The sequence below is a fragment of the Palaemon carinicauda genome, chromosome 9, assembly GCF_036898095.1.
Source record: "Palaemon carinicauda isolate YSFRI2023 chromosome 9, ASM3689809v2, whole genome shotgun sequence".
NCBI classification, from domain to species: domain Eukaryota; kingdom Metazoa; phylum Arthropoda; class Malacostraca; order Decapoda; family Palaemonidae; genus Palaemon; species Palaemon carinicauda.
Genome location: NC_090733.1, coordinates 137,350,770 through 137,422,858, shown reverse-complemented (window position 1 = coordinate 137,422,858; position 72,089 = coordinate 137,350,770). Strand labels below are relative to the sequence as shown.

At 42.0% G+C, this 72,089-nt stretch overlaps 1 protein-coding gene across 1 annotated transcript; it reads left to right on the top strand.

The window, feature by feature from the left end:
• Positions 1-16,475: 16,475 nt before the first annotated feature.
• On the top strand, positions 16,476-64,163 carry LOC137647187 (enolase-phosphatase E1-like). The gene is made up of 4 exons (XM_068380512.1): positions 16,476-16,722; positions 37,769-37,913; positions 45,984-46,125; positions 59,384-64,163. Exons 1-4 carry the CDS (start codon positions 16,526-16,528, stop codon positions 63,127-63,129), a joined length of 4,230 nt encoding a protein of 1,409 aa, XP_068236613.1. The 5' UTR covers positions 16,476-16,525; the 3' UTR covers positions 63,130-64,163.
• The last annotated feature ends 7,926 nt before the right edge of the window (positions 64,164-72,089 follow it).

Below are 72,089 nucleotides of genomic sequence, written 5' to 3'. Positions count from 1 at the left end.
CTTCCCAGTCTGGTAGACAGGGAAAATGTAGAATGTCATTCTTGTCAGGGAACTTCGTTCTAATACTCAGAAAAAATTTACAAGATCCATGATACCATAGCGATGACGTAGTGATCACTTCAAGACATTCCAACTTCGCTCTTTTCAAGATACTATGTCACATGGTTGTGAGGTCATAGCTCAACAATCGTAAGCGAAGAAAAGAGCATTACTTCATCATTCCAAAGTGGAGAGGGAACGTCTTGGACTACATCAACAGTATCGCTCGGCGGAACAAACATTTAATGCACAAGGTCCGTGAAGTACCTCAGCCTACCGACCTTCCTTCTCCCAGGGGTTGGAACGTAGGGAAGAGGTATAGGACTAGAGGCAAGGTGAACACGAACAAACACCTCCTCCAGAGCACTGCGCTAAGTTTACAAGTCATTAACAAGAGCGGTTTAAAAACATAATACATTAAATCATAAAAGATCTGCCCGTGGTGGGAGATATACTTTTACGTTCTATTCTCATAAAGTCCTTAATGACCTTCCTGCTGTTATAGCTGCAGCCGCTGCATCAATCTCTACAGTAAGATTCGTTATTTTTCTGAGAATGATTTAATGTTAATTTATTTATTTATTTACTTTCCTATTAATTTACTGTGCCATCGTTCCCTAAAAGAGCCCTTTGGGTTAAAGCATCTGGCTTTCCCAACTAGGGTTGTAGCCTGGCTAGTAATAAAAATAAAAATAAAATAAATAGAGACACCAACTCAACTAGCGAAAACTCTGAAGTCGGAACGAGGAGCACCAGGTAAACAATATAAGGGCAACTCTTCAGAAAAATTCTCATGAGTTTCTGAAAGTTATTCCCTTCATTTTACAATCTCTATCCTAGGAAGAGAAGTCATGATTCTTAGGAATCCACTCCTTATGATTCTGAATTCAGACCTCAATACTTAGAGGCTTTAATTCTAGCTCTCCCAACCAAGAGTTAGCCCAGCAGGCCTTGGTCCGAGAATATAATCTCTTTCTAGTTAAGATTTATTTCTCAATATAGCGCCTAGAGCAACAAGAACTCAACACTAGACGGTCATGGACAGGTAGACATCAAAGTCTATTGTCATAGGTAGCGAAGCGTCCACACTGGCGCTGAAGCGTCTACACTGACGCTGAAGCGTCCATACTGACTGGACAGGTAGACATCAAAGTCTATTGTCATAGGTAGCGAAGCGTCCACACTGGCGCTGAAGTGTACACACTGGCACTGAAGCGTCCATACCGACACTGAAAGCGTCCACACTGATGTGGCGCTTCGCTCCATTCCGTTGACGTTCCATTTCCGTTGCCGCACCGTTCCGATGACGCTTCACCGGCTCTGCTGCCTGGCGAATGAATGAATGAATGATTTAAAGTTTTCAGGCATCCTGACATCTAAGGTCATTGACGCCGGTGCTGCCTGGCGAACGTCGGAGCGTCTGGATAGGCTGATACTAGATGCTATGAGCAGTCGGTTTGCGTTGAGCAGGTAATCGAAGTACAGTAATGCATCCACTTTCTCCCACCGTTGAACATTGCGGTTAGTAGGCCACCGGTGCGACGAGTCCTCACCGTTAAAGACACGTCGCCTGCGCGACAGTGTCAAAGACCGGAATCGAGACACCCAACCGCACTGTTAACGGCAGGCTGAAAAGACTGCAAAAACGAAGATAGTTGCTGTATAATACCTAACCGCACCGATCAAGGATCAACCTTAGGCGAAACGTATTCAGCATTATCTTCGTCGATCCATAGCGCTTGCCACTGTCAAGAGACGATACCCATCAGGTGGAGGCGGCGGCACTACGTCCGCGCCGCATGAAAGGTAACACACACAGAACGAATCTAATTTTGTTTTCAGCTTAGTGCTTGAATCACACGTATGATGTTTGAAAAGACTAATACCTCGCTTTATCTATAGCGAGGGTGAGCTTTGTGGTGGTCGACAGAAAATGCTCGAGAGTACTTCAGTTTGGGTCTTAAAAGACTGTAACGCCTGGTTACCCTCTCGATTCCTTTCGCCGTTCGATATACTGTAACTTCTCCCTTGAGTCCGGGAGCTCGATAGAGGTCTAAGGCTAGGATAACGACAGGTCCGAATAGAAGCACTATCAAATGAATAAAATTCACTGCATAATTTATCACTAAAATATTTGCACTTTACTCTTTGGTACAAAGATAGTTTCATAATTACCTGAAAAACAAATTACAGTGGTACCTCTACATACGAATTTAATTCGTTCCACAACCTACTTCGGATGTAGAAAATGTTCGGATGTAGAAACGAATTTTCCCATAAGAATACATGGTAATTAATTTAATTCGTTCCTCAACCTAAAAACCCATAATAAATCCTTAATAAATGGCTACACATAATTACACATAACAATAACATAACTGCATAATATGAAAGAAGCATGTAAAAAAGATAATTATAAAGTAATAATGAATAAAAAATGTGTTTTATTGCCACTTTACCTTAGAGACAGGCCAACGCAGGTGTAGGATCTGCTACGCCAGGAGACGGAGGATCGGCGAGAAGGTAGACATGGTGTTAACATGTTCTTTAAATAAATACTCTCTCTCTCTCTCTCTCTCTCTCTCTCTTGTTCTTCTTCACTGTTAGTGTTTGTTAGATCTTAAACTAGGCAGGATCAAGAAATGACAGTCAGCGTTGTTTCTTATCTTCATTGCAACTGACGCTGCTGCATCATGCACAGCGGAAGGAAATACAGATAGCCCGTGACGTACACAATGACGTCACTTATGTGGGCGGAGCTTAGGCGCTGCAAGCAGCCTCATCTTACACTGATCTTACATCTCCCTCCCAAAATATTACGAGGGTAATATTTTCAAAACTTATAAATGACAATATCAAAAACAGATATGATAAACAAAATTCTATACTCTCTTAATGTAAAACATCAGACATTTAAGGTAAATCATAATCGTAATAATTAATGGTAACGTTCAGATGGGATAGAGAGAGAGAGAGAGAGAGAGAGAGAGAGAGAGAGAGAGAGAGAGAGAGAGAGAGAGAGAGAGAGAGAGAGATAACAACATCGACAGCATTAACGTAACCTCAATGAAACAATAATTACATCAGCATTGTAAGATGTGCACTAAAATTGAGTCGTGAATGCAACACCAACTTAACTTAAAATTTCCTACAAAATATAATTTTGTAAATGAAATCAATGCACGTCTAAGTGCAGTAAAATAAAACAGAATTTTTCATTTTATAAATGCAAGATCAAAGCAGAGATAATTAAACATAATCGTTCATCCAGGCAGGGGCCTCTCTCTTCCTTGGAGGCCGTACCTCTGGCGCTGATGGGGGAAACTTAGGCTCATGACCCACTTCGTCGTCGGTAGGAGTGGCTCCTCTTGTCTCATTGACGGGCAGTTCAGTGACCTTGAGGTGTCTTCTGTTCCTTATGGACGGACGCCCACTACCATCTAGTCTCACGACGTACTGTCTATGAGGTCGTTGCTCGACTATGATTCCCAGCCTGTCCCAGGCCTTGGTCATCTGGTTCTGAATCCTAACGTGAGTGCCTGGCTGTAAGGGCGTTAGCCTCCTGTCACTGCCGCTTTCGATTATCTTCTCATTTTTCTCTGCTACTTGAAGTTCTCTTTTTCTAATGGATTTTCTCCAATGTTGGTCTATCATATAGTTGAGTTTCGCAGTCGGTACACCATCCCGTAACTGTCTCCCAGTTGCCAGTTGCGCCGGAGATTTATTTATACCTCTTAAAGGCGTGTTCAGGTATTGTAGCATGGCCAATGATACCTTGTCGTTATCGAGGCTTCCAGTCCCACTGATACTTGTTCTAATTATCCTTTTCGCGGACTTAACCGCGGCCTCGGCTCTCCCATTTGACTGCGGATAGTGGGCCGATGATAAGCGTATGTCAACTCTCCATCTCCTGTAGAAGGTCATCATCTCTTCACTCACCAGGTTGGTGCCGCCGTCGGTAGACAATTGTTCGGGTGCTCCCCATCGAGTGAAGTAATGCCTAAGTTTTGTCATGACCTTTGCAGACGAGGTGCCATTGGGGAAGTGGGCTATTTCTAGCCAGCCTGTAAGCCTGTCACAATATGCCATATACATGCGTCCTTCGAGCTGAAACAGGTCCATGACAGTCTGTTGGAACGGATACTCTGGGGCAGGGGTCATTTTCATGACTTCGGCAGGAAGTGATGGTGCGTGGGCGTCGCACGATGTACATCGTGAACGATGATGCTGGAGGTCACCCTCGATGCCTGGCCAATAGACCGAATGTCTCGCTCTCCTCAACATTGTATCTAGGCCTTGATGTCCAGCATGGAGGTTGGCGGTTATCTGGTGACGGAGCCCTTCGGGAATGACAAGGCGGATGCAGTTGTCGTTGAAACAGTATGTGACCAGGTTACCAGATATAGAGAGACGTTCTCTGATGCCGTAGAAGGGCCTCAAACATGCAATTTCTTGAGATTTCTTCGGGTTCCAATCCCCTGCATTCACTCGAGCGACTAGCAGCTGATATGCTGGGTCGTCAAGGGCTGCCTCTTCAACAGTTTTCTCGTCTATAGTGCACTGCTCCTGTAGGTTTTCTGCGATTGCTGACACCATGGCAATCGATAATTCTTCGTTGAAGCTCGCATCCTGTCCATCTGGCGTCGTCCTCAGGGTAGGAAAACGAGAGAGAAAGTCAGCAGCATGATTTCTCTTGCCTGGTAGATATTTAACGTTGAAATTATACAATAATGTTTTCTCCTTTAATCTAAACAGTCTGGGGTTGGTAATGTCGCCGAGACTCCTATTGCCTAGTAACTTGACTAAGGGGCGGTGGTCCGTGACAATGGTTAAGTTCGGGCAGCCCAATAAGAACAACCTTGCCTTTTTTAAGCACCAAGCCACTGCAAGGGCTTCCCCCTCCACAGCTGCATACCCAGACTCGGCGGGCGTGAGGAACCGACTGCCGCAAAGTGCTATTCTCCAACCATCTCTACAACAGAAGGGGGTTTCGACGGAGGTGCAACTGCAATATTGTTGGAGGATGACGAAGCCCACCCCCTCCTTACTCCAGTCAGTGACTGCAACAGTCGGCCGCAGCTTATCGTAGTAGGTGAGGCCGTCCTTGGCCAACTTGCAGACGATGTCTTGCACTTGACGAAACTTTTCCTGAAGGTACTCATCCCAATAAACCTGTTTGCCCGAGGGCTTCTTCAGCAGGTCTCTAAAGTGGGTCATGATGGGCGCCGTTGTCAGGAAGGGGGCCAGCTGATTGACAAAACCATACCATGACCTGATGTCGGATATTGTGGGCTTTTGGGGCATAGAAAAACGTTTTATGGCAGATAAATAATCTTCTGAAGGCTTGTAGGAGTCCCAACCGACGTCGAATCCGACAAATTCCACTTCTTTCTTGCAAAACTTGAATTTTTCTGGTTTCAAAGTGATGCCCTTGTATGCACAGACAGTAAGGAAGTCGTACACATGCCAAAAGGCGCTTTCTACGCTCGAATCGTACAGAAGTGTATCGTCCACACACTTAAACTTCCTGGGTACTTCTTCAATGGCATCATCGAAACGGCGTGTATATGCGTCGGAGGCAGAACAATGTCCCATTGGTGTCCTTCGGTATTGGTACCTACCCCAAGGTGTAATGAACGTGGTTAGGGGTATGCTCTCCTTGTCCAATTCTACCTGGTGAAATCCCCAATAGGCGTCGGCCACAGTCTTGAATGAGCAAAGGGGAATGCTGGATACCATATCGAAGGGCGTAGGGGTATGGTGCGTCTCCCTTCTACAACTTGCATTAAGTTTTTGGTAGTCGACCGTACGTCTGGGTTGCCCCGTTTTCTTTGCCACGACCACCATACGTGAACACCATTCCGTGGGCTCTCCAGGGGGAGCTCTTTGTAGGACCCCTCTCTTGACGTCCTCCTCCAACTGGGCTTTCACCTCCTTTTCCCAGTGCTTAGGTACCGACGCAGGTGTGTGGCATGCGTAAGGAACTGCGTCAGGTAATAAGTGAATACGGTGGGGTTCCCCATCCATTACCGGGAGGGGTTCTCTCTCGGTGTTGAAAGTCGTACTTGAAAAATGGGCTAATAACCAGTTTTCTAATCTGGCAATATTCTCCTCACTAGGGGGAAACGGAATAGCCGACGGTCTCACGGGTTGATCAGTTGCTTCCGTTAATGTAAGGGTTGTACTAGCTGCTGCGGGGGCAGAGTCCGTGAAGGGAGCGTGGTTAGGAAACGTTTCTGGCACAAGACCAAGTTTCTTGCAAGCATCCAGGGATAAATAAAAATCAATGGAGGACTTTACGAAGTATACTTCCTGAGTTGTATGCCTCCCCTTGTATTCTATGGTGCAAGAGGTTGAACCTAAACACTTCAGATGCAGGTTGGCGAAGTCTCGCAATCCTCCCTTTAACCTCAGCTTAGCTGGTTTTATGTTCAACATCGCAAGAATAGCGGGTCCTGCAACACAAACCTGGGCACCAGTGTCCGGCACCGCTCGGACGCAGGACCACTCTCCCAAGTTGGCCAAGCATATATCAACACGAATAGTGGGTTGTGGGGAGGGCCCATTCCGCAACCTTGCCTCTGCCGCCACGACTACTGCAATCACTGCACCTGCTATGTCCGACTCCTCGGCCAGACCACTAACGTTATTCCTGATACTCCGCCCTCTGCAACACTTCTTCAGGTGACCGGTTTTACCGCACCCGTAACATGTCGTTCTTCTTGCGGGACATGAAGAATACCCAGGGCTATGACGAGTACCACAATTACCACAAAGACGCAATTGTACTTTTACAGAGGTACTCCTGTCACACTTAGCAAGGGCAGCTGCCACCTCCACCTCGTGTTCCTCCTCGAACCCACCGAGAGCAGCCGCTCTAGGGGAGCTGCTAAGCCATGCCCTATTACGAAGGGCGTCGTCACGGGCGCCCTCGAATGCACTGCACATGACTCTAAGGGAATCGATATCACGGATATTATTGCACGATTGAAACACTTGCCTTTTGAGCACTTTATCACTTAGGCCTACCATGAGCTTGCGCAAAAGCATATATTCGGATAAATCATGATTACAATTAGGGCATGTGAATGCACAATCAGTAGCCTTTTGCGTACACTTGATAAAATAATCATTAAAGGACTCACTAGGCTCTTGGGCCAAATCAAAAAACTCGAGCCACTGCACCGCTTGGTTAGAAGCTTTCACTACCATTTGCTTAACCGCATTAAATGCCCCTTCAGTAGACAGGGCACTCCACTGGGCGTCAGTATACTGTACCTAGAATCGAGGGCACGTTGCAATATCGGAACACAATGAAGCCTTATATGGTGAACTGCCTCGATAGGCTTCAACTTACACAGTTGCAACCAACACTCCATTGACCGTTTCCAAGACCTGAAGGCTGCAGGGGACACCTCAGCCTCGCACTTTTCCGGAGCTGCAGACGAAGGGATCCTTGGTTGGGGGACGTTGGTACCCCGGAGTGACAACGCTGTTATCTCGGCCTGAAGATTCTGGATGGCTTGTTGCTGGGTTTGCAGCACTTGGTGAGCCTGCAACACGGAAGCCGGCGACATCCTGACGCCGGTTCCAAAGGTTCCTGTTCTTGCAATCCTGCCCCTAGGGGATGCAAAAGAGGGTCGTCTCGATGGTGGTGCCATGCTGTGCCACGGTTATTACAGTAGGTCCTCTTAATATCCTACTCACTGCGCCATGTTAGATCTTAAACTAGGCAGGATCAAGAAATGACAGTCAGCGTTGTTTCTTATCTTCATTGCAACTGACGCTGCTGCATCATGCACAGCGGAAGGAAATACAGATAGCCCGTGACGTACACAATGACGTCACTTATGTGGGCGGAGCTTAGGCGCTGCAAGCAGCCTCATCTTACACTGATCTTACAGTGTTAGAGACGTCTAATATTTTTTTTCTGAGAGAGAGAGAGAGAGAGAGAGAGAGAGAGAGAGAGAGAGAGAGAGAGAGAGAGAGAGATTAAACAAAAATGTGTTGTGTACATATGATTTTTAACAGCGTTAACGAGTTGAAAGACAGTTAAATGTAACTAAAAAAACAATATCAGCGAATCTGAATTCCTTTATTAACTAAAACAAATATCGATACAAACACACTAGTGTGCGTATGCACACACACACACGCACGAGGAGGTAGAGATGGTGACTTCGATAACATACCGTAACTTACACTACGGAAATTTTAATCTAACTTAGCTTATTTATTTTTTTTTAATTTTTATATTTCATATTTTTTACATTTTTTTTCTTTTGATCTTTTTATTTTCATGACTTTCAGTGACGAGTTACGGTATGTTATCGCAGTTACCATCTCTACCTCCACCCCGACCGTCTCTCTTATTGCTTAGCAATTCTTGCACCTGTGTGTGTGTGTTTGTGCATACGCACACGAGTGTGTTTGTATCAATATTTGTTTTAGCTGATAAAGAAATTCAGATTAGCTGTTATTACTTTCTTAGTTTCATTTAATTGTTTTTCAACTCGTTGACGCTGTTAAAATTCATATGTACTCTAAACACATTTTTGTTTAATTTCTCTCTCTCTCTCTCGCTCGGAAAAAAAAAAATAGACGTAGACGTATCTAACACTATAACAGCGAAGAAGAACGAGAGAGAGAGAGAGAGAGAGAGAGAGAGAGAGAGAGAGAGAGATTTTATTTAAAGAACATGTTAATGCTATGTTTAGAGAGAAACAGAAAAAGAGAGAAGTCTTATTTAGAAGAGCTTGTTAATGCTATCTTGGTTTTCTTTGCTTCACTTTTTTCTTTCTTTCTGTTCATCACGCTGGCCCTTCTCACAAATGATCGTTGCCAACAATCTCTTTGTCCTTTATCCCTATCAACAAAAGGCGATCTATCTCTTCCAGGGTATTGCTACGATGTCTTGTAATAATGGTGATCCCCTTCGATGGTTATTTGCTTTAATGGCTGCCTTCAGCTTGATGATCCTCGAGATCATAGGCCTATTCCGGCCATATTGTTTAGCCATACAGTATCACTCACATGCACACTGCTCTCACGTTTTTCTATAATTTCTTGCTTCAATTCTAGTGAAAGAATTGCCTTCTTCCTGTACTGATACTTAGCTTTTTAGGCACCATGATTATTGGTAAAATCGAAAAGGAAATGTAAGAAAAGGAAGAAAATAAGCACTGTTAATAACAGACCAAACAGAGGACAACCACACGATACACACAAAAATAGAGAACTGAGCACTCGACGCTCAATGGCGTAATGTTTACTTCGTGTGTCGAAATAAAATTCGGGGGTAGAGTCAAAAATTTGCTCGAATTTTACTTCGGATGTTGGAAAATTCGGATGTAGATACGTTCGGATGTAGAGGTTCCACTGTACAGTATACGCTTCCTCAAACGAAATGAACTCCGTAGGGAGAGACTTATAATTCTGTCACTGGTTTGAATGGGAATGCAAAAGTACCAAATCCCATATACAGTAAATGCAAAAAAATATCAAATATCAAATATTACCTGAATAGATATATTTATAAATTAAAATAAACCCTTAAATTAAGGGGTTCCAATAAAAGACGAATCATCACTCGCACCATTGGAACATCTACAAATAATATACGAACAATTTAATATTCCAAAAACCACCAAGGCAACACCGATACATAGAATCGTGTGCTACATCGATAAAGAATACTGCATCGTATAAAATAAACTGAAACTGTAACTTCCTTCAATCTCTGACTAAGGAAAAAATACTGAAAGGACCAATTAATTGCAAAATAAAATGTTCCTTTTATATAGTACAACTTAAAACTTGAGAAGTAAGAAGAATGTACTATTCATAAAATCGCTACAATATATTGTAATATCGTAACGATACTGACTACTGAGTAACAAAAATAAACTGAACGCTAGTTAATCTTTACAAACAGATCGAAGATTATCTAAAGAAAACTATTAAAAAGATAAAATTTTCTCAAAATAATAATCCTTTAATTTAATTTATAACTTAATACTTTAAAAGAAAGTATTAACTTATCATTCTTTGTAAAAAAGCAAGACAGACTTTCAGCCTACAGAAGAGGCTGTGACGTCATCAATGGACGAAAAGTAAACATTCCGACCTTATGCTTTTGTGAGGTTTAAAATAGGTTGAAAAACCTTTTAATTCTAACTTTTAAGTTATAAATACGTCATCACAGATCAAATAAAACAAAAAAGCAAAAGCCCAAACTCAAAAAATGTTAGTACATCACCAAATAACGTCCAAAACAGTAAAAAAGCGAGAGAGAATTTACAATTAACAGCCAGCTATGGTGGCAGGAGAAAATCTGAATTGGTTGAGTATAGTTCTACCTGTAGTACCGCGAGGGCGCTAGGGTACACCTGGCATATCTGCGGTAAGCCGCGCGAGATTTTGAATTTCCTGCCGAGGCGTCAAGGGACTTTAGCCATTATATAACCAGCGGGTAAGTTTTATATTTAAAATATAATAATAATAATGATTAAATAGGGAATTCCGGGAGAGACATGTACGTCTTCACTCAACCGTAACCAAACGAAAAGTGAACTCAGTTGCTGGGCGAGTGTCTGAGCGGGCAGGCTGAGCTAATTCCCGCAAGCTAGCAGTCATTGACACCTCGCTTTGAAGTTTTCATGGTTAAACCAGCTAGTGCTGAATTACATCTCCTATGTAAAGAAAAAAGTTTTGTATTTGTACAGGAACAACTATCTTTCATAGGGTTCTCCACATTCTTTACTCACATTCTGTTCATAACAATTGGATACATACATTCAACCCCTAACAGATCACAAATGTGAGACAGGTCGAGAAAGACAGCAAACCAAAACAAAGACTGAATCCTCTGGAAGACGAGGAATAAAACACTTTTCTAAGACCTTCTGTAAGCCAGGCAAACTATCTTGGCACTGTACATATGCTAATTAGTTTAATATGATTGAAGGTTGGCTTGTTGATAATGATGGAGGTGGGGAAAGGAAGATCCTGATATGATTTTCTATGATCAAACCTTTTGTGTGGTGATTATGTGTGCCTGTACAACCTTCAAATTTCCATTAATCTTGCCTAGCATGTATGAGAGGTCTAAGTTTAATGGTCATGGTACAGAAGATGGACGATAACAACTATTCAATCCTAAAGAAGTGACAGCTTCAATTTACTTCATAAAAAATTTGAAATCTAATTCAACTCGTATAACACAATTTAACTAAAAAAAATTTGAATTTAAAAATAAATAATGTTATAAGGTAGGAGCCTCAACAGTAAACAAAAATAAGCTTTCAAGTCCAGTACTTTACAGTAATATGTAAATTATTCACACAGCACTTATAATTTTTGTATATTCCCCGAGCTTAAAATTCCAATGAGTTCCCTAGCTATAAGACAGGTATTTGCTATATCAAGCTCATTGTGGGGCAGGGGACCGTTGGAAGATCTCCTCACGCTAATTTTGGCACGTGTAGGCTACCATGTATAAAAACTCATAGAAGTCAAGAAATGTGACCTGTGCTTCTTAGCAGAGTTAAGTAAAACCTATAAAGAATGAATTACTAAGCCATGCACTATGAGAATTGATATAATAAAAAGCTGAGGTCACGAAAAAATTTTATGGTAGTTGCGAAAAAACATTAGCTTTGTAAAAGGTTTACTCATTAAAGACCAACAAAGAATTTCTGCAGTACGCCTATTAGGGCTTTAGTCTTTTTGAAAGGAAATAAATAAACTGAAGCTGAATAAACAACAAAAATGCAGGAATAAATTTCATCTCACTCTGCACTAAAATCATGACTACGTTCATTGGTTTTGGTTCATGGGAGCCTCTGTAGTTTGTTGAGACAAAATGGGTGTAAAATTTCAAAAGTTAACTAAAAACCACATCTAGAAAGGGAAAAAAACCGAAGAACGCCTCAAATGTAAGGTTCGTCACCTAGCCTAACCTAGGACCCGTAACCTTACCTACTTACCTACAAGGATGAAAGAGCCTGAGCTGTTATAAACCACTTTAACTTATCTCAACAAATATGTAGGCCTATTGCTCATTGGAAGAATATATGGGTTTCAACTTAATTCATTTCACTTCCTACTGAAAAAATTGACCTTTTAATGGTGACAAGACAATAAAAATTTTAATTTCACTACTAGGTATATATAGTTACTGCATTGGACATCGAAATGATAAAATACGGAAGCAAAGTGTGTACGCAACTTATCATTTCCACCACAATACCTTACTAAACACGCCAGAAGTACTCGACTCATGTTGGACAAATAAGCATCATGAACGGTCTACCCTACTCGATATATTTACCTACAATAAAGAAAACTATGGTAAATGTATAAAATTACGCAGGCACTTACGAACGTAGAAACCTTCACACACTTAACCAAACCTAGGACATCTAGTCCTTTATATTTACCTACAATGAAGAAAACTATGGTAAATGTATAAAATTACACCAGCTCTTATGAACATAGACAACTTACCACACTTAACCTAACCTAGGACGTCTAGGCCTATGTATGAGCTTCGCCCCAAATACGACCCTACCAAACACCATTTAACTTCAACTGGACAAGTAAAATACTATGTTCCACCTTATACCTATCTTTGACACCTGAAAGGGAAAATACCAAAATGAGTACATACTAACTAATTGTACTTATGTACTCACCACCTCTAAGGTTTCGATGCTGCACAGCATCCTGACTGGTTAGCCCCGACTTTCCAATGGCGGTGACCTTTAATACGCCAAAAATACCTTCACAGCATTCGTCTTTCAATCTTATTTATTTCACCAGTAGGATTTCCGTTTCTGCTACATTATGGGGACATACTTCGGCAAATTTGAGGGACGAAAACACTTTAAAAACCTCGATTAATTTCAATCAATTCACTACACACAATCAAAACTATACCGCCGAACTTCGAAAGCGCGAAATGATGAATTGAGTGCTTGTACTTTGTCCAGAAAAAAAAAAATTAAATTATTAATTATAAAATTATTAATATTCAAAAAGTATTTCTGATTCATTTTACTTAAAAATAAAGAAAAGCAATGAAATTGCGTTTGATAAACTATAGCTGCGGGCTGATAACTTGCAACAGCTTGTAGACAATGCCATTCGTCTACTTGCCATTGCGAACAAATAGAAATAAAATATTGCTAAGAAAATTATATTAAATATGAGTATATTATCTCTCCACAGTATCGGGAAATGAATAAAAGTTAAGCAATTGGAATTGGATTGAAATAAAAGTTTGTGGTGATTGGAAAAAAAAAACAGATTAAAAACTTGTGCAACATTTAACAAATACTGTATTAAGAAGCATAGGTCTAGGGATGAATATTCCGCAAAAAAGGGAGGGAATAAAAACTTGTGGTAAACTATTATTAGTAGTGACTGCAACATTTACTACAGTATAATATATCTTAAAGGCTTTTGTAAAGATGTATATGGTTGAATATTAAAAAAAAAATGTAACAAACTGTTATTAACAGTGACTACTGCAACATTTACTATAATATATCTTAAAGGCAACGTAAGATATAAAAAATTATAAACAGATGAGCAACACTGGTTGAAGGTGTCCCACCCTGAGAAAGGATCACTTTTATACTAATATGATTACACTGGCTGCCTATTAAAACTAGAATATAGTTTAAGATATGTGCAATTACTCATTATTAGAACCGGACATATAAATAGGTAAGGGAAATGTCACATATCGTGCAGCCAACGAATCGTGTAGACACGAAAATAGTAATGATCATTTAAAATTATTGGAGCCAAAATGTATGCCTACTGCAGTCTAAGAGCTTTCAAATATAGGGCCCAAAGACTATACAACAAACTCCTACTGGACATCCGAAATGCTGAAGATATTAAGGTTTTCAAGAAGAAACTTGAGACTTGTTTTCCAAATGTTTCAATAATGTGGATTTGGCAATAAGCACGAACTATGCTTTTTTGTGACACACCAAGTACCTAAAAATGTATACGATAAATTGATCTTGTAGGTCGAGTAGGGCACTGGGTTCCACTGTGTGATAGGACCAGGAAAGTCCTTTAGGAACAGAACAGATCATTCATGTCTATCTTACATCTACTTTATTTGTATTTTTAAAAAAATAAGACTAGGCCTATATATATATATATATATATATATATATATATATATATATATATATATATATATATATATACATATATATATATATATATATATATATATATATATATATATATATATATATATATATATATACACACATATATATATATATATATATATATATATATATATATATATATATATATATATATATATAATGTCTTATTTTTGTTCTTGTTAGATCAGGATTAGAAATGAAACTATAAGATAGATTACTCTAGTGCCATATGTGAATGAGATCATTGTGAAGGGTAGATGGAGATAGTTTGGGCATGCTTTTCGCTCTCCACAGGAGAGATTAGTTCACCAAACTTTTAACTGGGCTCCACAAGACACTAGAAGAGTTGGAAGATCCAGGCATACATGGCTGAGGACTATGAAGCGGGAAGTAGATTGTGAATGGAGAAGTATTGATTCAAGAGCTCAAGATGGAGATGACTGGTGAAATCTAACCAAGGCCCTTTGCGTAAATAGGCGTAAGAGGAGGAGGTGACGATATACAGTAAAATATATATATATATATATATATATATATATATATATATATATATATATATATATATATATATATATATATATATATATATATATATATATATATATATATATATATATATATATATATGTATGTATGTGTGTGTATGTATATATCATCACTTCCTACGCCTATTGATGCAAAGGGCCTCGGTTCCATTTCGCCAGTCTTCTCTATCTTGAGTTTTTAATTCAATACCTCTCCATTCATCATCTCCCATATCACATTTCATAGTCCTCAGCCATGTAAGCCTGGGTCTTCCAACTCTTCTAGTGCCTTGTGGAGCCCAGTTAAACATTTGGTGAACCAATCTCTCTTGGGGAGTGCAAAGAACATGCCCAAACCATCTCCATCTACCATTTGCCATGATCTCATCCACATATGGCACTCGAGTAATCTCTCTTATAGTTTCATTTCTAATTCCGTCTTTCTATTTAACTCCCAATATTCTTATTACTAATAGAATTACTAATAAAATTACTCTGCTCACTATCAAGCATATCAGCTAAAAGAGTTGCCTTTTCCTTTGGGCAGTGAGGTTTAAGTAAAGTGCTGATAGTTATTATTATTTTCATTGACAGAGTTCACCTGGTTCTTTTTAGGATATTATTATTATTATTATTATTATTATTATTATTATTATTATTATTATTATTATTATTATTATTATTATTATTATTATTATTATCATACGATACTACTGTTAGAGAGTTTTTTTTTTTTTTTTTTTTTTTTTTTTTTTTTTTTTTTTTTTTTTTTTTTTTTTTTACTGACTGACCAGACAGTAGTATATTGAATCCTTCTCTCTTGATACAGTTCATTTTCCTTTTGCCAACACACACACACACGCACAGAATAGTCTGGCGTATTCTTTACATATTCTCCTCTGCCTGACAGCACTGAGATTACCAAACAATTCTTCTTACTGCACTGTAATTGTTTAGTGGCCACTTTCCTCTTTTTAAGGGTAGGAAAGACTCTTTAGCTATGGCAGGCAGCTCTCCTAGGAGGACACCCCAAAATAAAACCATTGTTCTCTAATCTGGGATAGTGTCATAGACTCCGTACCATGGTCTTCCACTGTCTTGGGTTAGAGATCTCTAGCTTAAGGGTGCATTCGGGCACACTATTCTATCTTAATTCTCTTCCTCTTGTTTTGTTAAAGTTTTTATAGTTAATAGAGGAGATATTTATTTTAATGTTGTTGCTCCTCTTGAAATATATATATATTTTTTCCTTTCCTTTCCTCACTGAGCTATTTTCCCTGTTGGAGCCCCTGGACTTATAGCATCCTGCTTTTCCAACTAAGGTTATAGCTTAGCAAATAATAATAATAATAATAATAATAATAATAATAATAATAATAATAATAATAATAATAATAATAATAATAATAATAATAATATTATTATTATTATTATTATTATTATTATTATCATCATCATCATCATCATAATTGTTATTATTATTATTATCATTTTTATTATTATTGACAGATTACTAAAAAGTACCCAAGATCCTTTTAAATTTTAAATCTCCCTCTCTGACACCACTTCAAAGGTTGAACTAATCAGAACAAAGCCTCAAGGATTCCGACCAATAAAAACACACTTTTCTCGAAAGGCTTCCCGACAACCAATTAGAACGAAGAATCAAAATTTCGACCAATGAGAAAGCAGTGACACAAACCTGAAACTTGGTTTGAAAATCATAACAACAAACTCCAGCTGATTGGGAAAGGAGTAGCCGCAAATATGTCCGTTTTGCTTGAAGAAATCTTCACTACTTTAGAGGATAGATATTTATTTATTGGTCTCAAGAAAAATGTCAATGAGTGGAGTGAAGAGGATATACTGAAGATATTTAATAGATTGCTTAATGTTTATGACTCTGGATACAATACTAACGATCTGGATTATAATTCCAAGAATGGACGCCGCCACATGATGAGGTAATATTTAAGTATTAGTAAATTGGGTAAAATTATGTCAATATTTTGTATATCTTTAAATCTTAGTCTACTGGGACTTTAATATTCTTCCTTAAATAGAATGGTAGCTTGTCCGAGCCTTTCCTTTAGGGAATTTCTCTAACCCGTCTAGGCCTAGGTTACATTCTAGCTCGGTAAAATTATAAATAGAACAATAATCATAATGGCGGAAATAATAATGTATTTTATGTTATTTTGAACGTTTTTTTTATGACAACTGAAGGAAACCCATAGTTTTTAAGCTGGTATTTGACCCACCGACTCCCAAACTAACCTGTGGGTTTATGTATGATAGCGGACACCTGTATGTACGATGATGGCTGACTTACATTACGGTAGTGTAAGGGGTGTTCACACGGGGGGCTACTGGACACGACTTGTAGGTTAGTTTAGTTAGGGAGGAGCCTTTGTATATCAGCGGCCAGGGTTTCATTGTAGTGAATTACATGGCAATGTAACCTAGGAAAAAAACTACTGTTTCTTACAGAAAAAATTACGCTCTCTTCGAAAATGACACTCGTTCCCGTCGCAAATTAATAGTTTCAGAAATAAATATACATCTATATCCTCCAATAAGGGGGGACCCCCAGTGGGAACTCGGGGTTTTGGGTGGGGAAAACATACTGGGGAATCGATATATAAACGTAAAACAAGCCTTTTCTTCTCTATACATTACCTTCTTGAAATTATAATAACTGGAGGAGAATACAAAACAGTATATCTGGATAAACTTTGGAGGCGCTGTTACAAAGATTGTGTCATGAAAAAATACAGTAACCAGTGCTGCCAACGTCCGATGTAGATCAAATGTTATTTTGTGACCTGTCATACTACTAGGCTAGGTTAGGTGGGTTTGTTAGGTTCTGTGCCCTTTTTGTACATTTTATATATTGAATAAAACATATGGAGAAATTATTTAATATATGGAAATATCTATCATTACTATCTTTAGTAATGACAACGTGCCGTTGGTAACTCTGTGTACCATACGTCAACGTTGGTAACTGTGTATTATTGGTAACGTTGCTAATGTTATCGTTCGTTCGTAAGAGAAGTGACACCGTGCATCTTAAAGTTATCCGAATTGGTTGATCTGTGAACAACAAATTCGCTTAATTCACGTTATTTACTATAGGAAAACAATTATATTTCGTTTCCCCAGTATGTTTTCCCCACCCAAAACCCCGAGTTCCCACTGGGGGTCCCCCATTATCGTAGGATATAGATGTATATATATTTCTGAAACTATTCATTTGCGACAGAAACGAGTGTCATTTTTGAAGAGATCGTAATTTTTTCTGTAAGAAACAGTAGTTTTTTTCCTAGGTTACATTACCATGGAATAATATACAAAATTACCGCGGCCAGTTCCTCCCTCGGATTAAGAATTGATATCAACTAATCTAAATTTTACCCCCTAACCTAACCTTCAAGCCACTTCCATATCTATTTAGCTAACAGGGAAGGGGAGCCGACGCCCCCCCTGCAACCCCCTTTACACTGCCGTATCCTAAGGTATCCGTAATCATACATACAGGTGGCCGCTATCATACATACACCCTGGGCGGGAAATTTTTGGTTAGTTAATGTCAATTTTTCATGCAAGGAGGAGGAACTGGCCGTGGGTATACAAAGACTCTGTTACCTTTGGTGTTACAGTTTTAGCTATCTCGGCTATTCCAGCAATGAAAGGCTATCGCTCAGTCTTAAGCCTTGCTGTTAATCTGATCTGAGTTATCATATCCTTCTCGACAGAATTGTCTCTCCTCGTACGAAATTTTGAGCTAACTTGTCCTAAGTCATAAGTTAGACCGGAGGCTTTGTATATCGGCGGCCAGTTCCTCCCACATGCATAGAAAATAGAAATGTTCTTTCCATTTTTCAATCTTTCTGCAAAACCTTGACACAAGAACTCCACCTAACTTGAAATTCTGCCCCCTAGCTTAACCTACAAGCTGTGTCCATACCTACTTGCCTAACGGGGGGGCGGGCTAACCTATGACCCCCCTTAGACTGCTGTATTCTTAGCCGGCCATCATCATGCACACAGGTGGCCGCTATCATACATACACCTGTCAAACCGCCGACGTGGAATGTAGTAAATGTACTACAATCCTTTAACATCTTAGTCTGCCATCAGATCCCGACCCAACTCTAAAAGACGGTTCTTCTATTAGCACTGGCCTTTTCTAAAAGAATCAGCGATTTACACGGTGTCCTATGACCTTGTCCATTTAAGGGGGTGGGGGCAAGTGACACTCAACTTTGTACTTGAGTTTTGGTTGTATGTATGATAGCGGCCACCTGTATGTATGTAATGGCCAGCCAAGAGTACAATAGTATAAGGGGGATCGCAGGGGGCTGTTAGCCCCTCCATTAGGTAAGTAGGTAAGGACATGGCTTGTGGGTTAGCTTGGGGGGGGGGGGGGATTTAGATTAGTTGGTGTTCTTGTGTAAAGAACTGGCTGCTGATATACAAAGACACCCTGAGTTTATTGCAAGGACTCAAAATCCAGCTTGAGAGCCTCCGTACTGTAATAAGTGACCCAGATCAACTGTTACTTACCATTCCCTGATAGGATAATGAGGAGATACCTTAAATGGATTGTTAGAACTCGACCTCAGATCAATAGACTTCATCAGTACAGGCAGGGTCAAGTGGAGAATTACTAAGAACTCGATCTCTTCCTGGATCAGGTAGGTGACAGGACGAGCCCTTCAAGCGGACATGACTTCACTTGACCCTAGACCTAGAGCTCATGACATCAGGGGTGTTAGCATATCCCTGGCATTCAAAGAGAACTTCAATTTGACGTAGGTTTTACAGGCCGTCTTGTGGAAACATCAGACTATGTTCACCGGCCACTCCCTGCAAGACGTAACTTTAGGAGCTTTGACACATTCTCCATAGGCCCTGGGGTGACGGCACAAAACGTGATCAGTAACAACTTGGCTCCCTCGCAGGACAAGTAGCAATAGGCTGAGGGCACATTAGGTCTAGTATGAATGTGCATATGACTAGCCTTTTCGTTTTTCATTCTCCCCTCTCTTGGGGCTCGAGCAAGCCAAGGAACTCTGCAGGTTGACCTCCTCTGACTGTAGGTGGGTATTATCGTCTCTTGTGTAACCTGATACAGTATATGCATGTATATTCATGTCCCTGATCTCCCAGTGAGGTAAGAATCTGGTAACAACCAGGTAATAGGAGCTTAGCTCCAGGGTAAGTCTTACCTAGCTGAGTCACATTGCTTAGTTTCACACCTTTGCACAATAGTTTAGGCCATTATCTATCATTGAGAGTTAACGAGGTGGTAGGGTGCGCTCTTTCACAGCTTGTACGAAGCACAAGTGTTGTGTCTCGGGTCAGTGACCAGCCAGTTGGTCTTGTACTTCCACCTACCCAAATGTGAGTCTCCATAGCAAAGAGCTTCAGGTTTGTGTGGTTTGGAAAAATATAATTGTTCCGTAACCGAAACACAAACCACGCTATTTACATTGGGTTTACCTTTTAGTGTAGCTGAAATGATGAGCCAATAGTTTTTAACGAGGGTTAATTACCCCCGCGCTAGTTAGCGGGGGGTAGGGGAAGGGTAGCTTGCTACCCCTCCCCCCCCCCACACACCGGTGATTTGCTTCACTTCACTTTTGGCTCCGGCGATGAACAGACGTGTCTGTCCATCGTCCTCGTTGACAGCCTTTAATCTTTTTCAAATATTTAACTTAGCCGGTGAATATATAATAGCTGACGTCGCCGGCGGCTCGACAGAAAAACACAAAAACTCGCGAGCGATCGCTATGAAGGTTGCGGGTGTGCCCACCAGCGCCAACTATCGGCCAGATACCGCATATACATGTAAACAGCTCCAGTTCTTCTCTGTCGGTCTGATCGACAAGTTGATTCCATTACTCGCTGTTAACCTGGAGTTTTTCAACAGTATTGGTGAAGTACTTCTTTTTGGTTTTGAGCTTTCGCAGTGCAGGTGTTTTTATCTTCAATTTAAACTCTTGAACTCTTTTTTGGATAGATTTAATTGTTGATGACTTTGGATTGTTTTTTTACTTTCTTTGACTTTTCAAAATGGCTGACCCTTCTCCAATTCCTAAATTTCGTAAATGTAATGCTAGGGATTGTAACAAACGTCTTCCAAAGGCCTCTCTCGACCCACATACTGTGTGTTCTAATTGTCGGGGTAAAACCTGTCAATTAGGAGATCGGTGTGATGAGTGCGTGGTACTTTCGGAATTCGACTGGCTAGAGTTTGATAAGTATTCTCGTAAGCTAGAGAGAGATAGGGTGAGGAGAAGTTCCTCTAGATCATTAGAATTTTCCTCCTCCCATGCCCCTGAACCTAATCCTTCCCCAGTAGTAGTTGTGCCTGAACCTTCTACTAGCACTCATGAACCATCAATGCGGGATATGTTACGTGCCATTCAAGCTTTGGGCGAGAGAGTTGAATCTTTAGCTACGGACCGTAATCAACTCATGGCGGATGTAAAAGAGTTAAAGTGTCAGAGTGCCACATTAGAAAATCGTGGGGATAAAGTGATTAGTGCGCAAAGTGTTATCAGTGTTGCGACCGAGGGTTCGTCTGTTCGTGCCTGTCGTTCGCCTAGTCCGAGACCTCTTGCAAGCTCCCATGCCCCAGGGAGAAGTAATGTCGTAGGACTTATGGGTACGAGAGGCTTTAACCAACGAACAGACGTTCCCTCTATGGTTTCGGGCGTGTCTCGTCAAGACCGCCCCTACCATAAGACGAGCGAGGCGATTTTCTCCTCGTCATCCGAAGGCTTCTCGCGTAAGAAACCATGGAGCAAGGTTTCGAGACCCTTAAAGCGAAAGTCAGTCCCTTCAGGACAGGTCCAGCGTCCTGGTTGTAGCCATTGGGACAGCTCTGACCCTGTGCAGTCATCGGAAGACTGCTCGCCGCCTAAACAGAAGCGTAACACAGGCTCCGAGAGTCTTAGTGTAGGCAATGTTTTGCAGTCACAGACGTTACCCTCGTCTCGAACCGCACCCACTCCCGTTGATCCTAAATGGGTTGTGCTGCAAGATATGCAGAATAAGCTTGCCTCTCTTATGGAGGATTATACTGCTGAGCAGGTTCACGATGATCCTCGCCGTTTAGCTGATCGAGATCCTGGCCGTCAGCCGCCCAAACGAGCCTTTGCTCGTCCTGTTGACGTTGACGTTACAAAGTCACGTCAGTCACGTGACGTAGAGCCTCACTCGATGCAGTCCCGTGTTGACTTTCAGCCGCTTGTGGACGTTCAGCCGCTGCCGCATGCTCGTGTTGACGTTCAGGACGTTCGCCAACCAGCGAAGTTGACTTGTTTTGATGTTGAGCATCAAGCACCGCAGTCAAGAGTTGTTTTGACTGCTCAGTCTAGGCAGTCAAGGCAGTCTCGAGTTGACGTCGAGCGTCCTCCCGCTCCTGTTGTTGTTGCTAGTCAGTCCGTTAAGCAATTACATGACGTAGCGTCCTGGACTGCTACTGATGCTCCTGTGCGTGTGGACTCTGCTTGTCAAGCATTGCCACCAAGGCAGGTCTCTCCCTTGCTTGAGACTCATCAGTTGTCGGACGAGGTTCCTTCAGATGAGGACGTTGCTGATCCTCATCCTGATGATAATCCTTTGGACATTTTGTCAGATGTAGAAGAACCTAAGGCTGTTCAACCTTCGATGGATTTTAAGAAGATCATGATGATTTTCAAGGATCTTTTTCCAGATCATTTTGTTGCTGTTGCTCCTCGTTCGCCTCCGTCTGAGTTTGCTCTAGGCTTAGCTGCTACCAAACCTGCCTTTACTAAGCTAGTGCTTTCTCGCTCTTCTAAGAGGGCTTTACGTCTTCTAGGCGACTGGTTGAATACCAGGAGGAGTTTGGGGAAGACGGCCTTTGCCTTCCCACCTTCTAAGCTTGCTTCTAGATCGAGCGTCTGGTATGACACGGGAGAAGTTCTCGGCTTGGGAGTCCCTGCCTCTGCCCAGGGTGACTTCTCAAGCCTCGTAGACTCTCCCCGTCGCCTGGCCATGAGACGCTCGAAGATTTGTTGGTCCTCCTCGGACCTTGACCATCTACTTAAAGGCGTATACAGGGCCTTTGAAGTTTTTAACTTTCTTGATTGGTCTTTAGGAGCATTAAGTAGGAATATCTCGTCTGCCGACCAAGATGTATCCTTACTTATGTCCTGTATGGACAAAGCCATCCGCGATGGCTCCAATGAGCTCGCCTCCACCTTTACGTCGGGAGTCTTGAAGAAGAGAGAAACCCTTTGCTCTTTCCTTTCAGCAGGAGTTACTCCCTGTCAGAGATCGGAACTGCTCTTTGCTCCCTTATCGGCTGCCTTGTTTCCACAACAGCTGGTTAAGGATATAGCTGCTTCGCTTGTGCAGGACACACATGACCTGATGGCGTCCTCTGCTCGCAAGGGAGCTCCTTCTTCATCCTTTGCTGTGAGACCCAGGATCGAGACTCCTGCGTCTAGATTTATCCCGCCCTTTCGTGGCAGAGCTCCCAGCATGGGGAGGCTCTCGTGCCGAGGGGAAGAGAGGTAAGAAGAGAGGAGCCAAGTCCTCCCGTGGCAGAGTCTGACTGCCCACGGCCTCAGACAGCGGTAGGGGCCAGATTGAACAGCTTCTGGCAGGCCTGGGAGAAGAGGGGTGCAGACCAAGAGTCTGTTCTGTTGCTCAAAGAGTGGTACAAAATTCCGTTTGTACGCAAACCTCCTCTAGTGACATCTCCCATAGACCTCTCTCCCAGGTATCGAGAGGAGTCAAAGAGACAAGCCCTTCATCAAGAAGTGTGTCTGTTGCTAGAGAAGGGAGCGGTGGTGAAAGTCTCGGACCTTCAATCACCGGGGTTTTACAACCGTCTCTTCCTAGTCCCAAAGCATACAGGAGGTTGGAGGCCAGTGCTAGACGTCAGTGCGCTCAACGTTTTTGTTACGAAAACAAAATTCACGATGGAGACCACGAAGTCCGTCTTAGCAGCGATCAGAGAGGGAGACTGGATGGTCTCTCTCGACCTGCGAGATGCGTACTTCCACATTCCTATACACCCGGATTCCCAACCGTTTCTGAGGTTTGTTTACAGGAATGTGGTGTACCAGTTTCGAGCACTTTGCTTCGGCCTCAGTCCTGCTCCTCTCATGTTTACGAGGCTCATGAGGAATGTGGCAAAATTCCTTCATCTATCGGGAATCCGAGCCTCCCTGTACTTGGATGACTGGCTTCTCAGAGCATCGTCCAGTCATCGCTGTCTGCAGGATCTACATTGGACGTTGGGTCTGGCCAAGGAGTTGGGACTTTTGGTCAACTTAGAAAAGTCCCAACTGATCCCATCCCAGACTATTCTATATTTGGGGATGGAGATTCGCAGTCTAGTTTTTCGGGCTTTTCCGTCTGCCACCCGAATAGAACAAGCCCTGCTCAAAGTCCAACTAATGCTGAAAAGAGAACGTTGTTCAGTCAGGAGTTGGATGAGTCTCGTAGGAACTCTCTCATCCCTGGAGCAGTTTGTCTCGCTAGGGAGACTGCACCTTCGGCCTCTCCAGTTCCATTTAGCCTCTCACTGGAACAAGGGCAAGACTTTGGAGACGGTATCAATCCCAGTCTCCGAACCAGTAAAAGCATGCCTGAACTGGTGGGACAGCAATATCAGTCTGAGAGAGGGCCTGTCCCTAGCAGTCAAGAACCCAAACCATGTGTTGTTCTCAGACGCGTCAGATTTGGGTTGGGGTGCGACCCAGGACGGTCGGGAATGCTCGGGTCTGTGGACCTCAGTTCAGAAGAGCATGCACATCAACGGCAAGGAGCTATTAGCAGTCCACTTGGCCTTGATGAAATTCGAAAGCATTCTTCGAAACAAAGTGGAAGAGGTCAACTCAGACAACACCACAGCTTTGGCGTACATCTCCAAGCAAGGAGGCACTCACTCCCACACGCTGTACATGATCGCAAGGGACCTTCTCATATGGTAAAAAAATCGAGGCATCTCCCTGTTGACGAGATTCATCCAGGGGGACTTAAACGTCTTAGCAGACTGTCTCAGTCGGAGGGGTCAGGTGATACCCACGGAATGGACCGTCCACAAGGACGTGTGCAAGAGTCTTTGGGCGACTTGGGGTCAACCCACCATAGACCTCTTTGCCACCTCGTTGACCAATAGGTTACCAATCTATTGCTCACCAGTCCCAGATCCAGAGGCGATCCACATAGACGCGTTTCTACTGGACTGGTCTCACCTGGACTTATATGCATTCCCACCATTCAAGATAGTCAACAAGGTACTGCAGAAGTTCGCCTCTCACGAAGGGACAAGGTTGACGTTGGTTGCTCCCCTCTGGCCCGCGAGAGAGTGGTTCACCGGGGTACTTCAATGGCTGGTAGACATTCCAAGGAGTCTTCCTCTAAGGGTATATCTCTTACGTCAGCCCCACGTAAAGAATGTTCATCAAAGCCTCCCCGCGCTTCGTCTGACTGCCTTCAGACTATCGAAAGACTCTCAAGAGCTCGAGGCTTTTCGAAGGAGGCAGCCAGTGCGATTGCGAGAGCTAGGAGAGCTTCTACCATCAGAGTATACCAGTCGAAGTGGGAAGTCTTTCGAGACTGGTGCAAGTCAGCATCTGTGTCCTCTTCCAGTACCTCTGTAGCCCAAATCGCAGATTTTCTTTTACATCTGAGAAATGTTCGCTCCCTCTCAGCACCCACTATTAAGGGCTACAGGAGCATGTTGGCTTCGGTCTTTAGACATAGAGGCTTAGATCTTTCCAACAATAAAGATCTCCAAGATCTCCTTAAGTCTTTTGAGACCTCTAAGGAACGTCGTATGGCAACTCCTGGATGGAACTTAGACGTGGTCCTAAGGTTCCTGATGTCAGACAGGTTTGAGCCATTATATTCAGCCTCCCTGAAGGATCTCACCCTCAAGACGCTTTTCCTAGTGTGCTTGGCTTCGGCTAAAAGGGTCAGTGAAATTCATGCCTTCAGTAAGAACATCGGCTTTTCCACAGAGAAAGCCACATGTTCACTTCAACTTGGTTTCCTAGCCAAAAATGAACTGCCTTCTCGTCCTTGGCCTAAGTCTTTTGATATACCTTGCCTGTCAGAGATCGTAGGCAACGAACTTGAAAGAGTACTGTGTCCAGTTAGAGCTCTTAAGTTCTACTTAGCTCGTACTAAGTTCTTACGAGGTGGATCTGAGGCCTTATGGTGCTCAGTTAAGAAACCATCATTACCTATGTCAAAGAATGCTTTGTCATATTTTATCAGATTTTTAATCCGAGAGGCTCATTCTCACTTGAATGAAAAAGACCGATGCTTGCTTAAAGTTGAGACGCACGAAGTAAGAGCTATAGCAACTTCCGTGGCCTTTAAGCAAAATAGATCTCTGCGAAGTATTATGGACGCGACCTTTTGGAGAAGCAAGTCGGTATTCGGGTCATTTTACTTAAAAGATGTCCAGACTCTTTATGAGGACTGCTACACACTGGGTCCATTCGTTGCAGCGAGTGCAGTAGTGGGTGAGGGTTCTACCACTACATTCCCTAAATTCCAATATCCCTTTAATCTGTCTCTTGAAATGTTTTTAATCTTGTTTTTGGGTTGTACGGAAGGCTAAGAAGCCTTTCGCATCCTGGTTGATTTGGCGGGTGGTCAAATGTCATTTCTTGAGAGCGCCCAGATTAGGGGTTTTGATGAGGTCCTGTTGTATGGGTTGCCGCCCTTGATACTTCAGCTCCTGGGAGTCTTTCAGCATCCTAAGAGGATGGCTGGGCTTCGTGAGGAAGACAGACTAACAAGGCAGAGTAATCGTCTTAAGTCAACTTCCTTACCAGGTACCTATATATATTTGGGTTTTGTTATGATATAACTGTCAAAAACTAAGCATATATGCTGTAAACTGTATTAATACTGGTCTCTACCCACCACCATGGGTGTGAATCAGCTATTATATATTCACCGGCTAAGTTAAATATTTAAAAATGATATTTTGATTATAAAATAAATTTTTGAATATACTTACCCGGTGAATATATAAATTAAAGGCCCCCCCTTCCTCCCCGATAGAGACCCAGCGGGATGAGAAGAACTGGAGCTGTTTACATGTATATGCGGTATCTGGCCGATAGTTGGCGCTGGTGGGCACACCCGCAACCTTCATAGCGATCGCTCGCGAGTTTTTGTGTTTTTCTGTCGAGCCGCCGGAGACGTCAGCTATTATATATTCACCGGGTAAGTATATTCAAAAATTTATTTTATAATCAAAATATCATTTTTCTGCTTTTTCTCTACAGCGTGTGTGTGTGTTTGAAGTTGACCGCCTTTGTTATTGCTATGCATACGTGCCCTGGTATTGCCGGCCGCCCTTGTGGTATCTTTATGTCGGCCACGGATACGGATCCTCACACCCTTTGCCCGCAGTGTCGAGGCCGACGGTGTGACCAGGGAAACGTGTAGTGAGTGCAGGTAGTGGTCTGCCTCCCATTGGGAGAGGTTTGGCCGCCGGCGTAAGAAGAAGTCCAAGAGAGACCGTTCTTCTGGGGATGCCTTGAAGGAGGAAGGTTCTCGGGAGTCTTCTTTTGTCGCCCAAACCTCCTCCGAAGCTCCCCCTTGTTCGGCTCCTAAGAAGATTTGGCCGAGTGTTAGCGCAGGCCCTAGTTCTGTTTCCCGACCTTGGGTGGGGGGAGAGGGCGTCGCCTCCCATAGCGGGGCGGTTCCCCCTCCTCCTCCGGGGGAGGTTATTGATAATTCACTGTCTGATGATGATCTTTTACAGATTTGGGCTTCCCTGGGGCTTAAGGGCTTGCCCTCCAGGGTTGCCCTGATTGACCTTGTCCAGTTGGGGGCCGCCGTTAAGCAGTCGCCGGTGATAGCAGAGGTGACTCTCTGTCTATCGTCGACGTCGTGGTGGCAGAGGCCTCCGACGGGGCGGGGCAATCCTCTGCAGGTGCAGTTGAGGATGTTGGTGCTGACGGCTCTCCTCCCCCTTCTGTACATCCTTCGAAGGGGGAAGGGAGTCCTACGGGCTCGTCTGCTGTCCAGCTTCCCTCTAAGGGGAGTGCCTTGACTGAGACTCCTCTTTGGAGGACTGGTGGTCCTGATGATCTTCCTCGTGGCCGCCTTCGCTGTAAGGCTCACCGTCCGCTGCGTCACAAGGGCCTCCCTTCCCCTTATAAGGGTGTTAAGAGGCGCCTTTTTGGATCTTCTTCTTCCGAAGGGGACTCTCCTCGTCGTATTCAGCCTACAGCTCCAGCTTCTTTAGACCTCTCTGGGGATCGGTCTCCTACTCCTGCTAGAACTTCACCTTCTGGGGACCTCGTCACCCAACGGGCAACGGTCCCTTCGGGGCAAAGGGATTCTTCCCTTACACGTGCAGCGTTAGCGCACAGGCGCTCTCCTGCTCGTCAGCGCTCACCTGTTGATGTTCGCCCTCCTTCTCGCCAGCGCTCTCCTGAGGACATCCTTCATCCTGTTGTTCCTGAAGAGCGCTCAGCGCACCAGCGTTCCCCTGCTCACCCTTCTGCAGTGTTAGCGCACTGGCGCTCCCCTGCTCGTCAGCGCTCTCATGTTCGTCAGCGCTCTTCTGAGGATCATCGCCCTCTTGCTCGCCAGCGCTCCCCTGTGGTCTCTGAATATCCTGCTGTCCCTGTTGGGCACCCTGCGCGCCATCAGTCTCCTGAGCTCTCTCGCGATCCTCAGCTTGTTCCTGCGCAACATCGCCCGCGTTCTCCAGCACGTGTTTCTGAAGCACATGTTCGCCCACGCGCCTATGCTCTTCCTGTTCCTGTTCATGAACGCGCCGCGCCAACTGTTCCTTCTGTTCGTGAACGCGCCGCGCCAACTGTTCCTTCACAGGATTTCACGCGTTGCCCTCTTGTTCCTCAGCGATCACCTGCTCGCCAGCGTTCACAGACGATTCTACAATCGCCTGCTCGTCAGCGTTCTCCTACGCGTCAGCGGTCACCTGAACATCGGCGATCTCCGGATCGCCCGCGTGACTTACCGCCTGCGCGCACGCGGTCTCCAACGCGTCGTCGCCCAGAGATTCTGGAAGGACATGGTTCGCCCTTTGCTAGCTCGCCCTCGCGTGATCGTTCACCTGCGCGTCCTACTCGCTATCGCTCGCCAACGCGTCACCATGCGACAACGCGCCATCGCTCGCCTGTGCACCAGCGTTCCCCAGCGCACCACCGATCGCCTGCTCGCAATCGCTCTCCCTCGCGCTACAGGTCTTTGGACCAACGTCCCCAGCGATCTTCGGAGCGTTCTCACTCGCCCACGCGGCAACGCGTTCCCTCGCCATTGCGCCAACGCATTCGTTCGCCGGCTCGCCCACGCGCTCGTTCGCCTGTACGCCCTCGCGCCCACTCTCCTGCGCGCCCGCGCGATCACTCGCCTGCGCGACCGTTCGCCTTCACGCGACCATCGTTCGCGTCGAATTTCACAGCCAGTGATAGCAGCAGGAACGCGTGCTCCCAGACAGCGCTCTGGATCGCCTCCATCTAAACGCCCGACTGTTGTGTAGGACAGGGAAGACACTGCAGAGAGGTTAGTGCGTCTTTCTTCCCCCCCTCTTTTCAGGCAGGTCCAGTGGTGTCCACTCCGATCCCTTTCCCTCCAGCGAGGATTTCGGACTCTGTGTCCGTGGAACAACAGACTTGGTTTGGTCCTCTGATGCGGGCGTTAGTGAGGGTAATGAAACCAGCACTCGCCGATCAGGGCAACAAACCAACGGCTGCCTCTCCTACGCTGAAGAGAAAGAGAGGAGTGGACTTTGTGGTGACTTCCCCCAGGGCGAAGTTGGTTCCCAAGAGGTCTGTCGGGAAGGCCCGTTTTCCTTCTCGAGCGTTTTCTCCTTCTCCCGTGGACGAGGCTTTTCCGTCCTCGGGTGAGTCCAGTGAAGCGATAGTCTTCCCCTCAGCACCAAGGGGGGAGCCTTCTCTTCATGGAGGAGAATCGTCTCGTGCGGAAGGGACTCTTCGAACCTCTTTGTTGGGATCCTGTATCCCTCCCAGGAGGGAATACAAGGACTCCAAGACCATCCCGAAATCATCTTCGAGGATTCGCCAGGAACCCACGGCTCCCCGGGGGAACGTCCACGCTTCACCCCAGGAAGAGATTCCGGGGACAGGAGACTTAGCTGCCAGCCCGCAAGGAGGATCTTTGGAATCTGAACATGCCTTCTGGCAGGTCCTGAGCCTGATGAGGCAACTCAACGGGCTCATGAACCCCGTGATCGCCCCCCGAGAATGCAAGGACACTATCTTGGACGAAGTGTTCGACGTTCGGAAGGCCCCCAAGTCCAGTGCGGCTCTGCCCTGGTCTCGGGGTCTGAAGAGTGCCAGAGCCAGGGCCAACGTCCAGCTCGCGATTCTTGCCTCCTCCAGTCGTTCCTCTGCCGAGAACAAACTCATCCCTCCTCCTCGTCTTTAGCAGAGGAGGTATTTTGAGATCTTGGGTGAGTCCAGTCTCGCTCATCCTCTCCATCACTTCGTGGAGGAGCTGGCAAAGGGAGTTCCCCTTGAGAAGCTCTCTGCCTGGCAGGTGTCGTTCTCGGCTGCGGAGACCCTGAGCCATGAGAAGGTCGCGAAGTGTGCCATTCAGGCCACTTCGTGGCTGGATTTTTGGCTAGGAACTCTGGGCATCCTATTGCACTCCGAGGACTTGTCTAAGGAGACCAATAGGAAGGCCCTGGAGACCTTCTTACTCTCGGGCACCCGCTCCATCGAGTTCTTGGCGCACCAGGTCACCACCCTGTGGGCCAACTCGGTGTTGAAGCGGCACGATGTGGTGACCGACAGATTCCATCCGAAGGTCCCCGCCGTGGATGTGTGTAGGCTCAGACATGCTTCCCTTCTTGGGGAGAATCTGTTTGAGCCACAGGACATGGAGCGAACGGCCGAGAGGTGGAGGAAATTTAGTACGGACTACCTCCTCCATAGGGCCCTTACAGCTCGGCCCTATAAGCCTCCAGCTCCGCCGCAACAGCAGCAGAAGCCTCGCAAGGCTCCGAAGCAGGCACCGGCAGTTAAGAAAGTGGTGTCTAAGCCCCAGCCCTTTCCAGCCAAGGTCAAGAGGGGCGGCAAGTCCTCTAGGGGAGGCAAGACTCCTAGGGGTGGCGGCTGCGGCCGCAAGCCTTAGGGGTGGCAGTCCCCCTGCGTGTCCACCTGTGGGGGAATGCCTTCAGCGTTGCATCCGCAGGTGGCAGCAACACGGGGCCGATGCTTGGACGGTCTCAGTGATCGGCCAAGGCTATCGCGTCCCGTTCACAACATCTCAACCTCCCCTGACAGCGAATCCAGTGTCGTTGAGCTCCTATGCCACGGGGTCGGCAAAGGGGCTGGCCCTTCAGGCCGAAGTCGAGACCATGCTAAAGAAGGGTGCTCTCCAGGAGGTCGTCGACGGCTCCCCAGGCTTCTTCAGTCGACTCTTTCTTGTAAAGAAGGCGTCTGGAGGCTGGAGACCTGTCATCAACCTCTCGGCTCTGAACGGGTTTGTCAAGCAATCCCGGTTCAGCATGGAGACAGCGGACACGGTCAGACTTGCAGTGAGACCGCAAGACTTCATGTGCACACTGGATCTGAAGGACGCGTACTTCCAGATCCCAATCCATCCGTCTTCCAGGAAGTACCTGAGATTCTGCCTAGATGACAAGATCTACCAGTTCAAGGTGCTGTGTTTCGGTCTCTCCACAGCTCCTCAGGTGTTCACCAGAGTTTTCACCCTGATTTCATCTTGGGCGCACAGGAACGGCATTCGTCTCCTTCGTTATCTGGACGATTGGCTGATCCTAGCAGACTCGGAGTTGACCCTTCTTCGGCACCGAGACAGGCTTCTAGGTCTTTGCCAGGATCTGGGGATCGTGGTAAATCTCAAGAAGTCCTCTCTGCAGCCGTCCCAACGACTGGTTTATCTAGGTATGCTGATAGACACCAATCTCCACAAAGCCTTTCCATCAGACGACTGGATAGCAAGGCTAAGGAGGGTGGCGGAACCCTTCCTCAGGCGAGAAGAGCTCCCCGCCCAGTTGTGGTTGCGTCTCTTAGGTCACCTGTCCTCCCTGGCTTGTCTGCTTCCAAACAGCCGCCTCAGGATGAGATGCCTGCAGTGGCGGCTCAAGTCCCGGTGGAATCAAGGATCAGATTCTCCGGACATTCTGATCCCGATGGGATCTTTGGAATTGACGGACTTGCGGTGGTGGCTGGTCGACGAGAACCTGCGGAAGGGAGTGAGTCTTCTCGTCCTCCCCCCGGAATTGACTCTGTTTTCGGACGCGTCTAAAGAAGGGTGGGGGGCGCACGTTCTGAACCAGAGTGCCTCAGGCCTTTGGTCAGAATCAGAAAAGTGCCTGCACATCAACCTGCTAGAATTGAAGGCCGTCTTTCTGTGGACCTGTTCGCGACAGCGTTGAACTTCAAGCTGCCTCTGTACTGCTCCCCAGTCCCGGACCCCAAGGAACTCTGGCAAGATGCTTTCCAGCAACGGTGGGACAACATTAACGTTACGCCTTCCCACCGTTCTGTCTGATGAGAAGGGTGCTCAACAGGACCAGACTATCGGTCAACTGTTCGATGACTCTGGTAGCGCCGCTATGGCATCATGCGGAATGGTTCCCGGACCTTCTGCAGCTCCTGACGGAGCTCCCGAGGGAACTTCCTCCACGACACGAGCTTCTCAGACAACCCCACTCCGACGTCCCTCACAAGGCCGTGGCCTCGCTTCGGCTTCACGCCTGGAGACTATCCAGCGTCTCCTCACTGAGAGAGGCTTTTCGCAACAGGTTGCGGAGAGAATGTCTCGGCACCTGCGAAGATCTTCTGTGGGAGTCTACCAGGCGAAGTGGAGAGTCTTTTGTGGTTGGTGTCGTGGGAGGGGTATCTCTCCACTCGATGCCACTATTCCAGCAATAGCGGACTTCCTCGTTTATCTGCGGGAGGGAATGCGCCTTTCTGTCTCGGCAGTGAAAGGCTATCGCTCAGCCTTAAGCTTGGCCTTCAGGCTGAAAGGCGTGGATATTTCTTCCTCGCTAGAACTCTCTCTACTCATACGTAGCTATGAGCTTACTTGCCCTCAGTCGGAAGTGAGACCTCCTCCTTGGAACGTGGTTCGTGTCCTCAGGGCTCTTAAGAGACCTCCCTTCAAACCATTACGCCAGGCCTCCGATCGCCACCTGTCTTGGAAGACGGCTTTCCTACTCGCTTTGGCTTCGGCCAAGCGGGTTAGTGAACTTCGTGGTCTCTCGTACGACATCGCCCATTCAAGGGGATGGGGGGAGGTAACGTTCAGCTTCGTCCCTGAGTTTGTAGCCAAGACTCAGAATCCTGGAGTGCCGGATCCTTGGTTCGACTTTCAGGATCGCGAGTCTCTGCTCTGTAACAAGCGACCCAGACCAGCTGCTACTATGTCCAGTGAGGTGTCTGAGGCACTACTTGAAGAGAACGGCTGCAGTCCGTCCTCATGTGCGAGCTTTGTTTGTGAGCACAGGCAGGACTAAGAGGAGGGTCACCAGGAACACCATCTCAGCTTGGATTCGAAGGGTTATCCACCATGCCTTGAATCCAGACCTTCCTCCGTCACGTCGCCCAAGGGCACACGATGTTAGGGGTGTTGCTACGTCCCTGGCCTTCAAGAGAAACTTCTCTGTGACGCAGGTACTTCAAGCTGGGGTCTGGAAGTGTCAGACGACCTTCACAGCCCACTATCTGCAAGACGTGACCCACAGGAGCCTCGATACGTTTTCTATCGGCCCTGTGATGGCTGCACAACAGCTGGTCTAACCTCAGGCTCCTTTATGGACAAGTAGCAGTAGGTTGAGGGCGTTGTTACCCGGTCTTAGTCTGCGAGAATGAAAGAGTATGTCTGACCCTTACTTCTTTCTTCATTCTCCCCTCTCTTGGGGAAGCAGCATCCTGGTCCTCGCATAGCTGACCTCGACCTCTGCAGGTAACCCATGCTTCTTTGTGCTTCTAGTATTAAGCTTAATACTGTTGCGTCCCTCATACCTTGACGAGGTGGTATTGGGAATGTCCTATCCTAGATTCCTATCTAAAAGTCTCAAGGTCAACTTCATAGGACGAGTCACACTTTCCTCCACACACTGCTTATGTAGGCCCCTCATTCCTAGCGATGCTAGGAACTTGTGAGGTGCAGGGGCTCCTTTTCTCAAGTGCTGCTCACTGAGGGATTGAGCCCCCGGGCAAAGCCGAAGTCAGTAAGGCTGGGGACTTTCCACCCTTCCTAAGGGGTAAGTCACCCAATGTAAATAGCGTGGTTTGTGTTTCGGTTACGGAACAAATGACAAATTCGAAGATAATTTGTATTTTTCCTAACCATACAAACTTTAGCTATTAACACATATTTGCCCGCCATCCCTGGCCCCCAAGTCAAGTCCTACCTCTAAGTGAAGTGAAGCAAATCACCGGTGTGTGTGGGGGAGGGGTAGCAAGCTACCCTTCCCCTACCCCCCGCTAACTAGCGCGGGGGTAATTAACCCTTGTTAAAAACTATTGGCTCGTCGTTTCAGCTACGCTAAAAGGTAAACCCAATGTAAATAGCTAAGGTTTGTATGGTTAGGAAAAATACAAATTATCTTCGAATTTGTCATATTATTTCTAACTTTGTCATATTTTCTCTAAAAGGGAAATGGCCACTGGTTTTGTATGCTGCTAATACGGTCATCTTTCTCTTACACAAATACAGTACAAGAATTGTTTCAATTTTGTGACAGTATTATGATTGAAGGCTATAAATGGGTACTAGAACTAATAATACAGAAAATGGGAAATCTTTTTTTTTGGACAGGAGAACCATTTGTCAGAATTTTTTAAAAATATTCTTAGGGTCTTCTATCATAGCAACCAAAACAAAAGTAGTAAAAAGGGTTTGTTCCATAACTGGAATACAAACCTACGCTATTTATTAGGGAAAAGGGTGTTCTTACGAAAGTAGATACCGTATCTAAGTTATCTTTAACTGCTGAACTAAGTAATGGAGTTCAAACTGTTGTTTTAGGAGGTTTTTTTTCAATTTTGTTGCTGAAAATCAGTTTACGAATGTTCTGCTACAGTAAAGTAAAATCAACTCTGGAGCTTTTGAATATCAACGGACCAGTCCTTCAGTGGGCATAGAAATTAAGGTATCCAAGAATGATGGCCATCTTCTTCGGGGTCTTGAATTGATTGATGTATCACCTGTAGGGAAACATGAACTCAAAAGCACGTATAGTGATACCAATCCTCTGGCTTTGTCCCTTGTCTAACCAGAACAAGAGACCATACAGATTTTGTTTATTTTTAATTATGAGAACCTTACCAAGTCCCTGCCCCCCTCTACGAGCGTGCTTAGTTAGGGGGAACATATTTTCCTTTTAGATGTTGTAAATTAAGGAGATTTCTCTGATTTACAGGTATGGTCTCCAGTGAGTGTTGAAAATCTCTAAAACGCCACAAAGAACACTATTTCTCAAGGCACTGAAACAGTGTTACTGGAGGGATCCACTATTCTCCGTTACGTGCTCAAAGTGAGCCCGGCCTTCCTATTATGAGAGGCTTCAAAATGTAGTCTTCCTCACAGAGATAAACCATTGGCTTCTCTGAGAAGACATCTTTTCCAATTTTAGATGGCCTTAGGATGTCTACTATGGCATCATTTTCAGACTCTAAATTATTATTATTTGGTCATTTCGCCTGAATGCTAGTGTGCGTTTACCCCTGCAGGCGTAGGTCTACAACAGAAGGGTAATCCAAGTTGCCACACACATGCATACCCAATCTGACGTGCCATTGGGACATTCCGGCGTAACCACGTGTAAGATAGGACAGGTTGCCACCATTTCAGGATAGTTTTGTGGAAGTGGTGGGCAAGAGCTTGTCTACATTACCCAAATGGAATAAATTGGCAACTCCGACACACATTCCTTTGTTGGCGAAGATTGCAAAGAACCCAGATTTTTCTCAATTTTAGGTTTATAAGAGTAAGAAGGTGGCAGAAGCTTATTCACCTTTTCTTTCTGTAGTTCTGTCTACACCTTATCCAAATCAGCCCCCTCAGAAGAGATAGAGGTCAGATTTTCCTTCAGATGTTACTATGTCCTTTAAGGGTGCTGAGGTGCTACCTCAATTGTACTAGGTGAGCAAGGCCTCACCTACACCACCACTTCATTAGTATGGGGAGGGTAAAGATGATTTCTAAAATGTTAATCTCATAAACTTTGTTGCCCCTTCTTTGTACAGTATATACCTCCTCCGTAAGGGGTTACAGTGAAAGCCCACAATGTCAAAAGAGGTGTGAGCACCTCCTGGGCCTTTAGAAGAGACCTCTCTGTTTTGCATGTTCTCCAGGCAGGCATCTGGAAACGTCAGATGACTTACGCCGGTCATTATCAGCGGGATGTAACACAAATCCATGGATACGTTCCCCTGGGGCGTGTAGTGGTTGCGCAGCAGGTTATGTAGCTACCTCGGCTACTCTTACATGACCAGTAACTGCAGATCGAGGGCTGAGGTTGCAAGTAAGTCTGGGATGAAAATAAACAATGACTGGCTTTTTCATTCCTTTCAGTCTTCTGTCTTTCTTGGGAGCATAGCCTTAAGTACCTCGCAAGTTGGACTTGGTCCGAAGTTAGCAAAGATCACTTAGCTTTCAGCTACCTAATATGTACACACGGAGGAGTTTTCCCCACACTTCTTATAAGGGGGACTTATGTTACCAGGCAAATCCAATAATCCATAATTTGGTATTCAAGGATAGATTCAGCTAACCCATTTCCTCTTTTGCCAGGTTACAGCACAAGGGTTTCTAGCTATAGTATAACCATTCAAGTCATGGCCCACAAGTTTTGTGGTTCACCAGGTGTAAGCGACCTTGATTCTGCTGCATCTCTTGATAGATGAGTCTCAAATTACTGGGTTAGTTTCCAGCCAGTTGGAACGGGGGAGTTTCTCCCATCCTTTAGTAAAGGATGATGGTTTGTATTCGTTTAGGAATATATCACAAATTTTTATTAAAGTTTGTGTTATACCTAACTATACAAACTTGTCGTCGACGGGCGAAATCTAACCGAGGCCCGTTGCGTCAATTGGCGTAGGAGATGATGATGATGATACAAACCTGTATCTATTACTAAAACTTTTCTGCCAGAACCAATACCCAAGTAAGTCCCGACTGCCATCCAATTGAGTTGTCAGTGAGCTTACGGGAGGTGGTTGCATTCCCACACTAACAGGTGAAAACCACATGTCAGTTATTTACACAATTTTATAAGTTTTAATTGCTGTGTTTCAACCAAGCTGTTATCTAATCTCCCTTATAGTAAAGGACTTGGGTTTGTATACTGTAGTTAGAAGAAATACAAATTACTTAAAGGAGAAATACAAATTACTTAATTTTTTTTTCTTTTTATATACATAAAACCCCGTTTACGTTGGTTCGGCATATGGCAGTTCTTACTTCATGTTGCTCAGCTCAGTCTTAAGTATTAAATACAAAAATGAAATCCAATTACGTCATTTTTTTCCGACTTTACGTCTGTCTGAAGTCATGAAATGTTAAAATACTGTATTTCATATGCAACCTTATTGATATAATTATCTGGATTCTTAAAAATAACAGCAGGTTGCAAGTTTTATCATGTTCAGAACTTTTATATGGGGAATGCATACAGTACTGTAAGTCACTTCATAGTGTTAAAATCAGACATCGGGTCTCTTTGAACCAATTAATGAAGTAGGGTGAACCTATTACTGTACTGTATTTGGAAGTAAAGAAATTGAGAATTTTTCTTAATACAATATAGATACTGTAAAGCCTCTGGTGCCCATCTTATAGTACCTGTATCATGTAAACTGCAGGTACAGATCAACATTCTTTATGTCTATAGGTCAAGGTCCTTCGTCATCTAAGAAATTGTTGTCAAATTAGGAAATTCTTTTTTCAATTTTAAATTCCATATATTAGTTCTATAAGATTTTCATTCCTTTTCAAGTACTGCATTTAAACTTTTTTTTCCAGGTATTTGCAAAGGATGGGCTTAGGCTACCTAGTGCCAAAAGTGGAAGACTTAACAAACGAAACCAAGACCCTGAAAGTAATCACTGCCCTTGATGACAGAGTCAGTTCTAAATATAGAGAGTTAGCACCCAAAAGAGTCAGAGCAGTGAGTATTTTAAAACTGTTTATGAAGTTACTAATCTAGAAAGGACCTTGCATGATAAAATAATTTTTTATGGAGAGAAATTTTGTGCTCGTACAATACGCAAGAGTTCCAAGTGTTACAAGTGTAAGTTGTATTAATGTAATTTGCCTTTTGATTTTGAGCACAAGCAAGCCTATATGTTTTAATGTTGTTAATGTTTTTAAAATATTTTTTTTAAATATTTAACTTAGCCGGTGAATATATAGCTGCAACTCTGTTGCTCGACAGACAACTCTACGGAAAAACTCGCCAGCGATCGCTACACAGGTTGCGGGTGTGCCCAACAGCGCCATCTGTCGACCAGATACCCAGCTCTCATGTAAACAAAGACTCAATTTTCTCTCTGTCGACGTGTCGACAAGACGTACTTTACTCGCTGTTGCTAAACTGGAGTTTTTCACATCTAATTGGTGAAGTACTATATTCTAGTTTTGAGCTTTCGCTGTGCAGGGTTTTTCTTCACACAAATCCTTGAACTCTTTTTTTATATCGGATTCTTTGTTGATGACTTTTTGATCGTTTTTTGGAATTTCCCTTGACCAATTCAAAATGGCTGACCCTTCACAAGTTCCCAAATTTAGGAAATGCAATGCTAGGGACTGTTCTAGGCGTCTTCCGAAGGCTTCTATCGACCCTCACACTGTTTGTTCCAATTGTCGGGATAAAACCTGTCAATTGGAAGATCGGTGTGAGGAGTGCGTTGGTCTTTCGGAATTCGATTTTATCGAATTTCAAAAGTACACACGTAGGCTAGAGAGAGATAGAGTTAGGAGAAGTTCTTCTCGTTCTATTGATGTATCCTCTCCTCATGCCCCACAACCTATTCCTTCCCCTGTAATGGTTGCTCCTAACCCCCCTCCTAGCACTCAGGAACCATCGATGGCTGACATGATGCGTGCCATCCAGGCTCTGGGTGAGAGAGTTGAGTCCCTTGCTAGTGACCGTAATCAGCTCATGGCGGATGTGAAGGAGCTTAAGTGCCAAAGTGCAGTGGGAAGTGCTATAGTGCCAAGTGATAGTGTTGTGGACAGTGTTGCGCTTGAGGGTTCGTCTGTTCGTGCCTGTCGTCCTCCTAGTCCGGGACCTCTTGCAAGCTCCCAAGTCCAGGGGAGAAGCAATGTCGTACGACGCATGGGTTCGAGAGGCTTTAATCAGCGAACAGACGTTCCCTCCGTGGTATCGGGCGTATCTCCCCAAGATCGCTCCTACCTACCTAAGACGAGAGAGCCCATTTATTCCTCGTCGTCTGAAGGTGTTTCTCGCAAGAAACTTTGGACCAAGGTCTCGCGACCGTTAAAACGTAAATCGGTCCCTTCAGCACAAGTCCAACGTCCCGGTTGTAGCCACTGGGTCAGTTCGGACTCGTTGCCGTCATCCGATGACTGCTCACCGCCTAAGAGAGGCAAAGCGGTACCGCTTCAGACACTAACACCGTCTGTCGCCGCACCTGCTCCCGTAGACCCTAAGTGGTCTCTACTGCAAGACATGCAGTCTAAACTTACGTCTCTGATGCAGGACTTTCATGCGGAGAAGGTTGCTGCCGTACCAGCTAGTGCAGTACCTAGCCTACAACCCTCCAAGCGATCGGTTGTGCGTCCTGTGGACGCTGAGGTAACCTTCTCACGCACACCAGTTGAGAGAGTTCCTCCACCCATGCATTCCAGTGTGATCTGCCAGCCGCATGTTGACGTTAAGCGACGCACGGAGGTTGCCTTTGACGTTCTGGATGTTCAACAACCGTCAGAGTTGCCTTGTTTTGACGCGGTGCGTCAACCTCCGCAACCCAGTGTGGTTTCCACTGCGCAACCCAATCAGTCTAGACAGTCTGGGGTAGACGCTGTGCGTCCCCGCGCTACCATGGTTGTTGCCAGCTCACAGACTGGGCAGCAGGTCCATGACGTTGCGTCCGGCTCAGTCACGCATGCACCAGTGCGACCGGACTCAGCGAACCAGCCGTTACCCACTCCGTTGCCGTTTCCTCATCAGTTGTCGGATGAGGAACTTTCTGATGATGATGTTGCTGCACATATAGATGAACCACAATCAGAATTGGACGAGCCTAAGTCTACTCAACCCTCTTTGGACTTTAGAAAAGTTTTGGCCATTTTCAAAGAGCTGTTTCCTGACCAGTTTGTTTCTGTGGCTCCTCGTTCTCCGCCTTCAGAGTTTGTTTTAGGCATGCCTTCTACCACTCCTGCCTTTACTAGACTCATCCTCGCACGCTCGTCCAAGAGAGCTTTGCGGGTGATAGGAGACTGGTTGCAGTCCAAGAAGAGTTTAGGGAAGACAGCATTTGCTTTTCCCCCTGCTAGACTCTCTTCTAGATCGAGCGTCTGGTATGCCACGGGAGAAGTTCTCGGCTTGGGAGTTCCTGCCTCTGCCCAGGGCGACTTCTCAAGTCTTGTAGACTCTCCCCGCCGCCTTGCCATGAGACGCTCAAAGATTTGTTGGTCATCATCGGACCTGGACCACCTTTTGAAAGGAATCTTTAGGGCCTTTGAAGTTTTTAACTTCTTAGACTGGTGTCTAGGAGCCCTAAGCAGGAAGATCTCTTCGACAGATAAAGAGACTTCCTTGCTCATTATGTCCTGCATGGACAAGGCCGTCCGTGATGGGTCTAATGAGCTTGCTGCATCATTTGTGTCCGGAGTCCTAAAAAAGCGAGAATCTCTCTGCTCATTCCTTTCTGCTGGAGTTACACCGTGCCAGAGATCTGAGCTTCTCTTTGCTCCTCTTTCCAAGTGCCTTTTTCCAGAAGTCCTGATTAAGGAAATAGCCGCTTCGTTAGTGCAGAAGGACACTCACGATCTCGTTGCGTCCTCAGCTCGCAAAGCTCCCCCTTTGCCTACCTTGTCAGCTAGACCAAGGATGGACACTCCAGCGTCTCGCTTTATTCCGCCCTTTCGTGGCAGAGCCTCCAGCAGAGGAGGTGCTCGTGCCGAAGGGAAGCGAGGGAAGAAGAAAGGATCCAAGTCCTTTAAGGGCAGAGTCTGACTGCCCACAACTTCAGACAGCAGTGGGAGCCAGACTCAAGAACTTCTGGCAGGCCTGGGAGAAGAGAGGCGCAGATGCACAATCTGTGAAGTTGCTCAGAGAGGGGTACAAGATCCCTTTTGTATGAAAACCCCCTCTAGCAACGTCTCCCATCGATCTCTCTCCCAGGTACAGAGAGGAAGAAAAGAGACGAGCCTTGAAACGGGAAGTGTCTCTTTTGCTAGAGAAGGGAGCGGTGGTCAAAGTCTCGGACCTTCAATCTCCGGGATTCTACAACCGCCTCTTCTTGGTTTCAAAGAAGACAGGAGGGTGGAGGCCGGTGCTAGACGTCAGTGCTCTGAATGTCTTTGTCACAAAGACGACGTTCTCCATGGAGACCACAAAGTCAGTCTTAGCAGCGGTCAGAAGGGAAGACTGGATGGTCTCTTTAGACCTAAGGGACGCCTACTTCCACGTCCCCATCTACCCAGACTCCCAACCTTTTCTGAGATTCGTTTTCGAAAAGGTGGTCTACCAGTTTCGGGCCCTGTGCTTTGGCCTAAGCACAGCTCCTCTCGTGTTTACGAGGCTGATGAGGAATGTAGCCAAATTCCTCCATTTATCGGACATCCGAGCCTCCCTTTATTTGGACGACTGGCTTCTCAGAGCCTCTTCCGGTCGTCGCTGTCTGAAGGATCTAAAGTGGACTCTAGATCTGACCAAGGAATTGGGTCTCCTTGTCAATATGGAAAAGTCGCAACTGGTCCCATCCCAAACCATTGTGTATTTAGGGATGGAGATTCACAGTCTAGCTTTTCGGGCTTTTCCGTCGGCCCCCAGAATAAGTCAAGCCCAGTTATGCATCCAGAACATGCTGAAGAAGGAACGCTGCTCAGTCAGGCAGTGGATGAGTCTGGTAGGGACGCTATCATCCCTGGAACAATTTGTGTCATTAGGAAGACTACACCTCCGTCCGCTTCAATACCATCTAGCTTTTCACTGGAAAAAGGACAAGACGCTAGAAGCGGTCTCGATCCCCATTTCCGAAAAGATGAAGTCTTGTCTGACTTGGTGGAAGGACAGTATCAACCTAAGAGAGGGTCTTCCCCTGGCTGTTCAGACTCCCAACCACGTTCTCTTCTCGGACGCATCGGACGTGGGCTGGGGCGCGACATTAGACGGTCGGGAATGTTCAGGACTGTGGAACTCGAGTCAGAGGATCATGCATATCAACTGCAAGGAGCTGCTGGCAGTACATCTGGCCTTGAAAAGCTTCAGGTCTCTCCTTCGAGGCAAAGTGGTGGAAGTGAACTCGGACAACACCACTGCCTTGGCGTACATCTCCAAGCAAGGAGGGACCCACTCACTGACGTTGTACGAGATCGCAAGGGACCTGCTCATCTGGTCAAAAGGTCTAGACATATCACTAGTAACGAGGTTCATCCAAGGCAACTTGAATGTCATGGCAGATTGTCTCAGTCGGAAAGGGCAAGTAATTCCAACAGAATGGACCCTCCACAAGGATGTATGCAAGAGACTTTGGGCCACTTGGGGCCAACCAACCATAGATCTCTTTGCAACCTCGCTGACCAAGAGGCTCCCAATCTATTGCTCACCAGTCCCGGACCCAGCAGCAATACATATAGATGCCTTTCTCCTAGATTGGTCACATCTAGATCTCTACGCATTCCCACCGTTCAAGATTGTCAACAGGGTACTGCAGAAGTTCGCCTCTCACGAAGGGACAAGGTTGACGCTAGTTGCTCCCCTCTGGCCCGCGAGAGAATGGTTCACCGAGGTACTTCGATGGCTAGTAGACGTTCCCAGAAGTCTTCCTCTAAGGGTGGACCTTCTACGTCAGCCACACATGAAGAAGGTACACCAAAGCCTCCTCGCTCTTCGTCTGACTGCCTTCAGACTATCGAAAGACTCTCGAGAGCTAGAGGCTTTTCGAAGGAGGCAGCCAGTGCGATTGCTAGAGCAAGGAGAGCATCCACCCTTAGAGTCTACCAATCGAAGTGGGAAGTCTTCCGAGACTGGTGCAAGTCAGTCTCTGTATCCTCGACCAGTACCTCTGTAGCTCAAATAGCTGACTTTCTCTTATACCTGAGAAAAGGACGATCCCTTTCAGCTCCCACTATCAAGGGCTACAGAAGCATGTTGGCATCGGTCTTCCGGCATAGAGGCTTAGATCTTTCCAACAATAAAGATCTTCAGGACCTTCTTAAGTCTTTTGAGACCACTAAGGAGCGTCGTTTGGTTACACCTGGTTGGAATTTAGACGTGGTACTAAGATTCCTCATGTCAGACAGGTTTGAGCCGCTACAATCAGCCTCCCTGAAAGATCTCACTTAAAAGACACTTTTCCTGGTATGCTTAGCCTCAGCTAAAAGAGTCAATGAGATTCATGCCTTCAGCAAGAACATCGGATTTTCGTCAGAAAAAGCCACATGTTCGCTACAACTTGGTTTTCTAGCCAAAAATGAGCTGCCTTCTCGACCTTGGCCTAAATCGTTCGATATTCCCAGCTTATCGAAGATTGTAGGCAATGAACTAGAAAGAGTCTTATGCCCTGTGAGAGCTCTTAAGTTCTATTTAAAGCGCACTAAACCTTTACGAGGCCAATCTGAAGCTTTATGGTGTTCAGTTAAGAAACCATCTTTGCCTATGTCAAAGAATGCTTTGTCCTACTTTATCAGACTGTTAATACGAGAAGCTCATTCACATCTGAGTGAGGAAGACCAAGCATTGCTTAAGGTGAGGACGCACGAAGTTAGAGCTGTCGCAACTTCCGTGGCCTTTAAGCAAAATAGATCTCTGCGAAGTATAATGGACGCAACCTATTGGAGAAGCAAGTCAGTGTTTGCGTCTTTTTATCTAAAGGATGTCCAGTCTCTTTACGAGGACTGCTACACACTGGGACCATTCGTAGCAGCGAGTGCAGTAGTGGGTGAGGGCTCAACCACTACAATTCCCTAATTCCATACCCTTTTAATCTTTCTCTTGAAATGTTTTTATTGTTGTTTTTTGGGTTGTCCGGAAGGCTAAGAAGCCTTTCGCATCCTGGTTGATTTGGCGGGTGGTCAAAGTCATTTCTTGAGAGCGCCTAGATTAGGGGTTTGATGAGGTCCTGTTGTATGGGTTGCAACCCTTGATACTTCAGCTCCTAGGGGTCGATCAGCATCCTAAGAGGATCGCGAGGCTCCGTAAGGAAGACGTACTTAAAAGGCAGAGTAATTGTTCAAGTCGACTTCCTTACCAGGTACCTATTTATTTTGTTTTTGTTATTTTGATAACTTCTAAAATGAAATAAAAAACTCTTAGCTCATAAAAGTGTAAACATATATTACTGGTCTCTACCCACCATCCTGGGTGTGAATCAGCTATATATTCACCGGCTAAGTTAAATATTTAAAAATGATATTTTGATTATAAAATAAATTTTTTAATATACTTACCCGGTGAATATAAATTAAATGACCCTCCCTTCCTCCCCAATAGAGACGCAGTGGGACGAGGAGAAAATTGAGTCTTTGTTTACATGAGAGCTGGGTATCTGGTCGACAGATGGCGCTGTTGGGCACACCCGCAACCTGTGTAGCGATCGCTGGCGAGTTTTTCCGTAGAGTTGTCTGTCGAGTAACAGAGTTGCAGCTATATATTCACCGGGTAAGTATATTCAAAAATTTATTTTATAATCAAAATATCATATTTTAATTTTTCATTACTTATATCGTTTATTGATTTCCTTATTTCCTTTCCTCACTGGGCTATTTTTCTCTGTTGGAGCCCTTGGGCTTATAGCATCTTGTTTTTCCAACTAGGGTTGTAGCTTAGCTAGTAATAATAATAATATTTATAGAAAAAAAGTCATAATATAAATATAAAACTTATCTGCTCTCAGAAACCCAATACTGTATGAAGTCTAGAGAGACGTTGTGATATAGACTTGCACGTGTTTATAAATCCTCGATGTTCTGAGGGATCTTTGCAATCAGCTAGTGCTGGAGGGACCTCTAGCGATGAAATCTTAGGGTGCATTCAGAAGGTATAGATAGAGAAATGGGTTTTCTGAGTCATCATGAGGCTCAACACTACACAGTATTCTAGAAATTTTATTTCGGTTCTGACCAAGTTGTGGAATGATCTTCCTAATCGGGTAGTTGAATCAGCAGAACTTCAAAAGTTTAAAGTTGGAGCAAATGTTTTTGTGTTGAACAGGGTGATATAAATCTTTTTATAGTTATATATGAATTATCTGTTTTAATGTTGTTATTGTTTTTTAAAATATTTTTAATTTTTCATTACTTCCTGTATTGTTTATTTCTTTTGTTTCCTTTCCTCACTGGGCTATTTTTCCCTGTTGGAGCCCTTTGGCTTTTAGCGTCTTGCTTTTCCAACTTGGGTTTTAGCTTGGCTAGTAATAATGATAATGAAATGGCGATATTTCGAGGAATTATTGTATTTCTAAAAGAACGGTGGTAAAGGAGGTACAGTAATCCCTTGGCTAGTGCGGATGTTATGTTATAACCTCCCTCTCCTGTGATAGGTGAAAAACCTCGATGTAGATTCATACAGTAATCTACAGTACTGTACTGTATATTTATTTTCATTACTGTATTTTTATAATTTTTCAAATTTTTTTTTCTATATATTTAAGCTTTTATAAGCTCCCAACCCTGTTTTCAACCCTTATTACACTCTTAAACACTTTTTAAACTAAAACTTATTTTTACTGTAAACATCTAACATAAAGAAGTAATGACTAAAATCCAACCATACCATTGAAAATACATAAACTTGATGATGATTATGATTAACTGTGCAGTACGTAGATGACGACAGTGATGAACTCCATATGTGTGATTAATTACCGCATTAGTAATATGATCTTACCAATGCACTCGTACATGAAAAGCAGCATCTTGTTGGTACCTCTTAAAGATCTCATTTGTGTAGTTGTATTCCCTGTTAACATGTAATTCATTCATTGGCGATAAGATATAGCCTATGTTGATAATTTATTGTGGATATTTACTAAATTGTGCTTTCTTTCAGGTAGTAAAACAAGAACAGCTGTTAAAATTGAAGGAAAAGAAGCCATGCAAGTTACAGGAAAATATACAACCAAAGTTACAGAAAGAAAACTATACAATACATATGAAGATGCCAGAAGAAGAATTCCTGTTTAAAAGCAAAGGTATGGATATGCTATAATTTTGATGAATCTTACTTGTGAGTCACACAGTAGCCGTGTTACCCCATACGAATGGGAAAAAAGCACGCTAATAGAAGAAGAAGACAGTAGCTAAAGTCTATGAGAAGGAAAAACACTTTGTTCCGACACAGTAGAAACTTTTGTCTTTCAAAATCGGGGTATGTCTTCAGCAGAGATGAAACTGCCATTGAAATGTTAACAAGGTAGTTGGTTAATGACGGGTGGTGTGAAGAGTGAAGCCCTGGCTGTCTGCCTGTCACAGAATAGCCACTTTTGTGTTTGGTTGTAACAAGAAAAGACATACCGTTGCGCTGCTCTCTTTTGAGTGTTGAATATTTTCTTTCTTAAGTTTGTGATAACTTTTTTTCTTTTATTATAAGCACTTGCTGTGAAAGTAGAAGCGAAGCGCAGTGAAAGGTGAGCATGTGATGGAATGGATTATGCTAAGGATACACATTCATGTGAAGCTATTCTTCTATTCCTTTTCCTTTTTCCTTGCTGATTCTGACAGTTCTCAAGAAGTAATCTAGGAAAGCCCTTCATAAGAAGTCCCACGCGTCGAAGTAATCTCTTTTTAGAGAAGGAGACTTCCTGCCTGTGTAGATTGGTGTACTTTCTTGGGTCAGGTACAGCTGCCATGCATCTGTGCTGGTTTGAGGTGAGTAGGGTCCTATCACCTATCTTGTACTGATGGTCAAGTAATCAAAGAGTGTGAAATCATTCCATCCACTTCATATCAAGACGATAGAGTGCTGATTTGGTGTCTTTTTCTTTCTTGAAGTACTGCAGTATATCTGAAAAAGTAGATGCTGCTGGTGAGTACCTTTCTTGTGAAATAGCTCTCCAAACCAGCCTGCAAGATAATATTCCTAAGATCATTGCAGTATAACAGTTCCGGTAGCTGAGGCTTCCATCGCGAATCTGTTTATATCCCAGTTTTCCTTTGGCGCCCCTAGGTGGCGCACATGCTGCTTGCCCGCCAGATTTTGACCTGTCCTAACTCATTATTCCACACATTTGACTCAACTGTTCACCAGAGGGAGAGCACACAGGACTGCTCTTGTTCTCAGGCAACTGGGATTGTTTCCCTGGTATGGGATGAGATTGTAGACATCCCGGTTCATCTGCTACCTTCCGATTATGTTTCCAGATCTGCGGATTTGAGCATCTATTCTAAGGAATTTTCATAATGGGTTGACAAGCACATTGCCTTTAGCCTTGAAGTACCTTCAGTCCAGGAGAAATGTTAGAAGGAAGAAAAAATTTGGAGTGATGTAGAGGTGCTTATCATACTGTCAGGAGGTGGGGGCCATGTCTCTTGCCTTGCACATTCCTTGTCTATCTTATCTTGAGGTTTCATCTGTAGATATGTGATAGAGGTGGAACAATCCTTCATTTTTTTCTGGAAGTCTTATATGATCTTATCTAGTCCTTTCCACTCGGCTCTTTACATTTCATTGCATGGAAGAAGCAGTAGTCGTTACTCCTCATAGTTGAGACGGCAAATGTCAGACTGCATTCGATTGGACCTTTTACTCTATTCTCTGCTTTGAGAGAGTAAGACTTCATACTTTTGGTGACTCGAGAGACTTGTAATGCATGTAGTCCTTCAGTCATCCTGAAAGCATCTCTTTTGTTCCTCAGGTGTTTACACAAGTCTTTACCTACCCAGGATGACGTCTTTTGAGTCTCCCAAAAGAAATAAAGATTATTTCTTGTTTTGATGATGATCTAGAGGACCGTGTTTGAGGAGAGGTTGAGCTCATGACTAAGCAAAAGATGAAATACCTAGGAATGTAGTTGTACAGAAAATATTTCCCTGTTACATGTATCAGCAAACATAGAATGATAGAGCACCTGCTCCTGATCAGTTAGATCTGCTAAACCACCTATGGTTGCAAGGAAGAACAGTTGGCAAGGGGAGATGTTAGTTTACTCTCTTCCTCCTCTTCTACCAACTCGTCCTTCTTCCTTATATTCTCTTCGTAGATTTCTTCTCTGAAGTAAGCAGCAGCAGCAGTAGTTATGTATGCAGATTCTGCTGCAACTTTGAGCTAAAAAGCCTAAATAATGAAGAGAGACTCGAGGTCCAATCAAAAGCTGTCATATTTCAAACTCAGTAACTTTGTGTCAAGATCGTGGATACAAATTACAATGGGAAAATAAGTACTTCTTTTCTTACACACTAAATAAATATTAAAACAGCATAAACAAATGAGGAAATATATTTCCATACCTTTTTTTCTAAAAGGTTTCCAACAAAATACAGGAACGGAAATGTTAATAATACGTAAACAAAATTAAAGAAAACAGAATACATAATTTGTAGTGTAAAGTAATAAATGAAAACTAAAAAACTACGCAATGTATATTCTTAACAAATAAGGAGCCTCTTGAAAGAATCTCCTTGGAACTTGTAGTGTGTATTCTCCTTTAGCGAAAGAAGTGACTGGTCTCATCTATTGACCATTACCTTATGTAATCGCTCTCCATTGTCCTGAGGAAGTTTTGGGTCATGCCCTTCAACGGGTACCTTCTAGATTTGTTGAGTGGTTTGTGAGACTGATATGACAGTTTCATCCTTTGATCTGATTCAGAGGAACAGCCTAACACTTGACTCCATTGGCCAGACGAAGGTGAGACATTTCATCCACCTTTGCCATTCCTTCCATGACATAAGGGAAACTTCCTTGCCCTTAAGAGAACTGCTCTCCTCTTTTGGGATCTGTCTAGCGGAGCATGGCCCCTGGGTGACAGCTACTTTGTGGCACTGGTTGCAGGTGATCAGTCTAACTTGAAACAATTGCCAACACTGTAGACCAGTAAGTTTAGGGAATAAGCTGGCCTAGAAAGACATCCTTTTCCTCATGGAGCTCACCCAGTTACCGTTTTCCCGAAATTTAGTCTGCTGAACTATTAGGTGGCGAGTGCTCGCTATTTACAGGTAGGGTGGAATGTATTCATCCAATTTCCTGGAAATTCATCCGATAAGACTCCACTAACATTAACTTTGTACTTGCTATGCTCATGAACAGACTTAATCAAATTCACATATTTAAGGGGAATTCCTTAATAACGCAGGACTCGCCACTAAATTAGCCGGTGTACACTATCAAGGCTTTTTCATAGTCCACAATTGCCATCAAAAGTGGATTTCTATATTCTACGCATTCCTGTCACAAAGTGAAAATTTGGTCAGTGCAACTTCTACCTTTTTTAATTCCTGCTTGTTCGTCTCTCAGTTTTTCATCAATCTTTCTCTCCAGTCTCTTTAGAATAAGTATACTATATATTTTCATAACTGACGTAAGTGTTATGCCTTTGTAAATATTAGTCAGTCTGGTCTTTTTTTTTTTTTTTTTTTTTTTTTTTTTTTTTGGGGCCATTTTCCCAACACTCCTAACTTCCATTCATCAGGTTTTGCCTCTTCATGCTACACTACAAAATAATTTTGTAAGTATTCTGGGGGTCACTTCATTTTCAGCCAGTATCATCTTGGAAGTTATTCCATTGTATCCATGGGCTTTCCATCTCCTGAGTGTTTATTGATAGCTTTAGACTTCAAACACACTGAATTCATTCATGGACACATCAAGATCTTCATTAGCTTCAGGTATATCAATCAAATTATTTCCTTTGTATCTCGTATTCATGATGTCGCTAAAGTGTTCCATCCAACGTTGCCTTTCTTCATCTTCATCTTCTTTTTCTTTGCCCCAATAGAGATTTCATTAATAATTCTGAGCTATTCTTACACCATAGCCACTCCCTGAATTCATAGGTTTGTCAGCCTCCTCTGCTTTCCTGTCTAAATATTCTCTCCAGTCATTCCTGGGTTTTCTTTTGACTTCACTAGCATAGTATCCCACGTATTATTTGATATCCATGGCTTTCTCCTTGTAACTGCGTGTCCCAAGACTTCAATACCGATATATGTTCTTAATATCACACCATTCTTCGTTAATTTCCTGCTCTTCATCTCTTAAAGTCTCTAAGACTGCAAAGGTTTCTCTGTGCTCTTCTAGAAGCTTAGTTGTATCAAACGTAGGAATTCTATCTACCTTTCTGTTGGGTGCTTTCAATTTTAATTTCAGTCTGGCAATGAGGAACTGGTGATCACTACCAATATCTGCACCTCTATAGCGTCTTACATTTTTCAGAGTCATCCTTCTCTCTTTTGAGACTAGGGAAGATTTTTCCTTGCCCTTAGCTTGCTGCTCCATAACTCTTTGCCCACTAACACCTTTGTGGTGTGTTAGCAATGGTAAGTCTAGTGGTAGGCTAATAAGGGTAGCAGTCATGTTCGTCAAACATATTGATCTCCAGTACTGTTGTGGTCTATATTTGTGATTGTGTGCCTAATAGGCGCTCATGATTATATTGATTGTTACTTTTCAATTCACATTTGCATTGGCTCCAGGTGGACAGTTCTCTTTACCGAACGGCAACTCCTTAGGTGATTGAAGGTAAGGATCCACGCTCCTCTCTCTTTTTTTATTTGGGGGGGGGGCAAGAGGCATTCTCGATATGACTTGCATATTGGTAGCAGGTGAGTGGTACCTCACGTGATCGTAGACCCGAAATTACTTTCTTGGTACGCCAAGGCGTAACTCCAAGGAAGGGCAAGGGGGAAAGGCCTGATTGCCCGCTCTCTTTATAGCCTTTCTTTGGTGAACTAGAGACTCTTCTTCAGTCTTATGTCGGTCTAAGGATCAAGATGGAGGAATTTGAATCTTGTATCCAAGCAGCTGTACATTTGGAATGTTTCCTAGTTCTCACCTTACCAAACTCAGGGAGGCAGCACTCTTGTTTTTTGTTCAGTAGAAATTCCTGATTATTTGTAGTTGCAAAGACTTTGTTGATTGAGAAGATGTGTCTTCATTCCATATTCCTCCTCTATCAAGTCGTTCCTTCTCTTCTTCAGGTATTTTTTTCAAAAGAGGGACCAGTAGAGCGAAGTAGCCACGAAGGAGGTCTCTCACAACAAGCTTCTTGGGATTTCTTGCGAGCATTCTTCTCCTATGAGAGGGGGTGACTGATCTCTCCCTCTGACCATAACCTGGGTATGAGGAGCGAGTCCATTGGTCAAATGAGGGAGATTGTATGCATTCAACTTCATTCCTGTTGGTACATTAGAATTCCTGACCCTTAATGAGGCCGTTTTCCCTCTCCGATTTCTTGGGGTGCAGTATTTGCTCCTTTATTTGCTGAATTGTATACTAGATGTAGCAGAGCCACATAATCAAGCAGCTTTTGTTAACAAATAAGCTTTGTTTAAGAATATCTCCATATCCTCCTAGACAAGGGGATGGATGGCCAAATGTATAAAACCAATTTTTCATAATGACTGCATTCTAACAATTTATTCTTCACTAGGCAGTGGATTGGCCAAGGCACCAGCCACCTGTTGAAAAACTACCGATAGAAAGTTGTTGGGTCTTTTGACTGGCCATACAGTACTACACTGGATCCCTCTCTGGTTAGAGCTAATTTTTACTTTGTCTACTCATACACTGAATAGTCTTGACATATTCTTTACAGATTCTTCTCTTTCTCATATACTTGACAACACCAAGGAACCTAAAAGTTCTTCTTCAATGAAGGGAGTTAATTACTGAACTGCCCTTTGTCGGTGGCTACTTTCCTCTTGGTAAGTGTAGAAGAACTCTCTAGCTATGGCAAGCAGCTCTTCCAGGAGAAGGACACTGAAATCAAACCATTTTTCTCTAGTCTTGGGTTGTTCCATAGTCTCTGCACCATGGTCTTCTACTATCTTAAGTTAAAGTTATCTCGCTTGAGGGTACACTTGGGCGCACTATTCTCTCTGTTTAATTCCCTGTTGGAGCCTTAGGGCTTATTGCATCCTGCTTTTCCAACTAGGGTTGTAGCTTAGCAAGTAATAATAATGATAATAATATGGTTATAGGTTGACAGGAGTTCTCTCTCTATCCTTGGATAGCAAATCACTCAGTTTGGTAATAGGGTCTTCCTACCTCCTATTAAAGAACAAAAGTTTATATTCATGTAGGAACAAATCACAAATTCTCAAAGTGAATTGTATTTTTCCTGACAAATTCTCAGTGTGCTAGTGAGAGGGCCAGGCTTCACGCCATCTGCTAGTAACTATCGACACCTCGTTATAAATTGTAACAGTTGCATCTGTTTATGGTCTTTCTATGCCAGTCCACGCCGGAAACTTTCTCAGCTTGTTAATCCATTGTCTTCTCTTCCTTCCTCTGCTTCTTTTACAATCTCTAGGGACCCATTCTGTTATTTATAATGTCCATATATTATCTGTCATGCTCCTTATATGTCCTGTCCATGTCCATTTCTTTTTCTTACATGTTAGAATATCCTCAGTTTGCTCTCATATTCATGGTGCTCATTTTCTTGCTATTAGTATTATTCCCATCATTAGTCTTTCCAAAGCGCGTTGAGTTCTAACTAGAATGTGTTCTAAGGCTTTAGTGAGGATCCAAGTTTTTGATGCATAAGTTAGTACTTTTAGGACCATCTGATTAAATACTTTTCCTTTTAGAGAAAGTGGCATTTTACTTTTCATAATCTCATTTTGTTTACCAGGAGCTCTCCATCCTGTGCTTATCTTTTTTTAATATCGGTCCCATATCCTAGGGAAACACTTACTATGTGTTCTAATATATACAGGCTGTATATACTGTACTATATATATATATATATATATATATATATATATATATATATATATATATATATATATATATATATATATATATATATATATATATATATATATGTATATATATATATATATATATATATATATATATGTATATATATATAATATATATAATACATATATATTTATATATATATAATATATATAATACATATATATATATATATATATATATATATATATATATATATATATATATATATATTTATATATATATATATATATATATATATATATATATATATATATATATATATATATATATATATATATATATATATATATATATATATATGTATGGATATATGTATACAGCCTGTATATATTAGAACATATATATATATCATACTATTCAATCTATAGTGCTCATATAATTGTTAGTGGTAGTGTGTGAACTGCTGGTAATGTATACACTTTCTAAATGAAAGAAAAGGACTGCAATTTTTATTTAGATAATAAATTAACATGAATTAAAAAACAAATTAGCATATGATGATGAAACTGTTTTGCTCAGTGCTGTATATTTTTTATCTTTAGTGCTCAAGTATTGCATGGCAAACCTAGCAGTCATTTTATTGAAGAAAATCACATTTTCAGTTAAGCAAGTATCTGTAAACTACAGTATATACAGTGAAATTAGGGAGTTGAAAATATAAATTATTTTAAGATCGGTAGCAAAGTTGAAATAGATCAGTCTTGTATAAACTATTAACCTATTTCATCCGAAAAGAATTTTTATGAATGTTGAACTTATGCAATTCAAGTGATTCAACTACAAGATTAGGAAGATCATGCTACAATCTGGTCACAGCTGGAATAAAACTATAGAACAGACAAGAGAACTACTCAAAAAACGGTAGAATGAAGGAATGAAAACCTTTCCTAGCGGTAGACTGATCACCAAAAATTTTTGAAGACTTTCTCATTAAACCAATTTCTTTTGTGTAATTGAAGAAGAAAAAGGCCAAATGTGTTTTTCAAAAGTAAACTTGCAATCAAGAATCACATCTAGAATTTTGAATGAGTTGTATATTCCGTAGGTAGAGAAAAGTTGTTAATGCATGGATCTGTATGTTGAAGAGTCACTGTCCTTGACTTACATACAATTATACTTTTTCTTACGGTTCAACTTCATAACCCATAATTTGCACTATGCACTATTTTTTGCTAGATTCCTTGTAAGGGAATCAGCAACTATAGTTTTACATTCAGGAGACGGTATAACTGTAATGCAAAGAGAGTAGCATCATCTGCATATGAATACATACATACATATACCAAAGGCACTTCCCCCAATTTTGGGGGGTAGCCGACATTAACAATGAAACAAAACAAAAAGGGGACCTCTACTCTCTATGTTCCTTCAGCCTAACCAGGGACTCAACCGAGTTCAGCTGGTACTGCTAGGGTGCCACAGCCCAACCTCCCACATTATCCACCACTGACGAAGCTTCATAATGCTGAATCCCCTACTGCTGCTACCTCCGCGTTCATCTAAGGCACCGGAGGAAGCAGCAGGGCCTACCGGAACTGCGTCACAATCGCTCGCCATTCATTCCTATTTCTAGCACGCTCTCTTGCCTCTCTCACATCTATCCTCCTATCACCCAGAGCTTTCTTCACACCATCCATCCACCCAAACCTTGGCCTTCCTCTTGTACTTCTCCCATCAACTCTTGCATTCATCACCTTCTTTAGCAGACAACCATTTTCCATTCTCTCAACATGGCCAAACCACCTCAACACATTCATATCCCCTCTAGCCACTAACTCATTTCTTACACCCGTTCTCTCCCTCACCACTTCGTTCCTAACCCTATCTACTCGAGATACACCAGCCATACTCCTTAGACACTTTATCTCAAACACATTCAATTTCTGTCTCTCCATCACTTTCATTCCCCACAACTCCGATCCATACATCACAGTTGGTACAATCACTTTCTCATTTAGAACTCTCTTTACATTCATGCCCAACCCTCTGTTCTTTACTACTCCCTTAACTGCCCCCAACACTTTGCAACCTTCATTCACTCTCTGACGTACATCTGCTTCCACTCCACCATTTGCTGCAACCACAGACCCCAAGTACTTAAACTGATCCACCTCCTCAAGTAACTCTCCATTCAACATGACATTCAACCTTGCACCACCTTCCCTTCTCGTACATCTCATAACCTTACTCTTACCCACATTAACTTTCAACTTCCTTCTCTCACACACCCTTCCAAATTCTGTCACTAGTCGGTCAAGCTTCTCTTCTGTGTCTGCTACCAGTACAGTATCATCTGCAAACAACAACTGATTTACCTCCCATTCATGGTCATTCTCGCCTACCAGTTTTAATCCTCGTCCAAGCACTCGAGCATTCACCTCTCTCACCACTCCATCAACATACAAGTTAAACAACCACGGCGACATCACACATCCCTGTCTCAGCCCCACTCTCACCGGAAACCAATCACTCGCTTCATTTCCTATTCTAACACATGCTTTACTACCTTTGTAGAAACTTTTCATTGCTTGCAACAACCTTCCACCAACTCCATATAACCTCATCACATTCCACATTGCTTCCCTATCAACTCTTATCATATGCTTTCTCCAGATCCATAAACGCAACATACCCCTCCTTACCTTTTGCTAAATATTTCTCGCATATCTGCCTAACTGTAAAAATCTGATTCATACAACCCCTACCTCTTCTAAAACCACCCTGTACTTCCAAGATTGCATTCTTTGTTTTATCCTTAATCCTATTAATCATTACTCTACCATACACTTTTCCAACTACACTCAACAAACTAATACCTCTTGAATTACAACACTCATGCACATCTCCCTTACCCTTATATAGTGGTACAATACATGCACAGACCCAATCTACTGGTACCATTGACAACACAAAACACATATTAAACAATCTCACCAACCATTCAAGTACAGTCACACCCCCTTCCTTCAACATCTCAGCTTTCACACCATCCATACCAGATGCTTTTCCTACTCTCGTTTCATCTAGTGCTCTCCTCACTTCCTCTATTGTAATCTCTCTCTCATTCTCATCTCCCATGACTGGCACCTCAACACCTGGAACAGCAATTATATCTGCCTCCCTATTATCCTCAACATTCAGCAAACTTTCAAAATATTCCGCCCACCTTTTCCTTTTAACAACCTTCCATTTCCATCTTTCACTGTCTCTTCAATTCTTGCGCCAGCCTTCCTTACTCTCTTCACTTCTTTCCAAAACTTCTTATTCTCTTCATATGACTGACCCAATCCCTGACCCCACCCCAGGTCAGCTGCCCTCTTTGCATCATGTACCTTGCGCTTTACTTCCACATTTTTCTCTCTATATTTTTCATACTTCTCTATACTATTACTCTGCAGCCATTCTTCAAAAGCCCTCTTTTTCTCTTCAACTTTTACCTTCACTCCTTCATTCCACCATTCACTGCCCTTCCTCATGCTGCCTCCAACAACCTTACTGCCACATACATCACTTGCAATCCCAACAAAATTTTCTTTTACTAACTTCCACTCCTTCTCTAAATTACCAGTTTCTCTTACTCTCACCAAGTCATATGCCATTTTCAACCTTTCCTGATATTTACTTTTTACCCCTGGTTTTATTAGCTCTTCAACCATCACTAGCTCCCTTTTACATCCACCTACTCTATTCCCCCACTCTTTTGCTACAACTAATTTTCCTTCCACCAAAAAATTATCAGACATACCGTTAACCATACCCCTAAACACGTGCACGTCTTTCAATCTTCCAAACATTCTTTTAGTTATCAACACATAATCCATTAATGCCCTTTCTACTACTCTTCCATTTGCCACTCTTACCCATGTATACTTATTTTTATCTTTCTTTTTAAAAAAGCTAGCACTTATTACCATCTCTTGTTCAACACACATATCTACCAGTCTCTCACCACTCTCATTTTCACCTGGTACGCCATACTTCCCAATGACACCTACCTCTCCAGCGCCCATTCTAGCATTTAAGTCACCCATGACAACTACATAATTCCTTCTACCCAGTCCTTTTACACACCTAGTTAATTCATTCCAGAACTCATTCCGCTCTTCTTCACTTTTCTCACTACCTGGCCCATACGCACTGACAAACGCCCAACATTCCCTACCCAACCTAACCCTTACCCACATTAACCTAGATGATATCTCCTTCCATTCCACTACTTTACCTGTCATCCATTCACTCAGCAATAACGCCACACCCTCTCTCGCTCTTCCCCTTTCAGTCCCAGACACTCTACCAGACATTTCACCAAACATCACTTCACCCTTTCCTTTCATCTTTGTCTCACACAAGGCCAATACATCCATCCTTCTACTTCTAAACATACTTCCAATCTCACATCTTTTACTCTCTATCGTACTACATCCACGCACATTCAAAAACCCCAAAACTAGAGTGCGGGGAGCAGTCACTCTCCCCCCAGCTCCATCTCTTTGTCGATGTCTCGTAGGATTTTTATACAGGAGAGGGGGTTCCCAGCCCCCACGTCTCGTCCCTTTTAGTCGCTCTTATGACACGTAGGGATAACGTTGGCACTATTCTAATTTTTATATGCTTGTTTTCCAGGTCAAACCACTTATCGTACGTATGTAGCATGTAAAGTAAGGAGGGGAGAGAGGGACCCTGAGGAACACCAGGTATTACATTTCTATAGTTACTGTGGTGCCCGTCAACAATTACTCTCCAATCTATTGCTTAGAAATTCAATAATGATGCTAATAAAAGACCCACCTGTTACTGTCTGTTTGAATTTAAAAACAAGGGCCTCATGATTAACATAGTCAAAGGCAGCACTAAAATCAAGGCCAGTCGTGCAAACTTTCTGGAATAAGGGCATCACATGTTTCAAGGCCTTTACAAAGGCCAAACTGTACCTATTTAGAAATTTTGCTAAAAGACTTTAAAAAACTTTAGATAATGTGGAATTTATGAAAATTAGGCAGTAAGCAAGAGGGCTAGAGCCACCGCAAAGACATTTACCCAATGGAGTAATGATTACCTATCGTGATTAACTACGCCCATACTATGGTAAATAAGCTCCAGAAGAGATTGCCCATGGGAGATGGAGGGGGAGACACGTACAAACGGATATTAAATGAAGCCGGGGTTGGATAAAGTTAGGTTCTAATGAAAGACTCCTCTTTAGGTGACAAACCCCAATCTCCATAGAATCATCTCATGTATGAGAAGAAAAGAAATGGCTAGCCCTTTCTGCCATTCCATTTGTACAATAACCAATTTCCGGAAGAAGCTACAGTACATTTGCTGTCCTATCCAGAATCCTCTCCTTCTTTGACACCTTCAAGCTCAAAGCCATTGTGCCAGCATCATGTCTTCAGTTGAAAATCCCAGTCACAAAGAATAACTTACCAACTTGCCATTTCAAGGATTTTAAATGCTCTACCCACCAGCTTGTTCCCCTATTTATAAATTTGTATTTAATTTAATATACAGGTATGTGTATGAAGTAAAGGGGAAATAACATTACATTTTCTTTGTAAATAAGGTTGTGTAAATTTATTGTTTATTTGAGAGTAACTTTTTATATTTGTCGCCCATTGGTGTCGAATCCTTACTGATTAGTTTGGGAAAAACTGTGACGATTTTTGGATCGTAAGATTATAACACCCATTTACATTTTGTTTCCAATTTAAATGACCAGTCCAAACATGATATAAAATTCTTAATAGACCAACATAATTCAGAATAAGCTGAAGAAAACTTAGTTAATAGGCTAAAATTCAACTTATCAGAGTAATGGCAAAATAACCATGAAAACAGAAAATTTGACGATTATACCTTGACAGGTTTTTGTTTAATTTTTCAAGTTATATGTGGTAAAAGGAAAAGATAAAAAGTAAAATTTTGCTAAGTCCTTTGACTAGCTAACAATGGTTTCATGCAAAACATGGTTACGGTATACGAGTTAATATACTTTGGCTATTGTGGTTGTAAATACTGTATTTCAACACTGTAAAAGCATGAATGTCTGTAATGTAATTTTATTGAACAAAGATGAGATAAAACAAGTGATACTTTTTAATTGTCATATATACATTCCTTATTTCTTACTGGGCTGCTTTCCCTGTTGGAGCCCTTGGCCTTGTAGTGCCCTGCTTTTCCAGCTAAGGCTGTAACTTAGCTTGTAATAATAATACAGTATATTTCTAGTCTGCATTTTTGTGCTCATTTCAATCTTTTGCGCTGATAGGCGCCTATATTTATGGCAATTATTGCTCAGAAGCAGTAAAAGCACGTAAGAATCTGTTAATGCTTTGAAAACCTTTTATTAACACTATCGTATGTTCCTAATAAGTATATATTGTAAAAAACAAATTACAAAATATATCGTGGAGAAGCAATTGAAGTCACTAAATATATGCTGTAGAAAGAGATAAATTTACTAAATATATGCTGTAGAACTAAAAAGTTTCCATTATTCATCCTTCACATAAGAATTTATTTTTCAGGACACCAACTACAGAGAACCCCTATCAAACCACCTAGCAGTGTCTGCTCAGAAAAAAAGGACCCATTAATTGTCCTACAGGAATGTAATCAAGAAAGAAAATCTTCAAGTGATAATCACCCTCTCGATACATTAGCAGTAACAGCCAAAAGTAATTACATTCCATGTGGACGTCAAATTCCAAGGACACCAAAGCATATAGGTGTGGATGCAAATTATGAAAATGATTCAGTGGATATGCTGAATGTAAAGATGGGCAAAAAGTCTTGTGTGTTTGAAAATCAGCCTTCACAGGAAAAAGAAAATCATGTTGAAACAAAGGAAAATATTACCTCCACCGTATCTCCTGAGGCAAATTCAGTTTCATGTAATTCTGATTATGACACTGATGAGCTTGAAATCTTTCCTTCAAAGGTAAGTGCTTTTGTTACTGTAAAAATGGAAAATGCAGAGAGCTGTGATCAAACATTAAAAAATAGTCATCTTAAGAAAGAAACGGAGTATTGTGATGCAGTATCTTATCCCAAGACAGAGAAGGTGACTGGAATGGAAATCAAATCAAATGGTGATAAGGCAGTTGGCGTTTCTTCTCCGTTATTAAAGGAGGAGGATGTAGGGCCCAGTGATGCTCCACAATCTGATGAAACTTTCACAGAGCAAAATTCTAAAGGGTCTATTAAATCATCAGTTGTTTTAGATGAGGGAACTGGCCCATCCTCCGTGCTTCCAGATTTCTGTTCCAGTGAAGGAAAGGAAAACCCTCCTCCCTCGGGTAACTCTCCATCCAAAGTTATTAGTACAAGGTCCACCAGAGTGAATTCTAAGAACCACAAAGATGAACAAAGAATGGACTCCTCAAAATTACCATTAAATTCTTTGTCTAGAGCATCAGATGAGAAAAAATGTATGACTCAAAAGGAGTTTTTTATGATAGATGAAAAACCCCTTGCAATCACTGGCACTCCTGAGGGTATGAATAAATCGATGACCACGAGAGAGTACCAAAAGAATATTATTCCACAAGGAAAGCAATTGAAGAGAACTCCCACTGGTCCAGTAACATCAAAAGAATTTGATAAAGATTGTATATTAGTTGATTATTCGGTCCACGAAACTAGTAATAGTGTGTTAGAAGTGACAAAAATTGAATCCAAACTTGATTATTCTCTTCAGATCTTTGCGAAGACCAAGAAAGATAAGAAAAACAAATGGGATCCTACAAATAACATTGTAAATGATGATGCTTCTTTGGAGAATGAGGACGTGAAAAATACAATTATTCCAAAACAAATATTCAAGATGGAACCAAATACATCATTTGTTAAGAATGTGGAAGAAATACCAGTCAGAAATGATAGCAATGAGAGGGAAAATAGTTTTGGACCTGAAATTGAAGGCACTGAGAGTGAAGTTAAGAATTGTGAAGAGAAAGACAACATGCAAGTGGAAAGTCATGATCCAAGTAAAGAAGAAGCTAATTCCCAGCAAGTCAAGAATTGTGATGTGGTGGTCAAATCCAATAATTCAAGAAATGAAGGCAAATCTGTTGATGAAGTAGCTGAAAAAGATATTGATATAGAATATGGTAGCTTAAGCAAATCTCCAGGTGCTTCTATGGAATTAATCGATAAAGAAATTTCAGTATCTCCTATTTCTAAATCAGGTGGAAATATTGCTAAACATTCAGACAAAGAATCAGTTTTTAATCAATTGATCAGTGACCAAGGTGACTTGGAAGAGAGAGCTGAGGAAATTGATTCTCTATTTGAGGATTCATTTGATATTTTCCCAATAAGGAAGCAGAAGAAGGAGGAATTGAAAACATATAGTAAAGATGGTCAAAGCTACAACGGGGATACTGAGAGAGTCGAAAAGCGTGCGGGAAAAGACGTCAAAACTAATGTTGGTGGTAACGTTGAAAGAACAGCTGAAGATGACAACGATGAAAGGCATGGCGACAATGCAAACGCAACAGGTGTTAAAGGTCTTGATTCTGTGGATGAGAAAGAGGATAATCTTAAGATCCCTAAAAGACAGACAAGGCAACTTAGAAATAGAAGTCAAGATACTAAAGTTAGCAAGTTAAACAAAGGTCAACAACAGAACATTGATAAAAAGAAAGTTGTAAAGAATGGTGTTACAGATTGTAAAAATGAGTCTAAAACTAATAATCGGCTATTGAGAAGTACAGATACAAGCACTTGCCAGAAGACGGAGGTGAAAAGGTCAAATTATAGAAATAAGCTGGCTATTGTAGATGGTACCAAAACTGAAAAAGAAGTAGGTTCTCATGAACAGGTTGAGAGCAAGCCTCATTCTAAGAAAAGTGAAGAGACTATTAATGTTCAAGTAGCTCCAGTACAAAAAGGGAAAACAAAGACTGGAAAGAAAGTGACATCATCACCTGTCAAGAATTTTACGGAGCAAAGTAGTGTGTCAAAAACAGTGAAAGAGAAAAAAGAAGGAATCGACATTACTAATGCATCAGGACAGCAGCAGAAGAGAGCCATTAGATCTAGAGGAAAAGTTAAAGAAAACTTAGTTGAAGCCAAGGCTGATGTGGTTGTTCCAAAAACTAGAGGAAGAGCAGCTGTAACAGAAAAAGTGGAAAGCAAAATGGATAAGCATATCACCAAGAAAAATAATGATAGCATTCCACTTGCAGATATTTCCTCCAATATCACAAAAGATAAGAAGAATATCAGATCTAAACCACTTAGGACTGTCAGAGCTAATAAAGGGAAACCGTATAGCGAAGAGGACAAGGAAAATTCTTATTCTTTTACAGAGCCAGGTATAAATGAAGTTACCCTTGCTCCAAAACCAAACAAAGTTTCAGTGAGCAAAAGAAGTACTTCACGAAATGTTTCTGTATCTCAAGCAAATAAAGACAAAAAGGGTAAAGAAATTAAGAATTCTGATAGTAAAGAGGAAAACATAGTAAGCAAGAAGGTTGCTGAAACTAATAGAAAGAGGTCCTATAACTTGAAAGACTCAGAAGATGGTGTGTCAGGAGCTAAGAAGAAAAAGGAATTAAAACCAGCTGTTAGTAAGCGTTCTGCTTCCTCGGAACAGAGTTTGGAGAAAGTGACCCAAGTAGAAAATGAAAAACTTTCCAGTAAGGACAATTCTACACCTGAAGAGCAGAGTAGAGTAAATTGTGGCATAGGGAAGACACGGATGAAAAAGGAGGATGATGGAGATGAAAAGAAAGCATCAGTGACTTGTAGAATCCCAAAACAGAAAAGTGTATCAAAGGAAAATGAAAAGGGTTATGAAGAAGACCCAGAGTCTCTCTTCTCATGTGACATCAGCGAAATTATTGTAACATCCAGAAGTAGGAAAGGTAAAAGAAATTTGGAAGATAGCAATATTTCTTTATCCAAATGTGGTCCCAGTGATACTAAGAAAAAATATATTTCCCCGGAGTTATTGAAAGTTGAAGAGCAAGAAAATGATGTAAAGAATAAAAGAGAACTGCCTACAGAAAAAAAAATGGAAAGCAAGAAAAAAGCTCCAAGAATTTCAAAACAAAGTGTTAATAAAACAGTAGTTAATACAAGTTTGATGGAGAAATCAGTGAGCCAGAAGTCGAAATCAAAACAAACACTTGATAAAACCTGTGATGAGCCTGCCGCAAAGAATGTGAGAGCAAGTCGCCGATGTAAAACATTAGCGGTGGCTGCAATTAAAGAATCCTTGAATAATTCAGATAGTTTTGAAAGATACAGGAAGAGCAAGTATTGAATATCTTCTGAAAATTATACCCATCTTTGTATTTGTAGTGTTTCATTGGTAGAGTACAATATATTGTACTCTTCATCTTTTGATCTGTGTATTTTATGTTCAAATTTTGAACTTTGTTCTTTCAATAAAGAATATATCATTTATGATTCTCATATGAATACTATTGAATAACAGTAAAATAAACAAAAATAATCATTGTTCGAAATGAGAGATATATTGTTTTAGGGTTTTACTTTTGATCTTAAAACTTGACAGGCATAAAATTTGTGCAGTGCAACTTGTGTAATGTAAAGGAAAGAATCTGAGCATTTAAGTGAAAGGGAGTAGAATGCCTAACCACTTGTGTACAGTATGTTTGTTTAATTTTTAAAGTAGGTATAACAGATCAGATAAAATGAATATGGAGGCTCACAGTGATTAGTTGTAAGGAGGCGTAAGTTGACTGTGATATGGTACAATATTTTGATAAGAGAGTAACTAAACCACTCGAGTTATGTCACTGGTATTATATAGGGTCACTTCTCAAATAAGGTCTTGAAGATTAATGAATTCAGCTAATTTTCCAGTGACTGTTCTCAAGTGTGTAGCATTTATTTGCAGTACTTTTATGGCATAAACTCACTCTCCAAGTGAATTGCTGAATAATATGATTGTTCAGTGTCTGTATCATTTATGAACACGACTATTTTTATATCTTATAATTGCTCAAAGGGTTTGCCAAATGTTAATCTTTATTTTCAAGTGATAGCTCGGTGCGTGTGTCATTTACTCATGTTACTGCTATTCTAACCGTTGCTCAAATGAATCATTGAAGTTTAAGCTGATTTGCTAGTGATTGATTACTTAGAAGAATACTTACAGTAATGCTACACACCATAGATCTTTAAAATTAGTTTGTTTTATTGCTTGGAGAAAGTAATACTTTGTATCTTTAAAATATGGTGACTGAATTTTTTTTTTTAATTTTTCAGTTGATAACCATACAGAGTGCTGCATCAGTACTCTTATTTAGTTTGGTAGTTTTAATAATAAAAGTTTGAATATTAAATGTATTTGCTTGCTCCTCAATATTCAAGTTTTGATTGTAATTTTACCTTTGTGAATGTCCTGTCTCAAAAAGTATTAACAAAACACTTAAATACTTATCTGAATAACCAAGAATAAAATCTGTGTTGTCAATGGTACCAGTAGATTGGGTCTGTGCATGTATTGTACCACGATACAAGGGTAAGGGAGATGTGCATGAGTGTTGTAATTCAAGAGGTATTAGTTTGTTGAGTGTAGTTGGAAAAGTGTATGGTAGAGTACTGATTAATAGGATTTAGGATAAAACAAAGAATGCAATCTTGGAAGTACAGGGTGGTTTTAGAAGAGGTAGGGGTTGTATGAATCAGATTTTTACAGTTAGGCAGATATGCGAGAAATATTTAGCAAAAGGTAAGGAGGTGTATGTTGCGTTTATGGATCTGGAGAAAGCATATGATAGAGTTGATAGGGAAGCAATGTGGAATGTGATGAGGTTATATGGAGTTGGTGGAAGGTTGTTGCAAGCAGTGAAAAGTTTCTACAAAGGTAGTAAAGCATGTGTTAGAATAGGAAATGAAGCGAGTGATTGGTTTCCGGTGAGAGTGGGGCTGAGACAGGGATGTGTGATGTCGCCGTGGTTGTTTAACTTGTATGTTGATGGAGTGGTGAGAGAGGTGAATGCTCGAGTGCTTGGACGAGGAATAAAACTGGTAGGCGAGAATGATCATGAATGGGAGGTAAATCAGTTGTTGTTTGCGGATGATACTGTACTGGTAGCAGACACAGAAGAGAAGCTTGACCGACTAGTGACAGAATTTGGAAGGGTGTGTGAGAGAAGGAAGTTGAGAGTTAATGTGGGTAAGAGTAAGGTTATGAGATGTACGAAAAGGGAAGGTGGTGCAGTTTAATGTCATGTTGAATGGAGAGTTACTTGAGGAGGTGGATCAGTTTAAGTACTTGGGGTCTGTGGTTGCAGCAAATGGTGAGTGGAAGCAGATGTACGTCAGAGAGTGAATGAAGGTTGTAAAGTGTTGGGGCAGTTAAGGGAGTAGTAAAAAATAGAGGGTTGGGCATGAGTGTAAAGAGAGTTCTATATGAGAAAGTGATTGTACCAACTGTGATGTATGGATCGGAGTTGTGGGGAATGAAAGGGACGGAGAGACAGAAATTGAATGTGTTTGAGATGAAGTGTCTAAGGAGTATGGCTGGTGTATCTCGAGTAGATAGGGTTAGGAACGAAGTGGTGAGGGTGAGAACGGGTGTAAGAAATGAGTTAGCGGCTAGAGGGGATATGAATGTGTTGAGGTGGTTTGGCCATGTTGAGAGAATGGAAAATGGCTGTCTGCTAAAGAAGGTGATGAATGCAAGAGTTGATGGGAGAAGTACAAGAGGAAGGCCAAGGTTTGGGTGGATGGATGGTGTGAAGAAAGCTCTGGGTGATAGGAGGATAGATGTGAGAGAGGCAAGAGAGCGTGTTAGAAATAGGAATGAATGGCGAGCGATTGTGACGCAGTTCCGGTAGGCCCTGCTTCTTCCTCCGGTGTCTTAGATGACCGCGGAGGTAGCAGCAGTAGGGGATTCAGCAGTATGAAGCTTCATCTGTGGTGGAAAATGTGGGAGGTTGGGCTGTGGCACCCTAGCAGTACCAGCTGAACTCGGCTGAGTCCCTGGTTAGGCTGAAGGAACGTAGAGAGTAGAGGTCCCCTTTTTGTTTTGTTTCTTGTTGATGTCGGCTACCCCCCAAAATTGGGGGAAGGGCCTTTGGTATATGGATGGATGGAAAATCTGTGATTGTTCTTCAAATTCTCTCTCTCTCTCTCTCTCTCTCTCTCCTCTCCCTCTCTCTCTCTCTCTCTCTCTCTCTCTCTCTCTCTCTCTCTCTCTCTCTCTCTCTCTCGGTACACATGTTTCTTATAAGAAAAACAAGTGTGTTTTAGCTTCTTTTCAGGTGTGTTCTCTACTCGCCTCTTTAATTTTGGTATTGTTTCTTACGTTTTAACTTTTTGCAGTGAAGAAAAAAGTCAGTTCTTGACAATGTCCACGAGGATAAGTTTGTTTCAGTGACAAGAACCATTAAAATATCACAATAAAACAAGAAAATTTACCTGGTCCCTTTGGGGATCAAATAGCATACATTGGATTTTTAAAGTAACTTAATTTACCTTTCAACTTGTTTTGTAATAATTAACAACTCTACGTGTCTTATCACCTGTAGGGGATAACCCCTGTCGGCGTGCCTTGCGCAGTTCATTGTAGTCATTATTTGAGCATCTTTACAGAATTCCTTTGAATGCTGTCTTTATAGCCATTTACTAACCTCTATTTCTACTTCAATTCTTGTTTTTTGCTGTTCATCCTCTTCTAACTTTTATCTGCAAAGTGCAACTGCTGGATTTTCCCCCCATTTGTACTTAGGTGAAGATAGATCTCATGGAGACAAGGACCAGGCTGTATAGTCCAAATTTATTGACCTTTAAAGGTCCTCACTCTATTTAGATTGGACACCTTTTCCATATAGGTTGCAGCTTATCTACTTGCTTAAAAAAAAAGATAAGATCTGCTTTTCATTAATTTTTTGAAACGTGCATTTTACACAAATGAGTTGCTGTTGTCAAGTGAGGTTCGAAACCAGACTTTAATGTTATTTCAGATTGCTCTTAGAACTTGAAGTGGAATAGAGAAATGCTTAGTACAGCAATTTACGTGTAAACCAGATTTTTCTTGACTCAAGGTCCCGAAGACTTTGGTTAAGTGTGTCTAATTTTCTTTACGATGAGAGCCATTAAACAATTAACAGCCCAACAGAAAAGTACATTTTTGTTACGATTATAAGGAGAGGAAATTCGTGTTTGATGCAATGTAGTTTTGTGTTTGCATAAAGTTCCTCCCATGGTGAACTAAATGTATTACTTGTGGGTCTATTTAAGGCTTCATCCCCTAGGTTGAGTTTCTTTGTCTCTTTCTACTTTACCTGGTTCATGCATCCTGTCTCCCATCTTATCTTCAACCACTTTAAACTTTAACCTCCCATTTGCAGTTTGTTGCTGGATGGCCTCTCATACCTCTGTGCCAGTCTATATAGCTCATATTCATAAATCCAATCCATAAAGTCCTGAAAAACTGAGTTACTTCATATTTAGGTCTAGTTGAAATAATTTTCAATTCTAAATACATTCCAAACCAAGACAAAAGGATTGAGAGATTTAAGGTATTATGATATGAAACAATGAGAATGATGATAATCTTGTATGCACTGAATTTAAACATTGAGAGAATTATTCACGTAGGGTCACATTTTCATGTTAATAGAGGAGTATATTGCTTTTTGTGATAGAAGAATGTTCAACACAAAGTGATTGATCTTTCACAAAATCAGGGTCATAACCGCCACTCGCAAATTTCAGTGTATGCTGTATTTGGGTGAGAAGAGACTCGATTACTGTTCATTAAGATGAAAGGCTATTTGGTTGTCAGTGCTCTCTCTCTCTCTCTCTCTCTCTCTCTCTCTCTCTCTCTCTCTCTCTCTCTCTCTCTCTCTCTAAATGAAAATATATTTGGTGTACATAATGTGAGATTTATGAAAAAAGAATTAACAAAATTTATCAAGTGTTTATAGATGATATCCCTCATTGGAGATTGCAGCCAGTATATTTTCATCATGCTAGTTACAATGAATTCCACTTGAAGTTATATATATATATATAGAGCTGCTAACTACCTTAGAATCATTCAAGCAGTAACTAAAGCTACTGCCCTTTCTGAGTAAAGAAGAACGGCCTTGGTATTGGTCGTCATTGCCGTTGCTAACATTACTGCAGTACGTGTTAGTTACTGGTAGATGTGAAAAAATTGTAAAGGGCCGGGTTGTTCACTACCACTGCAGTTACTGTCACAGCTGCTGGTGAGAACGTAACTGGCACTCATTTTGCCCGCAGATGCCGCCCCTAGATGAAAACATCTTTGGAGAGATACAAAATTCATCAAGGTTCTTATAAACTAAGTTTATGGACAATGGAGTTTTATTTGGGTCATTATGACACTTCAAATCTGAGGGGAGCCAGTTTTATGATCTTTTGGGGCTTATTTGAAACGTCCCTGTCTGGCAATATGTTGGACGCGGTTTAAACATGCTCAACCTTCATAGTTTCTAGTAGTATCTGTGACATCGCTATCCTTGTGAGCTAGGGATAGGGTGTTTGGAATGGAGAGGGGCCTTGGGTACTGATCATATGTATACTGTACAGTATATGGTTAGTCTCTAGGATATTAATCTGTGCCTTGTCTCTGCTATTCATAACTAACTTTTAAACCTTTAATGAAGAATCATCCTTATCAAACCTCCCTTTTCATTTTCAAATTTAATTGTTAATTTTGCCCTAAAAAGACCACAAATTTTTCATGTCTTAAATTTCTGACTAAGTTCACCTTTATATTGAAGTGCTTAATTTGTTCAGTTGCTGTTGTCCGTATGATAGTCTGAAGGTAATGTTTTAGGCAATTGCTAGCAAATGAGATTAGACTGAACAACACAGTTGCAGTTTTTATCTTTTTCTTCAGAGTTTTGGCCTTGAGGATGAAAAGAGTTACTGTACAGGAGATTGGAGAGAAGCTGTCTCGAAATGATAAATGCTACAGCTGTAGGCTAACTTTAAGCCCTTTTTAATAATCGAGTTGCGTACACCAGGAGAATTCCAAGGTGAGTCCACGTGTGATTTGCTATAGCCAGTCTTGTGATCTCGTTGGTTTTGGTTATAATTCACATATACTGTAGTTTACGATAGTATGTACTACTGTATTTGGATTTTTGCCCATAATTTTTTTTTATGCTAACCTGTAGTATTTGGTCTTGAGGATAAGAATTATGTGAGATTTGATAGTGGATTTTGAAATGACTTAAACCTTGTTGGCATGAGTGCTCTGTGAAAGTATACTACTGTATACAATTACTGTACATGATACAAGAGGATATATAAGGTAGCTATTAAGAGCATTTGTAGACATGATGCCAAATGCACTTATTATTATTATTACTATCCAAGCTACAACCCTAGTTGGAAAAGAAAGATACTATAAGCCCAGGGGCTCCAACAGGGAAAAATAGCCCAGTGAGGAAAGGAAGTAAGGAAATAAATATATGAAGAGAACAAATTAACAATAAATCATTCTAAAAAAAGTAACAACGTCAAAACAGACATGTCATATATAAACTATTAACAACACCAAAAACAAATATGTCATAAATAAACTATAAAAAGACTCATGTCCGAAAGACATGGTGCCAAACTGACAGCACGTAGAACGGACTGGAAGGTGATCGGACATGATGCTGAATGACCAGAAAGTCGAACTAACAGGAAGCGGAATGGACAAATGTCGAATACAGTATATAAGAAGTTGAAACGAATAGGATAGATGCTTAAAACATTTATTTCCTACTTTTTTGTATTAAATAATGAAACCATAAGTTATGAAATAATAATGAAAGGAAATTTATTGCAGGTATTATTCAACGTATCATTTACTAATATAGAAAGCACAGTTAACTTGTAAATGATAATATAAGAATTAGATAAATCTTTATTATGTACGGTACCTAAAAATTTTATACTAAGGTTCGTAGGAAACCTAGGCTATCTTCTTTTTTGTAGGAATTTCAAATAGCCTTAATTCTTTCATTGATAACATAACTGTTTTTTTGATTGTCCATGAATTATTGATTCACTTAGATGCTTGTTCGATTAAAAGTTAATCTGTAGCTTATTCTCTTCGGATAATTCTAAGCAGCTTAGGTACTGTAATGTCGAAGGAATTATATCAAGCCTTTATTTTGATTGCTTGATGACATACTTCAAGGTGATTATTTTGTTCTGCTTAGTTTCCCGTTAACGAGAGATTGAACTGGCCATAATTCTGTGACAAAAGTAGCCTTCCTTCTCCTTCCCTATTGCACTATTCCCAACTATGTTCATAACAAAACAAAATTGAAGACGTACTAATGTGGAAACATTTCAAAGGTACTCGATAAGATTGCTAGTTTTTAAATTCCAAGGAAGTACTTTTCTGTACTTGCATTTTACTTCCAGGTCTATTAAATCCATGGAAATATTCATATATATAGAGAACAAATATAAGTTAGCTGAATTTTTAAAGTAAATTCGTGGATAGATTTAGGCTATAAAAGAACAGTGTAAATAAAAGTTTGAAAAAATAGAACTGCAGATGTGTCACAATTATACTAAACTGAATTTACCATTTGCAAAATCTGTACATTTTTGTTACCCTCAAAGAAAAATTTATCTAAACCTCCGTCTCTTTGTTAGAAAGTTGGAATTTTGAAAAAGACAAAACCTAGCAAGTTGAAGTATGGCCAGCATGCTGGGTGTTGTCAAATCATATCATCATCTCCTCCTACGCCTATTAACGCAAAGGGCCTCGGTTAGATTTTGCCAGTCGTCTCTATCTTGAGCTTTTAAATTAATATTTCTCCAATCATCATCATCTACTTCATGCTTCATAGTCCTCATCCATGTAGGCCTGGGTCTTCCAAATCATATACTAGAAATAAACTAGAAATTCTTTTAAGGTTTCATTGATTATGGGATCTAAGTTAACAAGGAACTTTTCAAAAATATTCTTGAACATCAGTAGGTAAGGCTAAAACAAGAGCCTGTGCGGTAATTGTTAAGAATAATCTCACACATTGCTTTGTACTTTATATGAAGAAAATACTTTTTTATTTACTTTGCCTTTAATTTCAACATGGATTTTGTTGAGGCTGCACATGGAGGAAGAAAGATTCTTCTAAATGGATATTCCAACATTTTGAATGAAAAGTTTAATGGCATTCTATATTATAGATGCGAAAAATGTAAATACAGTATAATAATGCTAGACTTAAAACCTTTGATGATAATTGAGATGTAAAATTTTTCCTTGTTACCGGTACAGTAATGAAATTGGTAATTATTTTACTTATAATCCATCCAAGGTCATTTCAAATTCTTAAGGTAGTTGTCTAATTCATATTTTTTTTACTAGTTTCTTTGTTAGTAAATACGTTGGATAGTACTGTATACTGTATAAAATTTATTTCACTTATTTTATGACATTTCTGTATTATGTTTCCAATAACATTTAGGAACAGAATATAGCAAGAAAATGTTTTGATTATTATTCCTTTTCCCTTCTTGTACTGTATATTTGGGATCAGGCTCATTCAGTTTCCTGTCCGTTCAGTGTCATGTCTGTTCAGCATATTGGCTTTTGGTATAAGTGTATTCAGCATTATGTACTACCAACATTATTAGTAAAGTAAAGAAGGTGATGAATGTAAGAGTAGATGGGAGAAGTACAAGAGGAAGGCCAAGGTTTGGGTGGATGGATGGAGTGAAGAAAACTCTGGGTGATAGGAGGATAGATGTGAGAGAGGCAAGAGAGCGTGCTAGAAATAGGAATGAATGGCGAGTAATTGTGACGCAGTTCCAGTAGGCCCTGCTGCTTTCTCCGGTTGCCTTGAATGACCGCGGAGGTAGCAGCAATAGGGGATTCAGCATTATGAAGCTTCATCTGTGGTGGATAACAGGGGAGGGTGGGCTGTGGCACCCTAGCAGTACCAGCTAAACTCGGTTGAGTCCTTCGTCAGTCTGGGAGGAGTGTAGAGAGGAAAGGTCCCCTTTTTTTTATTTGTTTGATGTTGGCTATCCCCCAAAATTGGGGGAAGTGCCTTGGTATATGGATGGATAAGTACAGTGAGACATAAAGAATGACAATAATGAAAGCAGAGGAAAAAGGCAAACAAGACTTTTAGGGTGATAGAAGAGTTGCTTTACTGGGAGGTAAATGCAGCAAGAAAGGTTCAAGAATAAAAATATCTCATAATAAAATATGCTGCAGATGGTGAATGTAAAAGTTGGCTGATGGAAAGAATACTGTAA

Coding starts and splice junctions, on each gene's coding strand:
- LOC137647187 (XM_068380512.1), top strand. CDS start 16,526: ATGTCCGTTTTGCTTGAAGAAATCTTCACTACTTTAGAGGATAGATAT. Junction 37,914..45,983: donor CACCCAAAAGAGTCAGAGCA/GTGAGTATTTTA, acceptor GCTTTCTTTCAG/GTAGTAAAACAAGAACAGCT. Junction 46,126..59,383: donor ATTCCTGTTTAAAAGCAAAG/GTATGGATATGC, acceptor TTTATTTTTCAG/GACACCAACTACAGAGAACC.